Source organism: Nicotiana sylvestris, chromosome 9 (assembly GCF_000393655.2).
Source record: "Nicotiana sylvestris chromosome 9, ASM39365v2, whole genome shotgun sequence".
Classification (NCBI taxonomy): domain Eukaryota; kingdom Viridiplantae; phylum Streptophyta; class Magnoliopsida; order Solanales; family Solanaceae; genus Nicotiana; species Nicotiana sylvestris.
The window spans coordinates 185151975-185224063 of record NC_091065.1 but is presented as its reverse complement, the minus strand read 5'-3'; the positions used below and the strand labels follow the sequence as shown (position 1 = coordinate 185224063).

At 36.2% G+C, this 72089-nt stretch overlaps 5 protein-coding genes and 1 non-coding gene across 11 annotated transcripts; 4 read left to right on the top strand and 2 right to left on the bottom strand.

Annotated features, from left to right (window-relative positions):
- Positions 1-8193: 8193 nt before the first annotated feature.
- LOC138878704 (uncharacterized) lies at positions 8194-9060 on the top strand. The gene has a single exon (XM_070158390.1). The coding sequence runs from the start codon at positions 8194-8196 to the stop codon at positions 9058-9060; it is 867 nt and encodes a 288-aa protein (XP_070014491.1).
- Positions 9061-18491: 9431 nt separating this feature from the next.
- LOC104232134 (uncharacterized) lies at positions 18492-20825 on the top strand. Its single transcript, XM_009785246.2, has one exon. It carries the CDS (start codon positions 18492-18494, stop codon positions 20823-20825), a length of 2334 nt encoding a protein of 777 aa, XP_009783548.2.
- Positions 20826-21557: 732 nt separating this feature from the next.
- Positions 21558-21630, bottom strand: TRNAR-CCU (transfer RNA arginine (anticodon CCU)). The gene has a single exon. It is a non-coding gene; the product is annotated as a tRNA-Arg (tRNA).
- A 3453-nt stretch (positions 21631-25083) lies between these two features.
- Positions 25084-29715, top strand: LOC138876978 (protein NUCLEAR FUSION DEFECTIVE 6, mitochondrial-like). Of its 6 annotated transcripts, none has more exons than XM_070156294.1 (4): positions 25165-25378; positions 25479-25603; positions 27579-27640; positions 29386-29502. In XM_070156294.1, exons 1-3 carry the CDS (start codon positions 25233-25235, stop codon positions 27596-27598), a joined length of 291 nt encoding a protein of 96 aa, XP_070012395.1. In that variant the 5' UTR covers positions 25165-25232; the 3' UTR covers positions 27599-27640; positions 29386-29502. The 6 variants fall into 6 exon arrangements, 3 of the variants coding, with proteins under 3 accessions (XP_070012395.1, XP_070012394.1, XP_070012393.1); XM_070156293.1 differs by lacking the exon at positions 29386-29502 and adding an exon at positions 28820-29155; XR_011402298.1 differs by lacking the exon at positions 27579-27640 and having other exon boundaries at positions 25084-25378; positions 28820-29502.
- Positions 29716-33821: 4106 nt separating this feature from the next.
- Positions 33822-34595, bottom strand: LOC104232135 (uncharacterized). The gene is made up of 2 exons (XM_070158389.1): positions 34247-34595; positions 33822-34186 (listed from the first exon to the last, which is right to left on the bottom strand). The coding sequence occupies exons 1-2, from the start codon at positions 34593-34595 to the stop codon at positions 33822-33824; spliced, it is 714 nt and encodes a 237-aa protein (XP_070014490.1).
- A 24525-nt stretch (positions 34596-59120) lies between these two features.
- Positions 59121-60214, top strand: LOC104232131 (ethylene-responsive transcription factor 8-like). The gene has a single exon (XM_009785242.2). It carries the CDS (start codon positions 59255-59257, stop codon positions 59981-59983), a length of 729 nt encoding a protein of 242 aa, XP_009783544.1. The 5' UTR covers positions 59121-59254; the 3' UTR covers positions 59984-60214.
- Positions 60215-72089: the final 11875 nt, after the last annotated feature.

Sequence of the window (72089 nt, the reverse complement as noted above, 5' to 3'; positions counted from 1 at the left end):
AATCTCATCATTATAAGCATCGCATTATCATGCTGATATCTGGACATGAAACATATCATCTGTATGCCAATAACCATGTCTCTGGCCATAATAGTTGTTCATAAATCACAACATTGCCAATTAACCTTATGTTAACAATCATCTTATTTCTGACCTCCACTTTACTCACAACGAGGCATTGAGACCTCATAATTACTTACCCAAATTAACGAGTCACATTTAACGCCACCTGGACGCTCATCTCTTAGGCTAAAGCTCAACGTTTACAACACAAAAATGGTTGAATATGAACAGAAAATATACAAGAATTGTCAAATAAGCCCAACAGGCATGACTCCCATTTAAAATATAGTACAAAAATTTTAATTTCATAAAAGGAGAATTTTAAACACATAAACCTTTCACTACCAGGACTTTGTCCTTATATAACATCCACCGCAGCTTGTAGCTCGGTTTAAATATTTCACATTATATAATTATTTGAGGATATCACCCTTAACTCTGAATCACAAGTATTTGCACATTGTGCCAACTGAAATTTTTCATTTCCTTTCTTTCTTCTTTTCAATAATTTCCGTCAAAGAAAATCACAACATATAATGATAGAGATAGCTATCTCCATATAATAGCCCAGCATGAGTATTCACATAAGTAGATTTCAGGATTACGAAGCACACTCATGAGTGGAGCATATTGAGAGGACTCGCCTCAATATTCAAAATCAAATCAAATTAAGGAAAAAAATATCATTTTTGTAACAATCAGAATTGTACTTGTAATGACACCATCTGGTGTAGTGGCCTCAGCCACACTATAGCAATTATATCAATGGGTCGGGAATCCACCTCTTAGGCGCCATCTACCCGTTCGTTCTCCATCTTTATCTTGTAGCATATGTAGATTAGTACTATAATAGAGTGTGTTGACTGTGTGTTCTGATGAAATAGGTTTCTCCCAAGTTTGGGATAATTTCTCATGATGTTTCTAGTATCACTACATTCATAACAACCCATCTGCAGTTCGGCTGCTCATACTGAGTCTGTGCCGGATAACTAGAATAACCATTTAAGGAATCCCATGCTAGTGGTGCATTTAAAAGATAATTGTCCCATGAGAGTGCCCTGATTAACTGGAGCACTACAAGTATTCTAAAATTGTTTTCATTTCCCTGCTGATACTGAAATGTAGAATTATTATGGACATAGGAACTTCGAAAGTCCCAACATCATCCCATACAAATCTCAGCTCTTACTCATATACAAGTTTCAGAGAACTTTTGAATACCACATAAATACATCTCATGCCAAATCTGATATGACACATGACCCACAATTTGATCGTTGATAGTGGACTCCCTTCACTTGGTGAAAGGCCATAAGATACATCTTGATACTCCATAATACTAACCTTTATCGCTCGTATGTCACCATCATGAGACACCTCAAGCCATTCGTTTGGCACATGTTCTTCTTAGGACAGTTAAACTCACTTCCTCCAGCATCTCGGTTGCTAGTTGTACCCTTTGCTAGATAGACATCTCATACAAACCACATAGTCCCTATTACCACCAACTATCTTCAGATCTACGTCCACCTCGTGACTCTACCATTACTGCGATGATTAGGCAATTAATTAAACCTTCTTAAGACCGTACTTATCAACCAAATGTCAGAACCTATTGCACCCACATGTGCACAATTGAATGATCTCTCAATACTTCTGCATTATCGATATGGATGACACACGGTAATAACGGTTGAGCAAATTCTTGGCTCCCTCATAATCCTTCTGTAGCATCACGAACCGTCTGTGCAAAATTGATACCAAGTGCGCAATTTCAATACACGAGTGGATGCAAAAAGAACATATGATATAGGCTCCAAACTGAATAAATGACTCACAATAAGAAATGAAATGAAGTGGAATTTTCCTAACGGTTACATAGCCTCTCGTAGATAAGCACAGACATCTCTGTACCGATCAGCGAGACTCTAATAAACCGGCATGTGTCTCGTGACTCCTATGAACCTAAAGCTCCGATACCAACTTGTCACGACCCCAATTCGCCCTCCGTGAACATGTCGTGATGGAACCTAATCCCTATGACTAGGTAAGCCTAAAAGTGCGGAATTTATACAACTTGCGGAAAACAAATTAACTTGCGGAAAATAAACTAACTTGTGGAAGCAAGCAACTGAAAATCTTACTGTCAAGAGAAAACTGTGTATAAATGCCACTTGGCATAATACAACTCATATTACAAAAACAAAAACAACACCAAAAACCTGGAAACTCACAGGAAACAAAGGCTAATAGAAATGAAATATACTGCTCTAACTCCAGAATGTCTACACAACTGAAAGAAGGGAAAATCATATACTAAGGCTGGAATAAGATAGAGACTCTTGGTCTGCGGACGTGGCAGATATACCTCAAAGTCTCTGCTAGATGTCTCCGGCGCGAGGATAGTGCGTACCTGGAGCTGCACATGAAAAACATGCGCAGAAGAGGCATGAGTACACCACATCGGTACTCAGTAAGTGTCAAGCCTAACCTCGGTTGGGTAGTGACGAGGAAGGTCAGGGCCCTACTGAGATAAATATAATAAATGATAAGATAAAGGGAACAGAATAGATAAAGTCTACAACGAGAATCGAAACAGGATAAATAAGGAATGCAGTAATAGAAAGCAGAGACAAAACAATACAAGGTAAATACTGCTCACAACATGCATGATAATCGGGGATCTCTTGGTATCCCGAGGATCTCTTGGTATCCTTCATAATAATTCGGGGATCTCTTGGTATCCAGAGGATCTCTTGGTATCCTCCATAATAATTCGTGGATTTCCTGGTATCCCGAGGATCTCTTGGTATCCTCAATAATGATTCGGGGATCTGTTGGTATCCTCAATAATAATTCGGGGATCTCTTGGTATCCCGAGGATCTCTTGGTATCCTCGATAATTATATACACATGTGCCAAGGATCTCTTAGTATCCCGCACTCCCAATCCAGAACATAAAACGTGCAGGGGATCTCCCGAGATGCCATCCCGTAGTCCCAAATTTAAAACAAACAATAACATCTCAAAATATCAAATAAATTCCAAACTCATAACGAATACTAGTAAAATTCTAGCCTAACATGCTTCTTAGATTACAAACATGGCAGTTAAGCAAATAGGCAAGTAAGTCAACTAAACATGCTCTTCAAACTAACACAGACTAATTTGCAATTAGAGTAAAACAAGTAAGCAAGAAAACTCAATTTAAATACTCCAAATAAAAAAAATGGATTTTCAACAATTAGCCCAAGTACGCACTCGTCACCTCACGTACAAGGCATTCAATTACCAAATATCAAATTCTAAGGGACAAAGTCCGCCACACAAGGTTAGATAAGTCACTTACCTCGAACAAGTGCAAGTCAACCATAAACCACGCTTTTGCCATGAGTATCCGACTCCAAATGGCTCAAATCTATTCAATTAAATTGCATATTGTAAATAATAATTCAAGTAATTTATTCTACAATTAAATTCTAAGCTAATACGCAAAATTATGTAAAATGACCAAAATGCCCCCGGGCCCACATCTCGGAATCGGGTAAAATTTATATTTCCAGAACCCTTGTACTCTTATGAGTCTAACCATATAAAAATCTCTCAAATCGGACCACAAATAGCCCCTCAAATCTCGAATTTAGAATTCAAAACTCAAGCCCTAATTTCTTACAATTTGGCTAAATTCTCAAGGATTTCAAGGATGATTCTACAATATAATCATGTTTTTAACTCATAAAACTTACCTCCAATCAATCCCAGTCGAAACCCGCTTCAAATGCTCCCAAGTAACTCTCAAAATTCTCAAAAATTGTGGAAAATGGGTTTGGGTTCGCGGATGAACTGTTTTTAACATTCTGTCCGGGCACTGTAGCTAACCCTATGCGATCGCATAGAACAAAATTTCCAGGCCTCAAAATTACCCTATGCGATCGCAACTGGACCTCTACGATCGCAATGCACCATCCAACAACACCGTGCGATCGCAACACCTGCTATGTGATCGCATAGCACAACCAAACAGCCCCCAAAAATCCTTCTATGCGATCGCAGCCCTTGCTATGCTATCGCATAGAGCAAAATTGCTCTGCACTGACTGCTACATTTCTGAAGCATTTTTCAACTTCAAAAATTCCCGTTAGCCATCTGAAATCACCCCGAGGTCCCCGAGACCTCAACCAAAAATACCAACACCTCCTAAAACATCATACAAACTTGTTACAATCATCAAAACGCCTCAAACAACGCCAAAACCATCAAATTACATCGAATTCAAGCCTAAGTTCTTCTAAAACTTCCAAAACACGCATTCGATCAAAAACCCAACCAAAACACGTCCGAATGACCTGAAATTTTGCACACATCTCCCAAATCACCTAACGAAGCTACAACAACTCTCGGAATTCCGTTCCGACCTTCGGATCAAAATCTCACCTATCAACCGGAAATCGCCAAAATACTAACTTCGCCAATTCAAGCCTAAATTAGCTACGGACTTCTAAAATTCATTCCGAACAAGCTCCCAACCTCAAAATCACCTAACGGAGCTAACGGAACCATCAGATTTCCATTTCGAGGCCGTCTTCACACTGTTCCAACTACGGACCATTTTCCAACACTTAAGCTCTCATTTAGGGACTAAGTGTCCCAAAACTCAACACCGAACGTCCCAGCAAACTAAAATAGCGGAAATGAACTTAGGGGAAACAGTTAATAGGGGATCAGGGCGTAAATTTCAAAAACGATCGGTCGGGTCGTTACAGAGGATAAGTAGGAAACATTTAATATCTCTACTAAAGAAAATCAAAATTTTGGTGGGTTCAAAAGAAAAAAATTAAGAGAATAAGTAGGAGATTTATTATAAATAAATATCCCTATTAACAAGCATTAGAAACGTTACCAATTTTTAATGACACTAGGGTTTAGTTTCTCTCAGTTAAAGATTTCATTATTACTCTAAGAGTCAATTTTATTTGCCTTTTACCTTGTTGTCTTATGTTGTTGATTTTTGTTTTAACTTGAAAAGAGTCTTGCTTTGAATTCTCTTTTATGTCCTTTTTATTTTGCCATATGACAAGTTTGATATTTTCATTAGGGTTGCTAAAGTCTTAACCGATTAATTGTGATTCAAACTCCTTTATTGCTTATTAGTGCTTTTGCTTTTATTTACCGTCTTCTTTTATGTTCTTAACTTGGTATTGTATAATATTTGTGTTTTCTTCTCCAAGTTTTAGGTTGCCGATTCTAAATCTCATAAGCTTTTGGATCTTTTTAACGAACACAACAAAGTATATCAAGTTTATTGAAGTAACTTGTTTTTTCCCCTCACCAAACGAGATATGAATTACGCCTTAGCATGTGAGCCCCTTAATATTTTTTTCATTTTACAGAATATTATTGTAACATTTGGCAATTTTTCTTGGTTTAGTTTGTTGTTACTTTTGTTTTTGATGCTTTTATAGGATTTTGGAAGAATTATTTTTCGCCTAAGTCTTTTTGTTTTTATCATTCAATTCAATTTTTTAAGATAAAAGATTATGTTGGTTAATGCTTTGGGTTAAAAGAGGATTTATGTTTGAGAAAATATCTAAACACTAAAGTAATCATATTATTTTATATTTATATACTGACATCACTATTACACATAATTCATATTATTTTATATTTATATATTATTTTATTAATACACGCAAAGTTCACGTGCAACGCACGTACACTAAAACTAGTATATATATAAATAGATAGATAGATTGGCGAATCTTTTTCTTTTTGTCTATTTATGGTAATTACATAGTATATGTAAAGCGAGCGACTATTTCCGCCAATATTGTTGACTCGCCATAATTGCCTCCGCCAGCTCCACGAACATTATCAATTGTAGAAAAAACTTTTATGTAACGTCATACAAAATTCGTTCTTCTCTTCTTTTGTTTTTATTTCTATTTTTAAAAAGTTAGTTTTTATTTTGTATAGGTGACACTTACAATTGGATTTACGTTATATAAATTAATAGCTTATATATTTTTACACAATCAGTATGTATATGGTAAAATATGTTCATATTTAATGATCGCATAAGAAAGTGACACGTGGAGTCGAAGACAGAAGACAGTCAGGCACGAAGGCAACGATCTCATTTGTTATTGGAGAGAATGATATTCTTAAAGGCGAAATAAATCTGTCGCCTGATAGCATTTAATGAAGAATATTTTATAACAGTAAGTGCACGACCCGTTACAGAGAATATGACATTCACTATCTACCGTTATACATTCTTCAATGGCCCACATAATTATCATTAAAGAGGGGCTTGATCCTAGGACCTTGTTCCCTAGGTGCAACTATAAATAGTAAGTTTTACCATCATTATAGGGGACACGAATTTTCTGACAAACATACACTATATTCTATCCAAAGCTCAATAATACTTTATTTTCTTGCTTGCTCGTAATATTATTGCCTCTGGAAGCTCTACTTCTGGAACCAAGATATCTGCTGTTTTATCTCAATTTCAAGACTAAGTCTTACATTTCTGTCTATTTCTTTATCATTTTAGAATCAAATCGATACATTTGTCTATAAACTACGTATAAATTCAACTATACCGTTTTACGACTAAACAATTTGGTGCCCACCGTTGGGCTTAGACAGTTGCGTAATTGAATTGACCCTTGTATCTGTTACTAACTTGTTTGATTCTTTATTTTTAGCAAAAATTATTAAAAATGGTAGATAACGATGTCAACATCACACACAATGTTAAGGCCCAAGGAAATCAGCCTCACCACGAAGATTCCATTAGTGATACCCGTAATGAGGGGGATGAGGCCACTCCGATTCATGGCAGGCAATATCCACGACATGTTCGAGAGGTAACTCCTGATGATGCTGAAGACGAGCACGTCATTGAAACCGTAAGGATCCTGAAGGAGAAACAAAAGGCCATTATGGGTCATTTCTCGCGACAGGATCAGGTCATGATGGAATTAAGGCAGGCATTGTCGGGTGCTTCCAACAACGCGAATGGATGAGGTCCAGTTCCTCCCGATGCTCCCACAAATCAAACAACGCAAAGGGTTGATAACAACACCCCGAGGGGCGAAGTCAGTTTTGACACGGCCGGGGGCAATGGTAGCGGATCTGGTAACAACAATGAAAATGATCCCTTTAAAACCGAACTCATGTGGTTTATGAGGCAAATAAACGCCCAAATGGATCAAATTCTGGGTGCACCACCAGTATTGAAAGGACCGGAATCAAAGAAGTACACCCAATTGCCGTTCAAATCAAACGTGTCACTAGAGTTGATCCCGAAGTGGTTCAAAATGCCAGACGTGCCGAAGTATGATGGGACTTCAGATCCTCGGGAGCATATCACCGCCTATACAACAGCGGTGAAGGGAAACAATATGGCTCCGCACGAGATTGAGTCAGTCTTATTGAAGAAATTCGGAGAGACCCTCATGAAGGGGGCCTTGGCATGGTATTCACTTTTCCCGAGCATTCCATAGATTCCTTCAAGATGCTCGCGGATTCTTTCATTAAGGCCCATGATGGGGCCAGAAAGGTACAGGCTCGAAACTAACATATTCAGGATTGCACAAAGAGAACCAGAATTGTTACGAGAGTTCATGACCCGATTCCATAAGGAAAGGATATTGCTCCCGATTGTACCAGATGAAAGGGAAGCAGAAGCATTTACTAAAGGGTTGAATCTAAGAAGTCCAATTGCTTTCCCGAAAATTGAAAGAAAGTCTGTGCGAGTTCCAGGAAACAACATGGGCGGACGTTCATAATCGATACGACTCAAAGATAAGAATTGATGATGATCAACTCGGCTTTTCGGCGTCAACCAAAGGCCGAGATCGGAAAAAAAATAGGGATAAAATGAAGGATGATTTTGACACAGGCCGATAGTCTTCAAGGGGTCGGTTTTTGCCCTATGAGCGGGCCGAAAGACGCGGCAAAGGTTTTCGGTCAGTGGATAGATGCGCTATCGATAGAAGAACTGATCGCGGTCGGAATAATAGGTCATTGCAGGACAAGGAGACATCGGGTTCTCGAGATTCTTCCTTCCCTAGGATTTCCGAATACAACTTTAACGTCAGCTTAGCAGAGCTGGTGTTAGCTATGAGGAACATTAAAGAAGTACGGTTCCCGAAGCAAAAGAGATCTGATCCCATCCAAATGGATCCTAATTTGTGGTGTGAATACCATGGAACCAACAGTGACCAGAGATGGGACTGTCGGCATCTGCGTGAGGAGGTGGCGACATTGCTGAAAAACGGTCATCTCAGAGAATTTTTAAGTGACTGGGCTAAAAATAACTACAGCTGCAATCGTGATAATGTAGAACCTTCGAAAGCAGGAAAAGATCCCCCACTCTTGATGATCAACATAATTTTCGGGGGGGGGGACAAGATAAATAGTGTGACATTTTCGGCAGCGAAAAAGACTAAGGTGTCAGTAACCCACAGTAAGAGACTTCGGGAAGTCGCTGAGGACGACATTACTTTCACAGAGGAAGATGCAGATGGATTGCAGTTGCCGCACAATGATGTATTAGTAATATTTTTAAATGTCTTAGATTTTAAAATTAATCGTGTTTTGGTGGTCCCAGGAAGTTCGACCAATATCATCCAACGGAGAGTGTTGGAGCAAGCCAAGCTCAGTAGAAGTATCATTCCGGACACAAAACTCCTCGTCGGGTTCAACCTAGCTAGCGTGACAACCTTGGGAGTGATCCTGCTGCCCACAAATGTCAAGGGGGTGATGAAAACGACCCTTTTTGAGGTGGTGGATGGCCATATAGTCTATAATATTATCCTGGGGAGGTCGTGGTTCTACAATATGAAAGTTGTGCCTTCAACCTATCATCAGTTGCTGAAATTTCCAACTTTCGGAGGAATTAAACAAATAAGAGGTGACCAACCAGTAGTAAGGGAGATGAATGCAATCTCAGTTTCCAGTAGTAAAGGCAAGGAGCATACGACATAGCAATTACAGGAAACGGCTCATTTTCCCAAGCCGAGCGAAGCCAACCAGGGGAAAGAGTCGTCGAAATCCTATCAGGTACCAAGATATTTCCAGGTACCAGAATAAATGGACACAATAAAATCCACAATAGAAAAACTTGGACTAGTTGCAATGTTCGAAAAGTTCTTGGAGAGGAAGTTCCACTTGGGTACAAGACTACACCTCGAGCTCAGGTCTGAATTTATCGATTTTCTTAAATCTAATGTCGATTGTTTTGCATGTTCGCATGCAGATATGACAAGTATCCCGCCAGAAGTGGTCGTACATAAACTAAGCCAGAATTCCAAAACACCTCAAATAAGACAGAAAAAATGTCGTATTACCGAGGTCAGAAACAAATTTGTCAAAGAAGAGGTAACTCGCTTGCTTGATATCGGTTCAATCCAAGAGGTAAAGTATCCTGACTGGCTAACTAACGTAGTAGTAGTTCTAGAGAAGAAGAATAAATTTTGCATGTGCGTAGACTATAAGGATTTGAACAAGGCGTGCCTAAAGACTCGTTCCTACTGCCAAATATCGATCAAATGATTGATGCGACGGCCGGGCACGAGTTAATGAATTTTCTCGATGCTTACTCTGGGTACAACCAAATCAAATTGAACCCATAGGATCAGGAAAAAACTTCGTTCATAACGAACTTTGGCACATATTATTATAATGTGATGCCTTTCGAGCTAAAGAATTCCGGAGCCACTTAACAGTGGCTCGTAAACAAAATATTGAGAAACAAATAGGGAAAAATATGGAGGTTTACATAAACGATATGTTGGTTACGTCTTTGAATGCAGGTGATTATTTAAAACACTTGCAAGAAACCTTTGACATCTTAAGGAAGCACAACATGAAGCTTAACCCCGACAAATGTGCATTCGGGGTCAGTTTCGGTAAGTTTCTGGGGTTTTTGGTTTAAAAAATGGGAATCGAGGTTAACCCCAATAAAATTAAAGCCATCGAAGACATCCCGGATCAGCTGTCAAGCATGAAAGAGGTTCAAAGGTTGATAAGGAGACTGGCCGCTTTGAGTAGGTTCATTTCCCGATCTTCGGATAAATGTCATCATTTCTTTTCACTACTCAAAAATAAGAACAATTTCGAAAGGACTCTGGAATGTCAGCAGGCTTTGGGGGATTTGAAAAGTTATTCGTCAAGCCCTCCATTACTGTCAAAATCGGAGGAAGGCGAACAACTACTGATCTACTTAGCAGTCTCGGAGATAGCGGTAAGTGTCGTTTTAGTCCGTGAGGATGAAGGTATTCAATCTCCTATTTACTACATTAGTAAAATTTTAACGAGAGTAGAAACTCGCTACCCACATCTGGAAAAAATGGCCTTAGCTCTTGTAGTCGTCACTCGAAAGTTTAGGCCTTATTTTCAATGTTATCTGATACCCATGTTGACCACTGTTACCCTGCAGAATATTCTTCATAAACTTAAAATTTCAGGTAGGCTGACCAAATGGGCGATCAAAATGAGTGAATTTGACATAGAATATAAGCCTATGACTGCGATTAAGTCACAAGTTTTGGTCGACTTTGTGGCCGATTTCAATCTAGGATTGTTGCCTTTGGCTACCAAAGAAGCAGTAATGGTGTCAGAATCGACATAAGGAGTTTGGACCTTGTTCACAGACTGAGCCTCCAATGTGAAGGGGTCCGCTCTTGGCATAGTGTTAACCCGCCCTCGGGAGAAACCCTAAGGCAGGCCATAAGAACTGTTCCTCTAACTAACAATGAGGCAGAGTATGAAGCTTTAATTGTAGGGCTCGAACTGTCCCGGGGACTGGACTCCGAGGTCATAGAAATCAAATGTGAATCCCAGTTGGTAGTTAATCAGTCTACGGTCTTTGAAGCCAAAGAGGAACGCATGCAACAGTATGTAGTGAAAGTCCATGCTCTGCTCGCTCAGTTCAAGGAATGGTCGATTATGCACATCCTGAGGGAAGAGAATGTAGAAGCAGACACACTAGCCAATCTGGGTTTGTCCATGAAAATGAAGGGATCAGACTTCGGCACGGCCATATAGCATATGCAGTCGGTACTGGATGCGAGTACCAATTTGGTCTGGGATTGGAGAAATGAGATCATTGACTATCTCAAGCACGGAAATATTGCTTGGAGATCCCAAGGCATCTCAGGCGCTACGCACTAAAGCAACAGGATATAGCTTCAAGGGAGGTTAATTATACAGAAGATCTTTCCAAGGCTCGTTGGCCCGATGTTTGGGAGCTTCCGAAGCTAATTATGTTATGCGCAAAGTCCATGAAGGGATCTTCGGAAATCACTAAGGCGCGGATTCCTTAGTGTTAAAACTCATTAGGGCAGGATACTACTGGCCTCAGATGGAACAAGACGCCAAGGCTTATGTTCAAAAATGTGATAAATGTCAATATTACGCATCGTTGGTACACCAACTGGCAGAGCAACTGCATTCAGTTTTGTCACCGTTGCCGCTCATAAAGTGGGGGATGGATATTATTGGGCCGCTGCCACCGGCCCCCGATAAGGTAAGATTAATTTTGATTTGGACTGACTATTTTTTCTAAGTGGGTTGAAACAGGTCCATATTAGAAGATTGACGAATGCGAAGTGGTAGATTTCTTATGGGAGAATATAATTTGCTGATTTGGGATACCAAAAGAGATAGCCTGCGACAACGAGCCATAATCATAGGCGCAAAGGTCACAAAATTCTTTGAAGACTTGAAAATAAAAAGGATCACATTGTCACTATATAATCCGAGCGCAAATGGTCAAGCAAAATCAACAAAAAGGTGATTATCCAAAATCTCAAAAAGAGATTGGAATCAGCCAAAGGCAAATGGGCCGAAGAGCTACTAGGAGTATTATGGGCGTACCAAACAATGACCAACTCAAGCACGGGGGAAACTACTTGCTCTTTTGTGTACGGAGCAGAAGCCTTAAACCCGGTGGAAGTAGGGAACCTAATTTAAGATATTTCTGGGCGGACAAAAAAACAAACAATGAAGCAATATTGGTTAAACTGGAGCTACTCGACGAGCGTAAGGACTTGGCATATATAAGGACGGCATCCTAAAAGCAAATAATGGAAAGATATTACAATCGAAGAGTCAATCTCCGTTATTTCAAAATAGGAGACTTGGTTTTAAGGAAAGTAACTGAGAACACCCGGGAGCTCAACGCGGGGAAGTTGGGTCTTACATGGGAAGACCCCTACCGGGTTTCAGCTGTCAAAGGTCATACAAATTGGAAAATCAATACAGAGTAAAGTTTCCAAGCAACTGGAGCGTGGAACACCTCAAAAGATAATATTGTTGATGAGTCTCGCCTACACTGAAAGTATGTGTTGCACTTTTTTTCCCTTCGTCCAATTTTTGTCTCAATTGAATTTTTATGGCAAGGTTTTTAACAAGGCAGCAACAGGAAACCATACTACGAAGGAAGCTTCATTAGTGAAAATAAGACCTTAAAACAACAAGGCACAGAAATAACGGATCACTATGGAGCGGTTAGATAACCCTTGGCTCGGTAGCAAAAGTTCCTACTAGGAAGTAAAATTTGCTATCGGACAAGGGTTACCCGACCATTCACGAGTGCAAGCCACTGGAGGTTGTTAGATAGTCTTTGGCTTGATACCAAAGTTCCTAAGGGGAAGTGAAGCTTGTTACCGAACTAAAGATTATCTAACCATTCACTAGTGAAAACCCAAAGAATCAAGACTTCGAGTGTTCAAATTCACATTCTTTGCATTCGAACACTAAGGAGAATGATATAAGGATACGACAATAATAATTGCCACATCGACCAGAATACAAAATCCAAAAATAAAGTTGTGTCATCGGGAGCGGGGACTGCACGACCAGCCCTGTAGAAACAAGTTGTACAAGTAATCCACAAGTAATAGCAATTTCTTTTTAGCACAACGAATGCTTATGTACTTTTGAAAATGAAAGGAATAAAGTAAAGTCCTTTTATTTCTATCTTGTTTCTTGTCTGAACGGTGAATTAATTTTAGCATTTGAAAGTTAAACAAATACTTCAAATGCTAGTGACGTAATGAATAGGAGACGTCCTCTTCAAGAGCACCATAAATATAAGAGGGCCCTCTCTTATGAAACCCTCACATTAAAGGGTTGATTCCGGAAGAACTTATGCCCGGAATCCAAATACTTTTAGGGAAAAATACACCTGAAGCCTCGCACAATTGGACGCAAAGAGTAAAACTTGCCCAAATACTTAAATGAAAAGGACTCAATGAGTAAAACTTTCCCAAATACTTAAATGAAAAGGACTCAAAGAGTAAAACTTGCGCAAATACTTAAACGAAAAGTATGCAAAGAGAAAAAACTTGCACAATACTTAAACGAGAAGATGTTTTTATTCATAATAAACGTGCCAAATAGCACAAGTATGACGATATGGGAAAGAAAAGAAAACAAAAACTAAGGTACTGCATCTCCGGAACCCGAAGGAAGAGAAGCATCTGTGCCCCCAGGAGAAGTGGATGGATCCGCCATTGGCTCAATATCTTGGCCTTCACTATTTTGGCCTTCAGCATCATCACCTTCCGGTTCTTCTTTAGTTCCCGAGAACTTAGAACTGGAACCAGAAGAGTTGGTAGCATCAGGCCAGATCGGAAGACCCCTTTTGGCAGTTGACTAGCTCTCGGGCCTTGCGATTTCGGCATTGAAGTCAATGACACCCGCTTTAGCCTTTTCTCCTCATGCTATACATAGAATATATTTTTTCAACAATGAGGGAAGCCGCCGGCACTGGAGCTCTTCTTTAAGTCGGTCAAACTTGGTAGAAAGGTTAACCCGCGCAGATCTAGTGGCCCGGAGGCTGACATCAAGGTCATGGACAGTGGAGCTGAAAAGTCTATTATGGTCTATGGTCCTCTTATGATTCTTTTCCAACCGGGCATACTTCTCCTCGGCTGCAGTAACTTCTTCAGTTTTGGAGTTTAAGGCTGCCTCCAAATTATTCAATCTTTCTACAGAGGCATCCTCACGATCCGATGCAGGAAGAATGGCATTATGGACTTCAACCTATCTGGCCCTAGCTTCTTCAAATTGCCCCCTTAACTGGGCAGTCTCCTGGCTAAGGGTCACTATTTCTTGCTCGCTTTACTGCAACTAAGCCTCCAATTCTACGACCTCAGCAGCTCATGTTTCTAGTTCTGAGAGGTAAGTAGCGATCTGATCTCGCTCGGCCAAAAGTTGATCCCGCTCGGAGGTAAGTTCCTCCTTATCACGAATCGGCCTTTGAAGGACCTCAGAAGCAAGGAAGTTGGTCTGAAAAATAAAAATGCAAACTTAATACCCTGGCATAATAAAGATGGAAGAAACAACAGAGAAAACAAGGACTATACTGCAGCTGCATTGTGCATGGTATTGTTTAACAAACACTCTCCCGAGAGAGTTTGTATTTTATTCCTATATTTTTTTTGAAGCCAAAGGCTTAGATGGTTAGAAAGTTCCACCGGCCGGGATAACAGATGGCATCCGGTGGAAACCGAAAGCGTGATGTTCCTCCTCCTTTGGGGATCTTCAGAGGGGGCAGAATAGTTATGCCCCAAATTCCCATGAACTGGGGACTGGGGAGGAGGGATATCATCCTTTCGGGCAACTACAGTCGGTGGAGATGATGTAGCAGTTGCTTGTGGAGAAGGCAGAGTTGGTGAAGAAGGAGATGAAGCTTATGGAGTTGTAGGTTGAGAAGCGGTTGCGGCAAACACAGTGCTGGTTGTTGGTTGCTCATCAACTGAAGATGGAAGGAACCGGGTACTCAGCCTCACAGTACCGGGCATGAAAATTGGGATGCAGGAGTTAGCATTTTCCACTATATCATACTCCCCTAGAGTGTCGAAGCATCGTCCTCGGTTAGTGTAACTAACTCAATAGATTGAGCATTTTGTTGAGCTGATGAAGGTCTCCGTCTTCTATGTAGAGAAGCCCCCTCATCACTAGCTTCTCCATCATCGCCGATCACCACGGTGTCTATGGCCGGCTCGGGCGCGGCGCTCATCACCACAGCATCCAAAGACATCTCTGGTGCAACACTCTTTGACTTTTTATTTTTTTCCCTGGCCACGGAGGAACGTCTCCTTTTTTGTTGCTTGTTCTCCGGCCGGGGACTCCGAGAAGAAGCACTTGCACCTGAAGTAGGCCCGGAGACACTTGTTCGGGTAAAAGCCTCTTGCAGCAACCTTGCTGCATCAGCAGGAGTAGCCAAAACGTCCTCCTCGGAGACAACAACTGAGCCCTGGGCTAGACCTGAATTCAATAGGAGAGAATGGTTAATCAAATTCCTTATACGAAAGGTAAAAAGAAGATATGTTCGACTTACCATGATTTTTGGCCTTCCACCCATATTTAAGGGCCAGTGTTTTCCACGTGCGGGTCTTGGGCGTAGTGACATCCAAAATATTTTGGACCCACTGGTCCAAGACTTCAACCCTAGGTGGTGTCAATCGAGTTACTGAAATAAATGAAAGAAGAAGGGTCAGTAACAGCATGGGGTGATCCTTAATAGAAGAAAAAACAAATGGTGAACTTACGAGTACTGTTCCATAATTCTGGAAAGGATGGAGTCGTGCCCGGAATGATGTCTCTAGTGGAAACTGCAATGAACTGTTCCATCCACCCACGGTCATTGTCATCATCCATGCTGGTTAGCAGAGCATGATGGCCACGTTTGCTGAAATTAATCATTCCCCCACAGAAAATCTTGGGAGAATAAATGTTCATTAATCGAGCCAAGGTTAGCTTCTCTCCGTCTCCTCGCATAGACGCCGAAGACAAGCAATTGTCCTCCACACAGAAGGACTTACTTGTGCCAAGCATACCTTGTAATGGATGTAGAACTCAACAATAATAGAGTCAAGTTTCCCGCTCAAAGAGAATGGTCCCAAAGTGAAGGGATACGTATAAAAATACGTGAAACCCTTCTTGGGCAAGATTATTCGCTCCATCAGGTCAGGAGTGATGATATTTAAGTCATGGAAATGGCAGTCTTCCTTCACAGCAAGAATGCTGGAAGGACGGATAGAAGAAGAATATAGTCCAACAGCCCACGTATGAGAATTAGCAGAAAGGTACTTCTCTTCGAAGTCCTTAGTTGTGACAAGACTCCTTGGAATGATGGTTCTCACTGTAAGAGGAGCAGTAGCATCAGCTTTACCTTTGTTCTTTGAGGAACTGGGGTTTCTGTAAGAAGAGGCCATTGTTATAAGAAGAGAGAAAAGGGTTTTTTTGAAGAAGAAGATTAGAGAAAATTGAAGATAAGTTCGAAACGAGTAAAAAGAGTTTGAGAAAGTTTGGAAAGTTATGAAGTGTAATGGAGAAATTTGATGCGCATAAGTAAACGAATAAGCAGCTAAAATCGTGGCCATAATGACATTGATAACCGGCAAAAGTGGTGTTGAATCGTGGGATAATACGTGTTTGGGGTATTAAATACGGAGAGACGTACGTCTAATCTACAGTCAGAAACTTTTCAGAGGGGTCAGAGAATTTTCCGCCAAGAAAGGTATCTCTACCAACTTCTCGGTGACAAGGTTATTCCACCGGAAAGCAGGGGAACTATCTATATAGGGTAAAATATGTTCATATTTAATGATCGCATGAGAAAACGACACGTGGAGCCGAAGATAGAGGACAATCGGACCTGAAGGCAATGATCTCGTTTGTTATCAGAGAGAATGATATTCATAGAGGCGAAATAAATATCTGTCGCCCGGTAGCATTTAATGAAGAATATTCTATAGCATTAAGTGCATGGTCCGTTACAGAGAATATGACATTCATTGCCACTGTTACACATTCTTTAATGGCCCTCATAATTGTTATTAAAGGGGGACTTCATCCTAGTACTTTGTTCCATATGTGCAACTATAAATAATGAGCATTACCATCATAATAAACGGCATTGTTCCCTACCTCAACACCATTACTTGGGTTATTCACATGCATAACATCATCCACTGCACTTAGGATTGAAAATATATATGAGTTGGAAACCAATTAATGAAATATACTATATAAAATGCTTTAAACATAGCACCTAATCAGAAGCCATCTACTTGAAGTACATTTGGTATAAATTTATAATGTATTTGTTATTTTGTTTCCAAGTTAAGAGTAGTTTCACCTACAACCAAAAGAAGAAGAGCCTACTACTGCTTTGAAGTTTCCAAAGCTTGCTAATAATTCAGAGATATTTCATCTTCTTTTGATTTTGCTACTTAATTGAGATATGCCACCATGCTCAACAGAGGGTTAGTTTTTCACGTTGATAGAGGGTTATATTTAATAGAATTTTGACTTATTTGTTAATTTTTACGGTTGAAAATAATTTTAAAAAATCACCTTTTCTGTACAATAAGAACCCTATTTTTAGGATGCATATATCAAGGACTCCAATAAACCAACCCCAATACATTAAGGACTATTTTGATCATTTTCTCAAATTTCTATGTCAAAGATCAAAATCAATATTATCAGTCAGAAGTTTAGGAAGAAGTTGAACGAAATAAGTTAGAAACTTGAAGGGAGAAAAATAGACAGAAACCAAATGAGCATACAAATCGAGATTGAGTAGAAAGATGAAGAGGATTAATCAAACATACAAGAAATGGAAAAGTTTAGATCTTAAGTATGCATTTTATAGTAGATAATATAAGAGATGGACACGTAATGTTTGATTTTTTTTACTCCTCAAATGTCATAATTTTCAATGTCCCTATTATGGAAGTTTCTTTTTCCCTCCCCACACTCTTCCGAAATTCAGGCATAATCACATTTTCTATTTTTGTTCATCTTCTCCCTTCCTTTCCTTTTCCATTTGTTTCTCTCTTTCTTTTACTAAAGTAGAAAACTATAATAAAAACTAAAGAAAGTGTATACTATCTATAAACAAGAAATGAAGTAAGCATTTATATCTCCTGATTATGTAATGTAACCTTTACATGTGTAATTTAATATGTTATAAAAAATTATTTACTTCAGTATTTCAGTTGCTAATTTTACTTATTACATATAGTCATTTTTTTATTAATTTGATTTTTTTTTTTATATTATCAGTGCATAAATGTTAAACTCAAAAATTAATAATTTCCGTACGATATTATGTGATTTAGTGCAGAAGGACTACTATTTTCATCCATTTTACATGTCCCTATTTGCACCTAATCAACAGGAAATTTTGGAAGGAAGCGATAATAACTCCAACCCTTCCCTCTCACTTCAGACAAAAAGAAAGAAAAGAACAAAAGTAGAGTTCAAAATAATTTATAAAATAGAATTTAAACACTCAAAGATTGCACATTTAAAAAGCGAGAAATGGTCTCTATATAAAGCAACAACCATAGCAAGTTCACTGCACTAAGATCCTATACAAATTTATTTCTTTTTTCATGGCTGCCTTTACCAAGCATTTCTCCTTCATCTTCCTCCTTCTTACCCTCATTTCTTCATTGCAAATCTATGCAAGAGAAAGCCAATTCTTTAATACAGTCCCCAGCAACAATAATGCTGAAAAAAAGACACAAGTAGTTATTCCCAACAAAGAACAAGAACCAAACTTCTTGCCTGAAAATGAAAATAATGGTTATGGCCTATATGGTCATGAGTCTGGTCAACATCCTCCTTCCACCACCACTATTAATGATGTAGAAAAACCCTACAAAGAAATCAACCCCACCACCTTAACTAATAATATTCACAACAGCAAATACCTTTCCAAGAATTATGACCATGTGGCCTATGTCACTGTCCTAAAGAACGACGACAATAACATCAATAACGATGAAAAGTACAAAAATACTGGTAGTACTAACGACAACGAGGAGTATCACAATGGGGATAACACTTACTACAGCAACAACAACAATGAGGAGTACTTCAATGGTGGCGGTACTAACAACAACAATTACAACAACAACGAGGAGTATCATAATGGAGGTAATATTTACTATAACAACAATAACAAGGAGTACTATAATGGTGGCAGTACTAGCAATAACAACAATAACAACGAGGAGTATCACAATATAGGTAGCAGTTACTACAACAACAACAAGGAGTACTACAATGGTGGCAATAACAACGAGGAGTATCACAATATAGGTAACACTTACTACAACAACAACAACAACAACAAGGAGTACTACAATGGTGGCAGTACTAACAACAACAACAACAACAACGAGGGGTACTTCAATGGTGGTAGTATTAACAACAACAACATCGGTGAGTATCACAATGGGGGTAACACTTACTATAACAACAATAACAAGGAGTACTACAATGGTGGCAGTACTAGCAACAACAATAATAACAATGAGGAGTATCACAATATAGGTAGCACTTACTACAACAACAACAATAAGGAGTATTACAATAGTGGCAGTTCTAACAATAACAACAACAACGAGGAGTACTTCAATGGTGGCAGTACTAGCAACAACAACGATGAGTATCACAATGGGGGTAACACTTACTATAACAACAATAATAAGGAGTACTACAACGGTGGCAGTACTAGCAACAACAACAATAACAACGAGAAGTATCTCAATATAGGTAGCACTTACTACAACAACAACAATTACAAGGAGTACTACAATGGTGGCAATACTAACAACAACAAAAACGAGGGGTACTTCAATGGTGGTAGTATTAACAACAACAACGAGAAGTATCATAATGGGGATAATACTTTCTATAACAACAATAACAAGGAGTACTATAATGGTGGCAGTACTAGCAACAACAACAATAACAACGAGGAATATCACAATATAGGTAGCACTTACTACAACAACAACAATTACAAGGAGTACTACAATGGTGGCAATACTAACAACAACAAAAACGAGGGGTACTTCAATGGTGGTAGTATTAACAACAACAACAACGAGGAGTATCATAATGGGGATAATACTTTCTATAACAGCAATAACAAGGAGTATTATAATGGTGGCAGTACTAGCAACAACAACAATAACAACGAGGAATATCACAATATAGGTAGCACTTACTACAACAACAACAATTACAAGGAGTACTACAATGGTGGCAATACTAACAACAACAAAAACGAGGGGTACTTCAATGGTGGTAGTATTAACAACAACAACGAGGAGTATCATAATGGGGATAATACTTTCTATAACAACAATAACAAGGAGTACTATAATGGTGGCAGTACTAGCAACAACAACAATAACAACGAGGAATATCACAATATAGGTAGCACTTACTACAACAATAACAACAACAAGGAGTACTATAATGGTGGCAGTACCAACAACAACAACAACAAGGGGTACTTGAATGGTGGAAGTACTAACAACAACAACTACAACAACAACGAGGAGTATCATAATGGGGGTAATACTTACTATAACAACAATAACAAAGAGTATTACAATGGTGGCAGTACTAGCAGCAACAACAATAACTATGGCGAGTATCACAATAAGGGTAACACTTACTTCAACAACCTCAATAATAACAAGGAGTATTACAATGGTGACAGTACTAATAACAACAAAAACGAGGGGTACTTCAACGAGGGGTTCTTTGAAAATGGAAAATACTTTCATGGTGTCAACACTGAGAAATACGCCAAAGATCCCTATGAAAATACAAGAGAATTCGCAACAAATAACAATGAATTCAAGAATAACTTTGTGTGGATCAAGCAGAACGAAGAGAAGTTCCAAGATAACGAGGAAATGCCTTGAACATTTGTGAATAGTTAAAACAAAGCTAAAGTGAATAAAATCATGCTGTGTAAGTTCCAATAATCATTGGTCTTGTCTTTTCTTTTTTATATCTTAATAAGTTATGTTTTATAGAAAAATATTACACCAATAATTAAATAAAGATGTATTTATGAGTATAGCTCTTGCTTTCCATATTTAATTTCAATCAAATACCACCGAAATATAGCTATTAGTCTATGATTTTGTACTTTTATTTGTCAAAATGAACTCGTGTTATATTCGCTACGGCTTAGGATCGATGATCCCAAGGTGTTTTAGTACTAATAGAAGGTAATTGATACCCGTAAAATTAATCGACGGTGCATATATTGATCCGAACAACAACGCTATAAAAAAATGATAATCCCAAGGTGTTAAGCATAACAAGGAACAGTGGGAAGACAATTACAAATTATTTGTAATGCCAATTTTCTGTTTGCTTTAAGTTCTTTTAAATACTTTAATTTATATATTGTAGTTTTATATGTATGTCCTCTTTCACTCAAATAAAGTATTGCCGTCACTTTTGAAAGCCATTATTAGTTGTAGAAAAAACTTTTATATAACATCATATAAAATTCGTTCTTCTCTTTAGTTGTTATTTCTGTTTTTAGAAAGTTCATTTTTATTTTGTACAAGTGATACACAGAACCCAAAAGAGCAATATGTAACAGGTATAATATGAAAAAAAAAAAAAAAACTTAATTAAGCCGCGCCAGGTAGGGGTCGAACCTACGACTTTCTGCTTAGGAAACAGACGCTCTATCCACTGAGCTACAGGCGCTTAATTGATGTAAATTGCGATCCGAAATTACAAAAGCATTTTCCATACGTTTCCAGTACTATACCGTTACAATATATATATTGTTCCCTGCCTCAACATGATCACTTCATCACTACTTGGGTTATTCACATGCATAACATCATCCATTTGCACTTAGGATTGAAAATATATATGAGTTGGAAACCAATTAATGATATATACCATATAAAATGCTTTAAAAATTAGCACCTAATCAGAAGCCATTTACTTGAAATATATTTGGTATACATGGATTTACATGTATGTACACTGACATGTACATACAGAACTTATACAATAACTATGCTAAGGAGAACCCATAAATACACTTGTTTGTATACAAACAAGTGTATATAAACAAGTTGTTGTTGTTGTTGTATATACAAACATACATGAAGACAGTGGCGGAACCATATGTATTCAAAGGTTGTCAACCGACATCCCTAGCATCTATATATTGACATCCCTTGGCTTTCTTCATGGGTCTATTTCTTTTATATAATAACCTTAGTGCAAATTCTGGCTTCGCCACTGTTAATCAAGAGAAACAAAATGATTATTTCCTTACTAGATTTATAAAAACTAATTTCGCTATTCCCTAAGATAGCCAATAATTTTACTCAGAAATCTTGTAGAGCACATTATTTTAGGTGAACATCGCGTAAAGCATTGTTAATAATATTGATGAAATTGTATGAAGTGGACTAGGGGAGCCTTGAAACAACGGTAAAGCTGTCTCCATATGACCTATAGCTCACGAGTTCGAGCGGTGGAAGTAGCGACTAATGCTTGCATTAATGGTAGCGATCTACATCACGCTTCTTGGGATGTGACCCGTCCCCAAACTCTGTGCAAACGCAAAATGACTTGTGCACCGAGCTGCCATTGATGAATTTTATTGCGTCATACTAGTTGATTGTAAGACATTGAAAAGAGGGAAGTCCATATTAGTTAGTTCCTATTCTGCAACTTTAAATATGAATACTTCTACGATTTATAAAAGAATGAGTACATTAGGGGAGTAAGTTGTAGAAAATATGAGGATAAGGTGAAAATACGAAAAAGATTAGGGGTGCAGAATGCAAAAGGCCCAATAACGTAAGATCAAACAATGTAAAAATAGCACGGTATAGCCAGTTTTTGGACTGGACATTCAAAAATAGCCAGCGTTTACCAAATTAATGAAAAATAGCCACCATTTTGCTGCACTAGAGACCGGTCAAGCATAATATACTGGAGTTCGGTGCACCTGTGTATGAACTCCAGCATATTATGCTGGACCGGTATACTTTGCTGGCTCCAATATAATATACTGGAGACTGGAGCACCGGTGCTCCAAACTCCAGTATATTATGCTGGACCGGTATACTTGCTGGAACTCCAGTATATTATGATGGAGTTCTAGTGTACTTATGCTGGAACTCCATCATATTATGCTGGAGTTCCAACATACTTATCTTGGAACTCAAGTATAATATGCCGGAGTTTAAGTATACTTATGCTGGAACTCCAGCATAATATACTAGCGTATTTTCCGGGTTTTGAACAGTGTTTTCGCTCAGATTTATCTTTACATGAAAAGTGGCTAAATTTCGATTACTTTTGAAACTGGGCTATTTTTGAACGACAAGTTGTAAATCTGACTATTTTGAATTTCACCCTCAAACAACATCAACGAGTAATAATCTCACTAGTGGGCTCTAGGGAGGGTAGAGTGTACGCAGATCTTATCCCTACCCCAAAGGGGTAAAGAGGTTGTTTCCGGGAGATCCTCGGTTCAGAGAAAAAAGATTTGTAGCAAGAACAAAAATCATACAAATAATATCAGTACCGTAAGAGACAACAAATAAGTGGAAGGACAATAATTATGCTAATAACAAAATTGAAAAAAATAAAACTTGAAAATAAAAATAGCATGATGAACAAAAACCGCTAAATCTTCCAAACCAAATCTTCAAGTTGAATGACTGGTATAAGGATGTAAAAGTTAATTCTACTATATATTATGGATCTCTAATGACATTTGCTCTCTTTTGTAGAGTGAAAGAGATACATTTTTACGAGACCAACTTATGGCTTTGGCTTATTTTTGGTTTATAAGTACTAAATTTATAAGTACTTTTAATTTTACCAAATGCATAGATAAGCCAAAAATTACTTATAAGTCAGTTTGACCAGCTTATAAGCTTAGTCAAACACCCTTTTAATCATGATTAAATAATAAATATGTGAGTGAAAGATACAAATTTTACCCAGCAATAGGCCGTGGATAAATATTTACGGACGTTGAATTGTGATGATAGTTGAGGAAATGGTCAAATTGGTCTCTAATATAGAGGGGTTGGACTATGTTGGTTCTTGATATATGTACAATTTAATAGATATAATCCTATGTATATAAAAGTTTGACAATTTTAGTCTTAAACTCTAAAACTAACAATTCCAACCAAAACACTGTTAAATTGATTTTTCATTTTTTTCATTCTCACGTGCATAAAAGAAAATGTATTCATACTCTTCACATCAGTGTGTAGTGGTGGTAAAATGGATAAAAAAATTGTTATTCATCCATACCGTCCTCTAAAAAACGGATTGGATAATGAACTTTTGAAAAATGGGTCAAATATGGATAAGATCAATATTATCCACTTAAAAAAAATACCAATAAATAACCAATGAGTTTAACTTTTATATTTGCAAAGACTCAAATTGGAGATTCCTCAAATGTATGAGACTAGAAATTCCCTTAAAAGTGATTATATTCAAGAAGTCATGGATAATATGGATATCCATATTATTCGCCGGTTAATCCATTTTCTATCCCTATTTAATATTGTTCGAGTTGGATAAATTATGCGCTAAATTCAAAAATAGCCAGATTTATAAGTGGTCATTCAAAAATAGTCACAGTTTCAAAAGTAATCGAAATTTAGCCACTTTTCATATAAAGATAAATATAAACGAAAACACTGTTCAATATCCGAAAAATACTCCAGCATAATATACAGGAATTCCAGTATAATATACAGTATAGCATAAGTATACTGGATTTCCAGTATAATATACCAGTCCAGCATAATATGTTGGAAGTTCATACGCAAGTGCTCCAATCTCTAGTATATTATTTATGCTGGAACTTTCCGCGTGTTAGAGTTCCAACATAATATGTTGGAAGTTCATACTCAGGTGCACCGATCTTCAATATATTATGCTGGAACTTTCCGTATTGCAGCAAAATAGTGGCTATTTTTCAATGACTTTGCAAATGCTGTCTATTTTTGAATGATCAGTCCGAAAACTGGCTAGTTCGTGCTATTTTTACATAAATTATCTGTTTTCAACTCGCCCATTCCGGCCCGATCCGCCCGCTTGTCACCCCTACCAGTGTCCAAGGGTAAACACTAATAAATAGCAAAGTTCGTGTAGGCAATTAATATTTCTTACAGTCTAGGTGTGCAACTAATAATTCTTATTAAATTTAGGGGCTTTTAGCTATTTTGCCTTTTTTTTGACGAGAGCCCCAACTTCTGAACCTAAAACCCCAACAAAGCCTTTTTGCTTCTCTCTGTAGCCCTTTTAAAATTATGGCCACTTTCGCCGCCAGGTCCTTTCTCCGCTCCGCCACCACCTCCGGCCGAGCCGCCGCCGCCAGAATTACTTCCGGCGCCAAGCCAAAGAGCTCTCCCTTCCGAATACCGACTCAAAAGCCCCTCACCGCTCGCATTTTCAGGTCACCCTACACAAATTTATTTTTAATTTAAAAAATTCAATTCTCTCCAATTGTTTTTAGTATTTATTTTCCTGATAGATTTGATGTATTATATTTGAAGGTCGCCTGTAGAAATGAGTAGTGTTATAGTGGAATCGATGTTTCCTTATCACACTGCAACTGCCTCGGCATTACTCACTTCAATGCTCTCTGCTACTCCTCGGAGTTACGGTTGGACTCTTGAAGGTATAGTTACTTTGTATTCGACTCTATTTATGGATCCGTGTATGTATCTATTAGTTCGCTACAAATTATGTGTGAGAATAATGCATCAATCTCCGTTTTATTTTCCTAATTGGAGCTGTATGTTTGTGTTACCTGTTAAAAAAAAATCTCTGAATGTTTGTTGTTGAATTGTGTTAGCCATCCGATTAGCTTAAGCTGTTAGAGTAGAGATAGGATATTTTTATTTTCTTAATTATGCCTTCAACACACCCTCTCACGTGCAGGCCTGGTATTTTGTTTTATTTTGCGGTGAGTGAGATTCGAATTTAGGACCTCTGCTCGCACCATACCATGTTGAGTTATCTGAGCAACTCATCTAAAAGCTTAAATTGTTAGAGAAATCATATTTTTATTTACTTAATTATGCCGGCAACACTATTGTTTGGTTGTTGATGAATGTATGAAGAATTTTATAGCAGTAAATTATGTTTTTTCATATGCATGAAAGATTGTGTAATACACATTTTCAGTAGTTCTGAAATGCCAGTAAGCAGATATTTTAGCTTAGCCCATTGGCCTTTGAGTCAGCTGGTAATGGCATTAAGTTGATTGCTTGAGAGTTGAGACAGTTATTAACTATAGTGCAACACCTGCATTACTGCGAGCTTTGAACTTCAACAGGTTGTTGACCCCAACCTGAAGTCCTGAGAAACGGAAAAGGAAGTAATAAGGAAGAAAAAGGTTGAGGAACAAAATATAAAATAGTAAAATTGAGTGGAGACGGATAGAGGGGCGGGCATAACCCGTTGAGTTTCGAACCTTGCGCCACTAGCCCTCAAGAATTTCTCAGTTATCAAAAAATATTTGCAAAATTGAAATATCGTGAGTGTTAACAATTCAATTCAATGAATTATGTATTAAAGAACATAAAACTCTAGAAATCAATTACTTTGCTTTGCCATATTATTTATCCAAAAGGGACGCTATTCCTAGATGAAAAGTAATTAAAAACATTTCTTCTAACTTCTGCAGTTTTGATGCTCCAGCCATAAGCTACTTTCTTCTATCTATGTTTCCTCTTTCTTCTCTAAAAGTAAACGATTCATATTGTAGGACAAGAGAGGACTAGATGAAGATCTTGAACTTGAGTTCGAGTTATACATAAATCATTTCACTCTGTTGGTTTTTAAGTAATTGATAACAATTTTCTTTCTTAAGTTTGGCGAGGAACCTCCCCTCTGAGATATAACTAACTAAAAATGTAATTTTTTTAAAAATTCGGTTGATTTAGCAAAGGAAGACCAATGTTAGCATATGTGGAAAGGATCATCAATGTTTACACCGCCTCTCTTTTTCTTTCTCCACTGTCAATATACAGCTTAACTATCGCTTGGGTGTTAACATGCATAGCTAAACTTGTTCATGTGATATTTGGTTTTAATATAATGTGCCTTCAACTTCCACATTGTATGATTAATGCTGACACATAATTCATTCTTCTGACTCGAGTAAGGCTACAATGTTCTCTGCTTCATGATTTTCCCAGGAGTACGTTAGAGTTGGATTTTTCTAGAGACTGTTGTATTATAGGCTTGTCTCCGTTTGTTCTTTTTTTTAACATTCCAATCTACCAAGAAAACTTGATAGTGGTCAAGATTCTATATATTAACTCCCAATCGAAACTTCTAATTGCTTGGCTTCAATTTCCTAAAGGAATTAAATATTGTTCTCCTATGAATATCATTGTATTATGTCATTATGCTGAAATCAGCATTTGATGTTATTTGCTGTGTTCATCTGATCGTAGATTGAAATACATCAGACTTTGTGAATCATGCCGCTGTATTTGATTTTAATGATTTAATTCCATTGATAAGACCAAGAAAATTGAGTCAGATTGACTGTGGGACCTAAATTTGTTTAGCATACATATGTTGTGTTTTCAGTTGTAGTTCTAAGGATGTAAGCTTAATTCTAATACTTGGCATTTAATCAGATTGCAATGATGATGCATGATGAATGTCAGAGAGTACAAGCAAAGTGAAATATCCATGCGGTGTAAGAACATGAGAAGTAGATAGTGACTGAGAACATGGGATCTTTTTCTTTTTCTGAACTTTAGTTTCGTTTGTCGTGTATTACCGATGGCAAAACTCTTTTCAAGAAAAAGCTTGAATTTGTCTGGAAAGCATTTTTATACTAGTGCTTAATCTATTGGCTTTGGATGGTGTTAGAAAAAAGCAAGTTATTTTTAGTGTCTACCAGATTTAAGTTACTTGGGACTATGCAGTTCTTAAAGTATCTACTCTCCTCTCGTATTGTTTCTTTATGCCAAGTTGCTTCTGGAAAATTCTGAGTATGCCCCAGTAGAGTTTCACGGGAGCCTATGGATAACTAGAAGCATTCATGTTTTGAAATGTCATAGATTAGTTTTTAGACTAGCCTCAAGAATGAAACATGATGAAGACTATATGTGTAACTTCTCTTTATACCTAACTACTTAAATACCAGTGTTCTTCTATTACTCATGAGCTACTCAGTTGTTACACTTTAGTTTCTTGTAACCTGATAAATCTCTTAGGAGATTGAACTTGAATACGTGATAAGTGGCATTGAACTGATTAGATGTTCCCAAGAATCAGAAATATCTCCTATATCCATTATTACCTACCTTCTAATGAGGGTGGTTGGGGTTTAATTTGGTATTGTCCGAGACTCTACTATTGTTCTCTTTTGGATTTTCAGTCCACCAAAGTTATAAATTTGTAATAAAAAGTTCTAGTACTAGGTGAAGTCCTAGTTTGTCTGATAGCAATAGCCATCCAATAGGGCAAGTTAACTTAAGATTTCAGCTTTTGCTGACAGTTGGAGTCTGTCTTCATTAGGTAATTTTTCAACCTGCTGAAATGCAAAGAACTTCTCCATCAATGACATTTACGCTTTCGTTTAACATGGTAGTTCTTAACCAAAATATCTTTAAATCTTCAAAAGGTGTGGAGGTTTTTGATGATGTGTTCGTGGTGATTTGCAGTTTTTGTCTGATAATTAGATTGATCAGCAGGTACTGTTTGTTGGATGTTTGTGAATCATGTGGCTGTCATTGATTGCCTATCAGTTAGTAACTTAAATAGGCCCTGAGATAACTGAATCAGATTAACATATAATTTTGCATTTCTCATTGTAGTTCTTCAAATTTAATAATGTTTAGGTATATTCTAATACTTGGTATTCAATCAGATTGCAATGATGACTTATGATGTCGGAGGGTTCAACCGAAGTATTGTGTCCATGCAGTCTAAGAGAATGTCTGAAAAATAGAGTACTGTATGAACTCCGAAGAAGAAATATTTGGTTTCTTCTGTGACTGTCATTTGATTTGTTAGACTGGGATTGTTTTCCCTTTCAGTGAATTCTAACTTCTTTTGAAGTTTTTGTTAAGTATTTATTTGTTGAATTCTTCTGAAACTCGCTGTGCATGTACACCTCAGCTTTTAAGAACTTATTGCATTATAATGCAGGTTAATTTTAAACATGTTTCAATATAGTAGTTTGACGATGGCTTTTCCTTGTTTAGGGCTGTGATTACATGCTATTGGCTTCCTTTCGGCTTCAGGATTTTGTTAACTGTTGCCAATTTTGTATCTCTGTATTCATCTTCAATAAGTTTTCGTCGAACAAAGTGATTAGAATCATGTTGACGCCTTCTGCTTCGCCCTTTTTACCAACTTCTGATACTTGTTTTTTGGGTAACTTATTTATTTCTTTTGCCTGCCATAAGAGTTTCTTTCATTCTTGCATTGTAGATGGATGATTGTTATGCGGTGCATGTCGTCGTAGTACAATGGATGTAGATGGACAATGTAACATTAACTCCCCAGAAATCTTCTTCATTTTTGTACTTTGGAGCTAAATCTTTATCATTGTATTCTTTGCCATTATAGAGTAGGATTCATCACCATTTTATCCCCCTTTGGGAAAAGCTTTCATACGTGCAGAAGTTCGTTTTCGAGCTATCAAGTTTAAGTTGAACAGTCTAATAAGCATTTGAGTTAACTATCTGAATTATGTGGAGTTATTAACTATCCATTTATCCGCAATGATGCTAATTAAAATTTCCTATTTTTGATGCTTTATATCACAGTTTCATAAGCATATGTAGTGACAGTATGTTGAATTGTTCAAATATCTCTCTTGCAGCTGAATCTTGTTTTTATTTCGCTACTCCCATTATAGTGAGAGAGAAGACTTAGAGAGAAACCTAACCCTATTATGGTTTTAAGAATGCATCTAAAGGAAAAACTTGTAGCTAGTTCAAGGGAAGTTACAAATGTCAAATTTGTATGTTATAGTGGTGTAGATGTTTGCCATGGTAAAAGAATTTGCTCTGGGGAAGCTGGAATAAGAGAGCACTCATCTTGGGGTGCGCTTACTACTTAGATGCTTTCAGCAGTTATCTGCTCCGCACTTGGCTACCTAACGTTTACCGTGGACACGATAACTGGTATACCAGAGGTGCATCCTTCCCGGTAGGGGTGTCAATTGTTCGGTTCGGCTGGTTATTTTATAAAATATGTACCGTATCAATTTTTAGGTTATTCTAATATGTCTAACCAAAATTAGACTTTTCAAAACCGTCACAACCATGTCGGTTTCTCTTCGGTATCGGTACGATTCGGTTAATTTTCGGTAATCTTTTTAAATGTCATGTAAAAGTCACTAGTAGAAGAAGAATGCAATAACATATGTACTTTTATAGGACTTAGCAAATCTCCCTAGACATTTTTCGGTTTAAAAGGTGATGAATTAAGAAAATATGAAAGATGGCTAGAGTATAGATCCATCAACTATTCTACAATAGTGTAAAAGAAACTAAGCAAATACAAAAAAAATATAAATCACACGAGTGAAAAAATATTAACGAAGTTGGGATTCAAAAATAAAGTTTATAGAAGATTAAACATTCAAAAGATAAATTTAAATCACACGAAAGGAAGCATATTCATTACATTATAGTTTGTTACACATAATTGCTACAATACCTTGTGTATTGCTAGTGAATATGTTGGAAATAATTTAGTTTCAATAGAAGTAGCATAATAGGTTTAGGAATATTCATTACATTATAGTTTGCTACACATAATCGTTACAACACTTTGTGTCTTGCTAGTGAATATGCTGAAAATAATTTAGTTCCAATAGAAGTAGCATAATAGGTTTAGGAATTAGGATCTTGAGTTTAATTAATTGTTAGCTTGTAACTGTTTCATAATTCCAAGGCTCAAAAATAAATTTAATACTTTATTATTTTTAAACTTAACATATCAATATATTTTTCACGGGGTAAATTTATTCGGTACGATTCAGTATTTTTTCGGTTTATTTTCATAAAATAAAAAACATATCCTAGTTATCGGTACGGTTTTAGATTTATATAATAATCTACGATTTTATTAAAAGAAACTTAAAAATCGGTTCGATACAGCTCGGTCGGTTTAGTTGGTTTTTAAATATCCATTGACACCCCTACTTTCTCGTTCTCTCGTACTAGAGAAAGGTCTTCTCAGTGCTATAACGCCCACACTGGGTATGGGCCGGATTGTCTTACGATGTTCTGAACCCAGCTCACGTACCGCTTTAATGGGCGAACATCCCAACCCTTGGAACATACTATAGCCCCAGGTAGCAAAGAGCCGACATTGAGGTGCCAAACCTTCCCGTCGATGTGAGCTCTCGGGGAAGATCATCCTGTTATCCCTACTTGTAGAACATATACTAATGAGAATGAGCAGGCATCATATTATATAGGAAGCTCTTATGCTCTAGTAAGCATCATTTGTACTAGAATTTGTATAGGAACTCATTTTATATAGAAATAAGAGTAAAAATAGCACGGTCTAGCCAGTTTTCGGATTAATCATTTAAAAATAGCTAGTGTTTACCAAGTCAATAAAAATAGTCACTGTTTTGCTGTAACAGAGACCGGTCCAGCATAATATACTGGAGTTCAGTGCACCTGTGTATGAACTTTCAGTATATTATACTGGACCGGTATACTTTGCTGACCCCAGTATAATATACTGGAGACTGGAGCACCGGTGCTCCAAACTCCAGTATATTATACTGGACTGATATATTATACTGGAACTCCAGTATATTCTGCTGGAGTATTTTTTCGGATTTTGAACAGTGTTTTCGTTCAGATTTATCTTTACATGAAAAGTGGCTAAATTTCGATTATTTTTTAAACTGGACTATTTTTGAACGACCACTTGTAAATCTGGCTATTTTTTAATTTCTCCCGGAATAAGACCATAGAATATGATGGTCAATTTATATAGGGAGAAATTCAAAAATAGCTAAATTTACAAGAGGTCATTCAAAAATAGCTACAGTTTCAAAAGTAATCGAAATTTAGTCACTTTTCATGTAAAGATAAATCTGAACGAAAACACTGTTCAATATCCGGAAAAGTACTCTAGTATAATATACTGAAATTCTAGTATAATATACTAGAACTCCAGTATATTTACTGGAGTTCCAGCATAAGTATACAGGTCCAACATAATATACTGGAGATTGGAGGATCGGTGCTCTAATCTCCAGTATATTATACTCGAACTTTCTGCGTGTTGAATTTCCAGCATAATATGTTGGAAGTTCATACACATGTGCACCGATCTCCAGTATATTATACTGAAACTTTCCGTGTTGCAGCAAAAATGTGGCTATTTTTCAATGACTTTGCAAATGCTGGCTATTTTTGAATGAGCAGCCCGAAAACTGATTAGCCCGTGCTATTTTTACATTTATATAGGAAGCTCTTATATGGCTTCCTAAATAACAAATTATCATCATATTATATAGAAAACACCATATATAGGAAGCTTTTATGCCCTAAGAGCATAAGAGCTTCCTATATATGAGCTCAAATTGACAAGCGAATTTGTTAAATCAGTTGTGTAAAAAATTTTCACCCTAGTTCGCTCTTCTTAGGTCCCATGAAAACCCTACTACATCTTTTCCTACCCTCAGGAATTAGGACATAAATTAGTGGGTTCAAAATAAGTATGATCGTATTATATAAAGAATAGTGTAATTACTTCTCCTGCCTTTGAATCCAGTGAAATTTCCAGTTCTTTGGTATTATACTGTGTGTCATTCTTACCAGTAGTTAGGTATTATTTTTGTATTTACTTATTTCAATATTTTTGTTATTACATATTGTGTCACTTGATTCCATTGTCATATTACTTTTTTGATGCTATTGTTTGTTTATTGCTTTCTTTTTCGCTCTTGAGCCGAGGGTCTACCGGAAATAACCTCTCTATCTTCGTAAGGTAGGGGTAAGGTCTGCGTACACACTACCCTCCTCAGACCTCACTTGTGAGATTTTATTGGGTTTGTTGTGTTGTGTGTGTAGTTCATTCCAAAATGTTCCAAAATAAATGACATGTTTCTGTTTTTTTAAAACAATTTAACTTTAGACATCCTATTTTACTCTTATTTACACACTTTTATACTACAAAAATCTCATGATCAAAACTTTATACATATTAAGATCATAAATTACTAAAATCTTTTTTTTCTTAAACTTTATACTCAATCAAAACTACAACACATAAATTAAAACAGACGGAGTAGTAATTTTCGTAATGATACTCGTAAAGTTTGTTCTTAACAGTATTTGCCAGGTGTAGTAGGAGGTACCACTGAAGATGGTTGGAGTTAAAATGTACCCATGGTAATACCCTTAGGGGTCGTTCGGTTGGGAAATAAGTTATTCCAGGATTAATTATTTTGGGATTGTTATCCCACGCTCTCCCATAGGAATGAAAATAACACAACAATTTCAGGATAACCAATTTCGGAATTAATTATACCGTGATTTTATAATCAAATATGCAACGAACAACAAGATACCCAGTAAAATCCCACTAATGGGGTTAGAGGAGAGTAGAGTGTACGCAGACCTTACCCCTACCCCGAAAAGGGCAAAAAGACCGTTTCCAGGAGACTCTCGGCTCAATAGGAGAGGCAATAATATCATAAAAGAAACAAGAGAAAAGACATGTAACAACAAAAGATACCAGAAAGAAAATAACCACAACAAATAAGTTAAAGGACAATAACACAAAACTATGCAAAACAACAATGTGAATACAACAAAGACCGCTAACAAACCTAAACGAAACTCTATCAGACTACCCGGTACAAAGAGGGAAGAACACCCGACTACCCCCTAGCCTACCACCCTAATATTCGACCTCCACATGTTTCTATCAAGAGCCATGTCCTCGGAAATCTGAAGTCGCGCCATGTCCTGCCTGATCACCTCGCCCCAATACTTCTTAGGCCGCCCTCTGCCTCTTCTTGTACCTGCCAAAGTCAACCGCTCACACCTCCTAACCGGTGCATCTAGGCTTCTCCTCCGCACGTGACCAAACCATCTAAACCGCGCTTCCCGCATCTTATCGTCCACGGGAGCCACGCTCACCCTCTCCCGAATATCTTCATTCCGAATCTTATCCAACCTAGTATGTCCACACATCCATCTCAACATCCTCATTTCAGCTACTTTTATCTTCTGGATATGTGAATTCTTGACTGGCCAACACTCAACTCCATACAACATGGTCGGTCTAACCACCACTTTATAAAACTTACCTTTGAGTTTCTGTGACACATTCTTGTCACACAGGACTCCAAACGCTAACCTCCATTTCATCCACTCCACTCCAATACGGTGCGTAACATCCCTGTTGATCTCCCCATCTCCCTGGATAATTGACCCTAAGTACTTAAAACTTTCTCTCTTGAGGATGACCTGTGAGTCAAGTCTGACTTCCACATCCGCTTCCCCCGTCACGTCGCTGAACTTACATTCCACATATTCCGTCTTAGTCCTACTCAATTTGAAACCTTTAGACTCTAGAGCCTGCCTCCATACCTCCAATCTCCAATTAATGCCGCATCGCGTCTCATCAATCAGAACTATATCATCAGCGAACAACATACACCATGACACCTCTCCTTGGATTTCAAATATGAAATAAATTTATCTCAAATTTACTTTCGAGATTTAATTATCCCGTATCTCTCGTACCAAACAAATCTCAGCGTTGGACACAAGAATGGGAAAACAAGTAAAATTGTCAATAAAAATCACACTGGACCTTGACTTTACTAGAGTCTGAATACAAATGTAGTGTTTGTTTGTGGGGCACGTAACTCATATTCTTTTTATTGTCGTGTGTGTCTCTCTCTATATACACACACCCACGTGTGAACTCTCATACTATTGTGAATGAGAAAGCTGAATGCCAAAGTTCCATGCACATGAGTTTGAGCTACAAAACAAAAGGCTCTGTTTCGATAATATCCATATCCTCTGATTAATTCTAAATCATGAACAATGTAAAACACGGTGCCTTTGACGTTCGGACAAAGGCATTGATTGTCAGCGACTCAGCATAGTAGGTGAGTTAGCGCATTATTAACAGCCTGGGCGGAGCTACAGTAGTGGGTGTAAAGGCAAACGGGCAAACGGGCAAACCCAATAACTTTTTCCTGAACTCTGTATTTGTATTGAAAAATTTACGACTTAAATAAAAATATGTCACGCCGAACCCAATAACAAGAGGTGTTTAGATTCATTGTTAACGGTCGTGGGTTCTCATGGAAAACACGTAGGTTCTCGAGACCCCTTGAAAGCAACGCACTTTATTATATTTTTAACCAAAACAAACTTCAAATTCTAGCTCCGCTTTTATTAATAGCGATTGATTCAGAATTTTAACCAAATGAGTAGATAGCACCACTACACTCTTTACAACTTTGTGACAAGGGTGTCAATTTAATATAAATAATTACTTATAGAATATTTTAAATTACATACAAACACACACACAAAAGATGTGTATGTCAATCAATTAACTTGTGAATGTGTCCGCAGTTATTATTAATATATGTGGTCTAACGACCAATAAAACGGGTGAAAGTAAGTGTTAGTGGGTGACGCGCGTAAAACACAACACAAAATTATTGCTCACTAGTCAAAGATAGTATAGTTTAATTATCGTCTCCACATGAATTATATTTAAATAATATTCGAATAATCTTCAGTTGATTACAATCCAGAAAAATTAACACTTGATTTGATGACTATTACTACGACTAACTACTAAAAATTAAGCAATTAACAATTGATCACAAAAGATAGCAGATGAGCAACGAAGAAATATCAATGAGAGAAATAAGGGTAATTGACTAGATAGGTGCAAGATAATTGACTCGGGATCCAATTTTTGAGTTAGTTCACTCTAAAATACTGTTGATTCTCACGAATTTAACAGATAATCAGATTACACTTGAAGTTAATGTTCCTATTTCGATTAAACGTTAAATTCAGTAACTAATCTAATTGAAGCACAGTAAACAATTGCAACAATGAAATGATAGGTATGATCAAAAGGGTAACTTATCACGAATATTTTCCTATTTTCTAGTTCGATTAACAATTCAAGATACTCTTTCGATTACCTATTTGAATCACGAATTTAAACTAGAGTACAAGATGTAAGAAAATTCAATATCAAATCCTCTTTCAATTACGCAAAATAATAAATAACTCCACAATATAAATTAAAGCTTCGCAAACTAATTTCAACAATTATCAAGAATCGAATCCCTAATCAAGTTATCAAAGCATCTTATATGCAACACCCTAATGGAATTTACTCCATAGCAATGGAAAAAGTTATCTCAATAAGGTTTAAGAACAAAGAAAATATCAATGCTAATGATTCGATACAAGCTCCCGTATTGCACTGATTATTGATTGAAATCTTGATGAATTCTTGAGTCTTCTTGCCTTGGTTGGTTCTCCAATATTTTGTAGGTCAAAAGTCCTCCAAAAATTATATTTTGGGTGTATTTATACCATGTAGGAACAAGCCCGGACAAAACTACCTTTCCTAGACGAAATAGGAAAATACTCTAACAATTTTGTACAGCCGCCCCGCGCCATGCAGTGCACTTGTGAGGAAATTCAGAGACCATGCAAAAGCCCGTCAGACCCTATTTTACACTGCCGCGCCGCGCTCATGCGATGCAACTGTGAGGTTTCCTCAAAGTAAATAGTTTTGTCCACTTTTTGACATCTGGACTTAGTCCTCGACCCCCGAACGTGAACCCGACTTAATTTTCTAGGCTTCTATTCAGACTTCAAAGCTTCAATTTATTTGATTTAGCTCCAAATTACCTTAATAGCTAAAAATCATTTCCGGCAAGGCATAAACACGTAATAAGTGTAATTTACTATCATTTAAGCACAAACACACGTAAAATATAGTAATTAGAGTGCAATACTACCGCTAAAATACGGGTTTCTAGCCTACCATCAATACTCCACATTAGATGATTGCTCGTCCTCGAGCAATTAAACTACACTTTACATAGGGACGACCTTTTTATTAAACAACTTCCCAAACACATTATGCCAAGAATATTTAAAATAGACTAAGCACCATGTCATAACATTATAGCCTCAAGACTCGACTCAAAATCACCATGCATTTTTCACAACCTGTTCACTTACTCTAACACAGAGGTCAAGGACTTTACCTTACCTTCGCAAATCATGTGCCCTTACACAAACAATAGAGAGTAGTTCCACACACAATAAAATTCAAGAACAAATAGGAACTCAAGATAGAAAGAATTCACTCTCTATCAGAAATAAAATTCATGCGCCACAGAAAATGTATCATAGGCTTGCCCGTCGTGTAATACTCCACTAATCGAGCTCATTCAGTCAAGGATCAAGTAGGAATTTATTTTGGTTGTAATGTAGGCTACGAGACGGGTAAGATACATATGGATATAATGGCTACACTCCCTAAGCACTTTAATACATATATATATATATATATATATATATATATATATATATATATATATATATATATATATATATATATATATATATATATATTAATAATTCAAACCTCACACTTGTGTTGAACCAATCCCCAACCGTCACATCATATTAACGCCAAGCTCCCAATTTTCTTAAGCACAGACAAAGCACGATTTACCACTAGCAAGGAATAATTTTCTTTCTATTATATACAAACACCAATTTTTTTTTTCTTTTCTTTCTCCTTTTTTTTAATTCCCTACAAGTGGCTCTCACAATTGTTTTTCAAACAGTGCACCCTTCTCTGGTTCTATAGTTCCACTCAAAAGCTCAATCATACCTCCACTTACCTTTTAACAAGCTCATAAATATATCAACTGCTCAAGAGAGGTAAATGGTTCAAACGGATAGTCAATTCAAACAAAAAGGCCTGGCTTGTAGTGTGGTTACCAAAGAATATTGGATTACAGGCTCAAAAGAGCTAACTAGGATACACAACAATTAGGCAGATCACATGCATATAATTGTCTCACAAAGAAATGCCTATATCACTTCCTAGACTGAACAAGACTACTATTTCGCTTTGCACACACATGGGTCAAGTTCTAGACATCAACTGACATGCACAAAATCAACAAAAATCTCACTCACATATTGGCACATAACTCACTTAGGATCAGATCTATCTCGACTCTCTAGTCAAAGCAGTTAAACATAGTCACAATCAATAAATTTAAGGCACTTATCTAAGAGTCAAGAACTGAGCCTAGGCGTCACAACTAAGCACTCACCACTCTCAAGGCATATACAATCAAGGAAAATTGCTTCAAATTAGCGCTATGACTCAAGATTCTATAATCCTATAGAACTATAAAAAAAACTATATCCGATTCAAGTAAAATCCTTGGAAAAGAATCGCGACAAGAAAAAATAAAGGAGAAATTGTTACACTACCTAAAAAGGTTTAAAAAAATATAAAAAAATAAAAGATATATTTTTTTATTTTTTTGTATATTTCTCGTTCGACTTCAAATCCCTCAAGAAGCCAGTCCAAGAAATACTTCGTCAGGAAGAGTCGAAACTAAACAATTCATTACTAATTATTACAGGCCGATAGAATTCAGAGTTATAATTTAAAGATCATATTGTCTAAGAAAGCAAGAAACAAATCAATCAAAGTCAAATGGTAAATAGAAAACAAACAAATACAAATAAATAGGAGCACCTCACCCCATACTTAAGAAATTGCATTGTCCCTAATGCAAAACAGTAGAAACGAGAGTAAAAAGATAACTCCTTTGAGGCCTTTGGCCTACTCCTCATCAACACCCTCAAAGGTGTGCAAGTACTCCTCATCATCGGAGGGAACATAGTTTACATCCTCATCTAGTGACATATGTGCTCCATCTGCCAAGCCTAACCACTGCTGAGTGACCGTGGAGAGGGGGTGGTCCTCTTGCAGCTCTGCTAAGTCAGTCTTCCCCCTAGATACGCGAAGGCGCATATTAGTAAATAGCAGTTGCAGTGTCTTCTCGACACAAAGTAATCTATGACCTATAGGAACAACATCAGAAAGGGGATCTATCACAGCTGTGACATCAAAGGCCTTAAAAGGCCGCATAACCGGAATCGTCCGGTCATAATGGAACTCCTCCTCCACATGGCGCGTCCTCAGAAGCCGAGTGATAGTGCTCAGGAAACACAGACAGTGGGCCCCAAGCAGTCGTACTCGAGCCATATGCTCAAGCATAATTTTGCTCAGATCAAACTTCATCCGAGTCAAGATGGCATAAAGGAGACACACATTCAACTTGGAGGCATCATTATTATTCTGGGTAGGCATGATCTTTGCATTAATCAACCGGAGAATGACTCTAGCGGGATGCTGAAAATTGCACTTCTTCACGTCTGTGTAGAACTCATTAACATCTCGCATCCATGTGGCAAGAGAACCCATGCCACACAACTGGCATCTAATATCAGGATAGGGGGACCGACACAACAACCTCATGAACAACTTATGAGAGTGCTCTATGAACCCCCATGATTTGATTTATTACCCGTGAGGAAAAGGGAATCATCTTGCCTCTCACCTCCACTTCATACACCACATCTAAACTGACCTCAGGTTGCCTGTTTGCGTAGAACTCCTTCACCATGTTCATATTCATCGACTCACCGGGACGGAACAAGCTTTCAAAACTCAGGTATCTGATGTTGTTATAAATCCCCGAGTACTTCCTGGCTAGCTTGCCATCATCAATACTAATTTGCAGGTCGGGACTCGTCGCCAGAACAAAGGTCCGATACCACATCCTAGCATCAGTTGGCAAAGCCCGAATGCAATACTTGCAGCCCAGTACTACATCCACATCTGGATCAATGAGCTTCTCTTCCTCCTCCACTATGGTGGGGGGAGGTGCTCCGCCTACCTCCTCGACGACTATTAGAGGCGACCTCAGAGGAACCTGTATTAGAATGTTTGCTAGGATGACAATACATTGTACCTGCACATGACGAATAAAATTAGCCCCAACACTTAAAACAAAAACAAGACCAAACGGGGTAACTACCCCACACTTATATTATTGGTATGTTCACAAGTACAATGTATATCGGGGACTCAGACTACCTTATTGAAAGCATCCTACAAGTAATCAACAACCTACCTAATCACTAACATAATATTACAATAATATAAACCATGGACTACACTAGTGTAAAATATAAAATCAAGAAGCTAAACTGACAAATAATAAAACAAGAATAAGAAGTTATTCTAATTTACCACTAATAAAATTAAGAAGTTACAATACAACACTGCACAAGTACTTAGCATGAATTAGACACCCTAATTAGCACCTAGGAACACAGTAGCATGGGGTGGTCAATCGATTAGCACTCGGGGCTAACACATTAAAGTTTCACAGCATAAGAACATGACCTCCCACTCCACACTTATCATCAAGCATCACATTATCTCATAACAAATTTCCTCTAATTAAGCACAACTTCACCTTCTATGTCATTGGGGCATTTTATCAAACATATTGTATTCATAAAGTTCAACTCATAATTTCAACTTCAATCGGTCTAGGACCACTATACAACAACACCAATCAACTGCCCGAACAACAATCACAATACCACCACAATGTAACAACAACACAAAGTGCTCCAATTTTTGCATAAAACACCGTCCAATTTTTGGCCATATTGGCACCCCCAACAAAATCCATCACAAAATAATGCAATAAGCACCAAGACATAGCAAAAATCCTCCACAATCATAAGAACAATAAAAACCCCGCAAGTTAAGCACAATTTCGGCCATAATAAGCAAAGAAACTAAAAAAATTAGCACATCTACAACTACCTAGGGTTTGGTGAACTAAACTAAAGCTACTTAAATACTACAATTAAATACTAAAAGAAAGAGAAGAGACGGGAGGAAGAACTTACCTTGAAGATGAATGGGAGTGATAGGAGGTAGATGTGGAAGGAATTGGAGAAGAAGAAAGAGTTTGGGAGTTTAGTTAGAGTGTAATGAGAGAGGAGAGTAAAAGAATAAAGGAGAAAATAGGAGGGAACGACGGTTAGAGTAGAACTGGGCATCCATATTTTTTAACTTTTTCAAAAAAAATTCTTTTTTTTTTAAATCTGGCCAACAAAAATTATACAACCGTGTCGCGGGGTGCGGAGCCCCATGTGACATGGCAGCGGAGAAGTTCAGAGAGCTATATTTTTTTTAGAGTCGACCCTTTGTCCTAGCACGATGCCCCATGTGACGTGTTAGGCCAATTTTCTCAGAGTTCCCATTTTTTCACGGTTTAGCCTATGAGTTTCGCCCCAACTCTATTATGTACTAATTGTATGTCAAATTCATGCTCATGCATATTCAAACAATTATCAAAACTCTTAAACTCTAATAATCTTACACTATAATTATCTAACTATTCTACAAAAGCAAGAAAAAAGGTTAGAAGTAGTTCTGAGTAGATGTGGCAAAATAGTTAAAAAGAAATTATCCACCCATATTATCCATCAAAAAATGGGTTGGATAATAAACCATTTAAAAAGGGGTCGAATATGAATAAAGAACCATATTATCCACTTAGAAAATGCTTAACCAAATAGATAACCAATGGATAACTAATGTGTTTAACTTTTACATTTGTACAGCCTCAAATTGGAGTTCTTCAAGTTTGGAAGACTAGGAATTCTCTCATAAATGATCATATTTAAGAAGCCATGGATAATATGGATATCCATATTATCCGCCAGATAAACCTGTTTATTATCCGTCTTAAATACGGGTCGAATCAGATAATTTATCAGTTTTTAAATTACTTATACCCGCTCATATCCGACCTGACCCGCCCGTTTGTCACCCCTAGTTATGAGTTATAATCGTCAGCTTGACTCTTTCACTTAGGCTCATTTGATCACGATGCCAGAGGATTGCTTGTCAAACCCTCCAACAAGGTACGATTTTAACCTGTGCCCATTCACCTTAAAGCTTTCATTCCCTTTCTCATCTTGGATCTCAATAGCGCCATACAATGAGACATGTTTCACCACATACAGACATGTCCATCTTGACTTGGAGTTTTCGGGGAACAAACTAAGTCTACTATTGTATAGTAAGACTCTACCCCTTCATAACACTCTTTTGGCTTAATCAGGCGATCATGCCACCTCTTTGTCTTTTCCTTAAAAATTCACGCATTTTCATACGCATCCAGTCTAAAATCTTCCAATTCATTCATCCGCGCCAACCTATGTTCACATATAAGACTAAGATCAAGATTAAGCATCTTAATTGCCCAGAAGCTTTATGTTCTATCTCAACGGGTAGGTGACACAATTTTCCATACAATAGTTTGAATGGTGAAGTCCCTATGATCGTTTTGAACGCGGTTCTGTACGCCCATAGAGCTTCATCCAACTTTACAGACCAATCCTTACTAGAAGCACTAACCATCTTTTCAAGAATTCGTTTAAGTTCACGGTTAGCCACTTCAACTTGACCACTAGTTTGGGCATGGTAGGGGATTCCTATTTTGTCTATGACCCCATACTTAGATAGCAATGCAGCAAACTACTTGTTTAGAAAGTGCGACCCATTGTCACTGATAATCACTCGAGGTGTCCCAAAGCAGGTAAAGATGTTCTTCTGTAAGAACTCACACACCACCCGAGCATCATTAGTCCTAGTAGAGATTGCTTCGACCCATTTAGAGATGTAGTCAATGGCTACTTGGATATACTCATAAGAATGAGACGATGAGAATGGGACCATGAAGTTAATGCCCCAAAGGTAAAAAATTTCACATACCAGAATGGAGTTTAGTGGCATCTCATCGCTCTTGCTATTGTTACCTTCCATTTGACACTTGTCACATGCAGCTACAAACACTCGTGCGTCTTTTTACAAAGTAGGCCTATAGAAACCAAATTCCATGACCTTTCCTGCAATGCGATTTCCACCATAGTGTCCTCCAGCTGCTCCATCATGGCAATGAGAAAGAATGCTTGACATCTCTCCTTCAGTCATACACCTTCGAATCACACCATCTGCTCACAGTTTAAATAAAAAAGGATCATTCCAAAAATAACTTTTTACCTTACCTTGAAGCTTCCTTCTTTGATAATGAGAGAGTTCGCGAGGCAACCATCCACTAGCCAAAAAGTTGGCTACCTCAGCATACCAATGCGGCCTTTCGGAGACCGCAACAATGGAGAAAATTTGCTCATCAGGGAACTCTTCCCTTATTTCAACTGTTTCAACCGGAGGTTTCTCAAGTCGAGATAGATGATATGCAACTTGATTTTTTTTTTCCCTTCCTATATTTGATCTCCAAGTCAAACTCTTGAAGCAACAATACCCACCACATCAAACACAGCTTGGACTCCTTCTTACTCAACAGGTATTTCAAGGCAGAGTGATCAGTGTGTACAATCACTTTACTCCCCACTAGATCTGATCTAAACTTGTCAAAAGCAAAGACCATATCAAAGAACTCTTTCTCAGTAGTGGCATAGTTGACTTGAGCTCATTCAACGTCCTGCTTGCATAGTAAATGGGCCTAAACATCTTATCTTTTCTTTGCCCCGGAACTACCCCCACAGCTACATCACTAGAATCACACATTATCTCAAATGACTGGTTCCAATCAAGTGTCACCATAATAGGAGCACTCACAAGCTTTTTATTATCAATTCAAATGATCTTAAGCACGCCACAGTGAAAATAAACTTGGCATCTTTCGCTAGCAATGCATCCAATGGCTTAGTAATGCTGGAAAAGTTTTTTATGAACCTCATATAAAACCCGACATGTCCCAAGAAACTACTTATGCTTTTAACAGAAGTCGGTGGAGGGAGCCTAGCAATTATATCAACCTCAGCTCTATCAATTTCAATGCCATGTGCAGTCACTTTGTGGCCTAGGACAATTCCTTCTTTTATCATGAAGTGACACTTCTTCCAGTTAAGAACCAAGTGAGTGGCTTCATAACATTCAAGCACGAGCTCCAAATTCTTTAAGAAATCCTCAAAGTCATCATCAAAGAGAGTGAAATCATCTATGAATACCTCTAGACACTTCCCGTTTAAATTGGAGAATATAGACATTATGCGCCTCTGAAAAGTGACATGTGCATTACACAACCCAAATGGCATCCTCTTGTAAGCAAAAATACCTGACGCACAAGTGGATGTGGTTTTCTCAACATCTTCTGGGGAAATGGGTATCTAATTGTAGCCTAGTACCCATCCAAGAAGCAATAACATCTATGTCCAGCCACTTTCTCGAGCATTTGATCAATAAAGGGAAGTTCCTTCCTTGTTGCATCGTTCAGCCTTCTAGAATAAATGAACATTCTCCACCCAGTGATTGTTTTTGTGGGGATCAATTCATTGTCTTGCCCCCTTCTTAGGTACAACTTGCACTGGACTAATCTACTGGCTATCAGAGATGGGGAAAATTACTCCCGCATCTAGCAATTTGATGATCTCCTTATGCACTACCTCCTCCAAATTTTTGTTCAACTTGTGTTATGGCTACACCACTGGCTTGCTATTTTCTTCCAACAGAATTTTGTGCATGCAAATGGCTGGACTGATTCTTTGAATATCAACTATACTCTAGCCAATAGCCTTCTTGTACTTTTTCACCAGCTCTACCAGCTTTTGCTCCTGTGTACCTGTCAAGTAAGCAGAAATAATCATAAGAAAATTGTTCGTTTCAAGAAAAGCACATTTTAAGTGAGTAAGGAGGACTTTTAATTCCATAGTAGGCTTAGAAGCCTCTTCTTTTAGCTCCTCCTCATCAACCACTTAATCCTCAATTTCAATAACTTCAGCTTCTTTCTTTATTTCAGGATTTTCATCCTCCACTGTGCTAGATTGAGTAATACACCTCTTTAGAGTATCCCCCACAAGCTTGTCAAACTTATATTTTTTAGCCAATTCCCAACAACATCTATCTTGAAGCACGAATAGGTAGACCTCTCGTCACTAGGTATTTCATTATATCTTCATCTAGAACACCACCTTATGAATGCCCACTCTGAGCATAAGCTTTCCCTCGTAGATATCAAGGATAGCTTTGCATTTATATGAAAATGGTTTCCCTAGAATTAGAGGCTCCTCCTTATTCACCTCCATATCCGCCATAATAAAGTCTACAGGGAACACAAACTTGTCCACCCATATTAGAATATCCTCAATGATTCCCTTAGGCGAAAAGGTAATCTGGTCAGCCAGTTATAGCGACACTGGTGTTGATTTGATAACTCAAAGCTCACCTTCCAGTTTCCTGAATACAGACAAAGGCATTAGATTTATAGACGCACCAAAATCATAGAGGTCATTATTGAATTTCTCACTCCCCAACGAGCATGGTATGGTGAAGCTTCCTGGGTCTCCACACTTTTGGAAAATTTTATTTTACAATTTGGCACTGCAGTGGGCATTCAGCTTGACCACTGTTGTCTCCTCCAATTTTCTCTTGCTAGACAGGATTTCCTTCAAGAACTTTGCATAAGCAAACATCTGAGTGAGTACCTCTATGAATGGAATATTCACACAATGTTACTTGAGTATCTCCAAGAACCGCCAAAATATTTGTTAAGTTTTTCCCGCTTCATCTTTTGAGGGAATGGTAGAGTTAACATATGTCTACTTTCCTCAATCTCCTTGTGTACCCCACTGCTCTAGCCTTTCTGCTTTTTACTCTTTTTCTCTTCCGGTGTTTCAGCCTTCTTGTTCACCACCTCGGGTCTAGCTTTCACCACTGGGTTAGCCAATATTTTGCCACTTCTCAGAGATGCAGCTTTAATTATTTTCTTTGGGTTCTTTTCAGTGTCAGAGGGTAGAGTCCCAGGAGCCCTCTCAGATAACAAATTTGCAATTTATCCCATTTGCCTTTCTAAATTCTGGATAGTCGTGCCCTAAGTCTCAAATTTTTCATCTATTTTGTTGATGAATGCCTTCATGAGATCTTCCATGCTAGGCTGATTGGACTGTTATGGCTGGTATTGTTGTCTCTGTTGGTTTTGAAAACCTGGTGGTCCATGACCCTGGGATCTAGGATTATTTTTCTGCCACGAGTTCAAACTCTCACTAGGTGAACTCCACGAAAAACTCGTATGTCTTTGGCCCATAGCATTATAGTTGTTCCCACCTTGGTAGTTTCCTCTATTATAATTCCCCACAATATTGGCTTCCTCAACTTAAGCTTGACATTCATGTGTAGGGTGTCTCATTCCACAAAAGTCACATGCTGCTTGCGGCTCACTCTGTACCTTGGCCAATGTCAGCTTTCTTATCTCCTTGGCCATAGTGCCTAGCTGGGCTTGCATGGATGTATTAGAGTCCACCTGGTGAACCCCAACTAATTTTCTTCTATCATTACTCTCAGCAGGCCACTGGTTAGCATCCTCATATAATTCATCCAGGATTAAGACAACCTCTTCTGGAGTTTTCTTCATTAGTGGATCGTTGTATGTTGTATTCAGAGTTCGTCGCAAGGAAGGCGTCAGTCCATCCCAAAAATCCTGGAGTTGCATCCACAAAATCAATTCCATTGTGCTGACACTTTCTGACTATCTCCTTGAATCTTTCCCAAGCTTTGAAAATCGTTTATGTCTCCTTTTGGCAGAAATTGTGGATTTCCTTTCTGAATTTCCCTGTTTTTGCATCTGAGAAGTACTTGTCAAGAAAATTTTTGGTCATATCTTCTCATGTCCTGATCGATCCTGTGGGTAAGCTACGAAGCCAGTGCTTCACACATCTTTCAATGAAAAGGGGAATTTCCTTAAGTAGACAATATCTTTTGATACTCCATTATACTGGAAAGTGTTCATGATTTCTTCAAAGTCCATCAAGTGAGTATTTGGATCTTCATTCACATTTCCTCTAAAGATGCAGTTGTTTTTTATGGTTTGAAGCAAGCCTTGCTTTAAATCGAAGTTGTTTGCTGCTATGGGTGGAGGTCTGACACTTGACAGTCCTTGATTGTAGACTGGTCTAGCATAGTTACCCAATGATCTTCAAGGCCTGGGTGCTGCATTCTCGAACTTGTCTTCAACCAAGGATCAGTTTAAATTGAATCTTTGACCCCCACCATCTTCGACAGACTCCTCAGCAACTCTCCGGGCTGCTTCAGCTGCTATCCATGCAGCTAAGTCTACTCCATCAATCTCTTTGTTTGCCATGTTATCTTGAGTCGAAGTATGACCTAAGAAATTTTTTGTTAATTCTCTTTCTTTTCTCTGTTGTTTCAGGTGTTTCTCAAACTCTGGTTCGTAGGGTATCACTTTCTTTGAAGAAGATCGAGTCATACACCAGAATAATAAAACATGTATCCTGCACACAAGTGAGAAACATGAATAAACTAAAGTAAAAATTGGTTCCTGAATTAGTACTAAAAACTATTTTAAACACTATTGATTGCAAATCCCCGACAACGGCACCAAAATTTAACGAGTGCAAAGCACAACACAAAATTATTGCTCGCTAGTAAAAGATAGTATAGTTTGATTATCGCCTTCACATGGATTAGATTTAAATAGTGTTCGAATAATCTTCAATTGATTACTATCCAGGAAAATTAACACTTTATTTGGCGACTATTACTACAATTAACTACTAAAAATTAAGCAATTAACAATTGATCACAAAAGATAGCAGATGAGCAGCGAAAAAATATCAATGAGAGAAATAAGGGTAATTGACTTGATAGTTGCAAGATAATTGACTCATGATCCAATTCTTGAGTTAGTTCATTCTATAATACTGTTGATTATCACAAATTCAATGGATAATCAGATTACACTTGAAGCTAATGTTTCTCCTTCGATTAAACATTAAATTCAGTAATTAATTCAATTTAAGCACGGCAAACAATTGCAACAATAAAATGATGGGTATGATCTAAAGGGTAACTTCTCACGAATATTTTCTTATTTTCTAGTTTGATTAACAATTCAAGAGGCTCTTTTGATTACCTATTTGAATCGCGAATTTAAACTAGAGCATAAGATGTAAAGAAATTCAATATCAAACTCCTTTTTCGATTAAGAAAAATAATAAATAACTCCACAATACAAATTAAAACTCCATCAATTAATTCCAATAATTATCAAGAATCGAATCCCTTATATCAAGTTATCAAAGCATTGTATCTGTCAACACCCTAATGGAATTTACTCCATAAAAATGGAAAAAATCATCTCAATATGGTTTAAGAACAAAGAAAACATCAATGCTAATGATTCGATACAAACTCCCGTATTGCACAGATTGTTGATTGAAATCTTGATGAATTATTGAGTCTCTTGCCTTAGTTGGTTCTCCAATCTTTCGTAGGTTAAAAGTCCTCCAAAATTCGTATTTTTGGTGTATTTATACCATGCAGAAACAAGGCCGGACGAAACTACCCTTTCCTAGCCGAAATAGAAAATTACTCTGACAATTTTGTACACCAGCACCACGCCACGCTGCGCGCTTGTGAGGAAATTCAGAGACCATGCAAAAGCTTGTCAGGCCCTATTTTACATTGTACCGCGCGCGCCTCGCTGCGCCTCGGCTGTGAGGTTTTCTCAGAGTAAATAGTTTTGTCCACTTTTTGACATCTGGACTTGGTCCTCGACCCCCGAACATGATCCCGGCTTAATTTCTTGGGCTCCTACTCTGACTTCATAGCTCCAACTTATTTGATTTAGCTCCAAATTACCTTAATAGCTCATAATCGTTTCCTGCAAGGCATAAACGCGCAATAAGTGTAATTCACTACTATTATTTAAGCTTAAAGACACGTAAAATACAGTAACTAAAGTGCAATATTGTGGCTAAAATACGGGTTTCTAGCCTATCATTGGTGGGTAGAGTTACTTGGTACATGTGTTGGTAGAAGATAGCAATACTTGATTAAATAGTTGAAGTATGTGTGATCGATCTGAGCGCTATTGTCATGAAAAGAAAAACATATGAATATTGTAAATTATTATTCCTCAAACTGCTTAGTGTTATTACTTTGCTCTCTATTTTCTGGTTATTGTGTTGCTGGTGTTATCTTTCTGGATTCCTTTGCTGTTACTGATACACTGTCTCTTTCCTTCTTGTGCCGAGGGTCTACCGGAAACAGCCTCTCTACTCCTCCGGAGTAGGGGTAAGGTCTGCGTACATACTACCCTCTCAGGCCCACCTGTGGGAGCTCAATGGGTTGTTGTTGTAAACTCCTTTTACAAGTTACTAAAAGCCAACGTTATTGTTATAGTAAAATTCACTATGAAACGTGAAATAAATGTTTTAATGATTTAATCATATTGAGCTATCTTACCAGTAAACACTTTGAAGACTATTCTCTTAACCTGAGTGAGTGTAATCTTCCTTTCACATTTCAGTTATGAAAAAAAGTCAAAACTGTCGAATCACAAGAATACTATTTTCAAATCTTGTTCTCCGATTAGGTAAATGCAACTCGAAGAAATGCTAAGATGACAACATAAAGTTAAGAAGAGTAAATTATATATTGATTGTGCAAAGATTATGTACATATTTAGATAATTTATAAGGTCGTTACAAGTAAATATTTAAAATAATATATTACTGATAGGTTAGTAATTAAAAATGATAACTATAATACAGTAATAGAATAAACTACACAGAATTCAGGTGCGTATTAGCCTTATAACATCGGGTTTAATTGAATCCAAAACTTTCGATGTTAAGTATAAATTTCTATGAAAAAAATCACTAAAATCGCAATAAAATATAGATAAGTCCGTAACTTTAAGGATATAATTAGAGTTGTCAAAACGGGTCAGCCCCGCTCAGCCCAAGTCTCGCGGCTTTTAAATTTGTTGGGCTAGGACGTGCCGGCCCGCCACATGAACGGACCTTAAAATGGTCAGCCCAACCCAGCCCTAAGAGGGTCGCGGGCTAGGGCGGGCCGACATTTCAATTTTTTTAAGAAAAAAGAATTTTTTTAAATCCTTAAAGATTTTTTCGTGACATAGTCGATTAATCATGTAAATAACTTCTGTTTGCTTAGAGTGTAAAAAAAGCTTGATATTTGACGAGGAATCTCGTAATTGAAATGCAAATTCTCTATATTTCTAACTCTCCTTTTTAAAAGTTACATGAATATTTTCTTAATGCTTTTCTTTCATTTTCCTCAAATTCAGGGATTGCTTCAATAAGTTTAAATGCTGAGGTTTTTAATTTAGGATTAATATCATTTACTGATTTCATCATTATAGTCCATAAAAATTTTAAAATTTCTGAAAGTTTGCTAGTGGTCAATTGTTTTTTTTTTTTATGTATTTAAAATTGATCTTTTTCTATACTAAAGAGTAGTTTAAATAGTAATAGTATATTAAAGTAATTCAAACTGATCATTGGCCACTTAAAGTAATATTTTCTTTTGAAAAATAATTATTATTAGCCAACTAAAACTTTTTGAGTTCGTTATTAATTAAGCAAAAGAAAAACTAATTTTGTCATATTATATTCATGTCAAAAATCTAAATTGTAGTTGATATGGAAGGGTAAATGAGCAATCTAGGGTTGGGGAATGGAGATTATAGTTAATAGTTTTTTTAGTTTTTATTTTTTTAAATATTAATATTTAATTGTTAATTAATTTGTTAATTTTTAGCCCACGGGCCAGCCCAGGCCCAGCCTCGGTCAAGCCTCAAGGGCAAGTGGGCTGACTTGGGCCGGGCTTATAAGCCTCAGTTTTAAATGGACTCAAAAAATCTTAGCTCAACCCTATCAAGTAGCTGGCTGGGTTGGGCTGGCCTCACGGGCTAAACCCATTTTGATCGGGAGAAATTAAAAAATAACCAGATTTACAACTGGTCGTTCAAAAATAGCCCAGTTTCATAAGTAATCGAAATTTAATCACTTTTCATGTAAAGATAAATCTGAGCGAAAACACTGTTCAAAACCCGAAAAATACGCCAGTATATTATACTAGAGTTCCAGCATAAGTATGCTTGAACTCCAGCATATTATACTGGAGTTCCAGGATAAGTATGCTGGAACTCCAGCATAATATATTGGAGTTCCAGCAAATATAATTGTCCGGTATAATATACTGGAGTTTGGAGCACCGGTGCTCCAGTCTCCAGTATATTATACTGGAGTCAGCAAAGTATACCGGTCCAGCATAATATGCTGGAGTTCATACATAGGTGCACCGAACTCCAGTATATTATGCTGAACCGGTCTCTGTTGCAGCAAAATAGTGGCTATTTTTCATTAACTTCATAAATGCTGGCTATTTTTGAATGATCAGTCCAACCGTGCTATTTTTACTTTTGACGGGTCTAAATATAATGAGTTTAGTAGTAAAAACCTTAAAGGCTGAACTGATAAAGTTTAAATATTGGATCCGCGTATAATACAGATCATGTATTTAAAAAAATTATACTGTCATTGCCGTGAATCTAGAAAACGCGGAGAATCTAGAAAATTTTATCCTGTCACAATCTGACCATTGACACGTTTCGATTAAAACTGTTTGGTGTTTTAATTAATCTGTACTTATTAAAGAGATTATTATATATACCTTATACCTAAGAAAGAAGATATGTTTTTCTTTTCGAAAAGAAAACAATATTGAAAAATAGAAGAAAGAGAGAACGAAAGGTTTCTTGATTCCATTATTTACCTTTTGCTGCTGCAGAAAAATGTAGATAACTTAGCTGCAAAGTCAATCATGCTACACTATTTATTCTAATGATGCAATTATTTTATGGGGCCTTCTCAAGAAAAATAAAAAAAAACGAAGAAAAAACGGCAAGATAAAGAATTATTTAGGAGACAAGTATGATTACAAGTATCTTTTATGGTGGCTAAATCTCAGTTTTTTGGTTGTTTTATATCTAGTTGAGGTGTGGGCTAGTCAAGATATAGGGGACAAAGGAGAATTAAATTGAATTAAAATAAAATAAAATAAAGAAGCAATTTTTTGTATGACACGAAGATAAGAACTAATGTTTTGCATCTATTTTCTGGTTTTCATGACGTTATTAATATTATTTTTCCTATGATGTTTGTTGGTGGTGGTAATGATATTGTCTCTTTTCGTTTTCTTGAGCTGAGGGTCTTTCGGAAGCAATCTTTCTACTCCCTCGGGTAGGGTAAGGTCTGCGTACACACTATCCTCCTTAGATTTCAATAGTGAAATTTTACTGAATAATTATTGTTGTTGTTGAAAATAAGAATTAAATGGCTAGTAATTCACAATATAGAAACTTTCGTTCATATGTAGTTGGTTTAATTTTGTTGAAAAGGTTAGTACTCATAATTGAATACTGGAGTTTTATTTGTTATTCCTTGACTCATTTGCCTCCTCTATATATTTTTGTTGAAAATAATCATTCCTCAAAACCCTTTTACAAGTTACTAAATGCCAACGTTATTCTGTTATAATAAACTTCAACATGAAACGTGAAAATTGTGTTTTTAATCATATTGAGCTATCTTACCCGCACACATGATTTTGAAAATTATTCTATTTGTCTGCCCCAGTGAGTGTAATGATCTTTGCTTTTACATTTCAGTGATGAAAAAAGTCAAACCGTCAAATCACAAGAATAAACAATAATAAATCCAGTAAAAAAAATATTAAGTGGGATCTAGAAGAGTAGTGTAATATGCAAGACCTTAACACCAATTTTGTGAAGATAGCGTGTTATTTCCAATAGACTCTCGGATCAGTAATAGCATATTCATACCATTATTGAAAAGAGATACAGTTATGGAGAAGTCATGTAAAAGAAGCAGTACAAGATGTAAGAACAACAACAAGATATATAACAATATAATCGAAGGAAAAGAAATATATCTGACTACCTACTAATCATCTACCCTAATTCTTGACCTCTACACGCTCATATTAAAAGTCATGTCATTGGTAAGCTGCATATGTGCTATTTCCTGCCTTATCACTTTTTTCCACAATACTTCTTTGACATGCCTCAACCTATCTCCTCAATCCTATCATGTTCAACCTCTCACACCTTCTCACTAGGGCATCTGAGCATCTCGTCTTCACATGCTCGAACCTTCTCAACCTCGCTTCCTGCATCTTGTCCATCATGGATGCTACTCTCACCTTATCTCGAATATCTTCATTTTTAATCTTATCTCTACTAGTATGCTCACACATCTATCTCAGCAATCTCATTTTTGCTACTTTCATCTTCTGAACATGGGAATATTTTACTGGCCAACACTCCACCTCATACAAATATAGTCGGTCTATCAACCATTCTATAGAACTTACCTTTAAGTTTTTGCGGCACATTCTTATTAAACAAGCACCAGATGCAAACCTCTATTTCATCCACCCGCTCCCTATTCCTTGGATCATTGACCCGAGATACATGAAACTTCCACTCTTCGGGATGATTTGTGTATCAAGTATCACTTCCATACCGGCCTCATGAGTTACGTTACTAATTTATCCATTACTAAAGAAAATAAAAACGGTCTAAGAGTTGATCCCTGGTGCTAACCTATTATCGAATCACAAGAATACTATTGTCAAATCCTGTAGGTAAATACCAACTCGAAGAAATGCTAAGATGACAAGATAAAAGAGCAGATTATATAGATTGCATTGTGTAAAATTTTTGTATACATTTAGGTAATTTATAAGGTCATTACTAAAAAATATCTATGCTAATATGCTAGATCGGTAAAAATGATAGCTATAATGCTATAGTAGAATAAACTACACAAATCATGCATGTAAAAATAAATTACGTTGTTATTGCATATAACGTGATTAATTTCTGAAAAACGCGGAGAAAATGTCACAATCTTGCAGAGACTTTCATTAATCTGCACTTATTAAAGAAATTATACATACCTAAGAAAGAAGACAGAAATTAATTTTAAAAAAGAAGAAGAAAGAGAGAGCGAATAGGTATCTTGATTATATTATTTAGCTAGCATATCTGCAAAGTCAATCATGCTACACTATCCTAATTGTAAAATTATTTAATGAGTATTAACAAGAAGTGATGTCTGCACAAATAATTGGAATATTAAGATAATGCATTAGTCAAAAAGAAAAAATGAAACACGTTTACGAACTACAATTAAGGGTCCCACATACGGCTGCTGCAAGATTGAAATATTACATTAGTTTAGCAACTTCGATTAAAGCAGCAGCCAACGTGATTAGGGATGGCAAGCGGTGCGGGCGGGGTTCTATCTTAACCCGCAAAATTTCAATTCGTCCCGCCCCACATAGCTCTTTTAATTCGCATTCACCCGCCTCGCATCATACCCGCGTCCACTCGCCCCGCAATTTTTTTTTCTTCTTTTCAATTTGTCTTATTTTTATTTTTGCTCATCAATTATAAGCATACATAAGTTAAACAATAATCGTTTAAATTTAGATTCTTTAACAGTAACCATACAAATTCAGCTCTAAACAGAGACATTAACAAAAAATAAAACTTAATTAGATTCTTTCTTTTGTTTTTATTTGTTTGTCAATTTGCATTTAGCGTATTTTATGAAATCCCATTACCGTTTGCCTTCTGATTAGTACTCATCAACCAAGAGATAGAGCTATCATAATATATCGACCAATCATAATATCCAACTATCTTGTGTTCACTTGTTAATTTAATACTAACTTAGAAATAGTCACTTACTTTAGCAAATTTTGTTTCTTTTCAAAAGTTATGAATTTTTTACTTTGGTTTTAATAAGTACTGTATTTATTATGGGAAAATGAAATAATTTTTGCTGTACGTACGTATATCTTGTTTTCACTCCAGCTTGTTTTCATTCTCCCTAGCTTGCTCTCTACTTGCATACCTAGCTAAACTCACACCCGCACCTGCATCGCACTTGCAAAAAATTAATTTTTTTTATTTTAACCCGTCCCGCACCCGCATATGTACAAACCCGCCCCGCCCCGCATATGTCTAAACCCGCCCCGCCCCGCACCCGCATATGTACAAATCAGCCCCGCACCCGCATATGTCTAAACCTACACCGCCCCACACGCACCGTCCCATTGCCATCCCTAAACGTGATGATGTTGAGATTTGAGAATATAGTAATTTAAAAACATTTTTATAAGCAACGAAGTAGGAGGTTATGCTCTTCTAATAATGAGAACGACACTTCTTTTATAAACTTAGAAAATGATTTGACATTATTATAGCAGCAACAACAAAAGTTAGGCCATATTTTAAGGAAATTTTAATGAGAGGCTTTAAGTTTTTTAAAAAATAAATAAATTATATACATAGATGATACCAAAACAAAATTTCACTGCTTCCGTTATCTTATTGCAATGCTGGAAAACATAAGGAAAAAAGAAACAGAATATGCAATTTAATTTATTCACTGTCCTTCAACCCTTATTTTAGAGAAAAGAATATAACGTACTTAATAAAAAAGAGAATATAAAAAGTACAAGTTTTCTTATAAGAAAGGAAAAAAAGAAAAAGAAGATTTGAGTTATACATTATAGCCCAATAATAATGTGAGGATATAAATTATCTAAAATGTATATCATTTTACTAGCAAGAAAATGTACTTAGAAAAAAAAAGTACAAAAAGTACAATTTTTCTTATAATAAAGGAAAAAAAAGAAAACAAAATCTTAACTGGCTTTGCCTTAGAGCCGGCCCTGAGTTTAACAAATAACAGACCACACACACATGAAGAATTTGAATTACGACTTAAAATAAAGGTGTTTATCGATCGGTTTAGTAAGATTTTTAACTATTTTGGTTTAGTATTTTTCATATTCAGTTTCTTAATTATTACTACACCAATAACATACTAAAATTTTTTGTTTCGATTCAATAATTTCATATATGTATCAAATTATGCACTCCCTTACTTAAAATGACTTTCGCATAATTAATTTTCTTTCGTTGAAACTACTTTAACAGCATCAACGGTGCTGCCGAAATATTTCTTGGGACAATAAGAATAATTAACAGCCTGCGATTAAAATTGTAGTAGTATGTACTTGGTAAATACTTACCCACACCGGGTGTTTATACTAAATCATATTAACTTATTATGGTTAATTGATTTAATTAGATGAGAATGCATGTAATTTACCATGGTTAAATGAGTGAAGTCCATATGCAAGACACATGTCATATATCTATTGGTTACCTTTTACTCCCTCCGGTTAATAATAAGTACTCCCTCCGTTTCATATTAAATGATGTAGTTTAACTTGGCACGGAGTTTAAGAAAAAAAAAGAATATTTGTGGTCTTAAAAGCTTAAGGGGTAAAAAATTTGTGGGATCATGACATTTGTGTGGCTATAAAAGCTTCTCATTAAGGGTAAATGGGTAAAATGAAAGAATTTAAAGTTGAATTATTTTCAAATTTAGAAAGATGTCATTTGTTTTGGAACAGACTAAAAAGGAAAGTATCTCATTTAATATAAAACGGAGGGAGTAACTATTTTATCTTTTTTATTTTAGTCCAAAATAAGTGTTCATTTACATAATCAAGAAGAATTAATTTTATTTTTTCAAAATTTGCCCTTATTTTCATATTCAAATGTGTCAAATTAATAATTAATTAAAGTTAATTTAGTGAATATATCTTTTTTTTCTCTAGGAGTTCGTATTTCCATAATGAGTGTGTCAAAGATAAAATGATCACTTATTGTAGACCCGTGGGAATATCTTAATTCATAGAAGGTAATAGGCATATCCTTGGAAACCTTCGTAATCTAGGGGTCGTTTGGTTCAATGGTGAGATAACCAAAGATATCTTTTGAGGTATGACTATCCATGAAATTTGTTATTCCACCTTTTATATAGGATAGTTAATTTCAATATTTTAGTATAAAATATATCACGGAATCAACTAACACATATTACCAAATTTGGGATAAACACAATCCCAAGTTTTAATCCTTTTCTCTTATAGCAAATGGTGCCTTAAAATTTTATGTAAATTTAAGCAATAACAACAAACAACAACAAATTGTAATTTCACATGTGGATCTGAAAAAAATAGAGAAACTGTTTCTTATAGACTATCGGCTCAAAAAACCTCCGCCTACCTAATATAGTCGCACAAAATTAATGGCGTTTTCTAAATCCGTACGTAAACGCTGTAAAACCTCCGGTCAAACTTTCTAATTAAATCATAAATGTAAACCAACCAAACAGGAAATCACTCTTAAATAGAGCTGAGCTACCAATAACCATAAATAAGATAAATTTTCACGTGAGACCACGCGCAAATATGACGCGTGAGGGACTGGGACCCTGAGAAGGAATAAATTGCCGTTGTCATGTAAATAAAAAAAACCTGCTGGTTTTAGACATAACCTTGGGCGGACATGCCGGCTTTTAGGTAAGTTATACTAGTATCCAAAAGTTTTATGAAAACACGCGTACATAGACGTGCCTTGTCTTTAATTTGCCCGCCGAATGGGGCGGCGAGCCGATCAATTTGGGCCCCACCACATAGCATTACCTTAGGAGAAATTCAAAAATAGCCAGATTTATAACGGGTCGTTCAAAAATATTCCAGTTTTAAAAGTAATTGAAATTTAATCACTTTTTATGTAAAGATAAATCTGAGCGAAAACACTATTCAAAACCCGAAAATACGTTAGTATATTATGTTGGAGTTCACTGGAGCTCCAGCATAAGTATGCTTGAACTCCAGCATATTATACTGTAGTTCCAGGATAAGTATGCTGGAACTCAAGCATAATATGTTGAATTTTCTGCATAAGTACATTAGAACTCTAGCATAATGTACTGGAGTTCCAGCAAGTATAATTGTCAAGTATAATATACTAGAGTTTGGACCACCGGTGCTCAATTCTCCAGTATATTATACTGGAGTCAGCAAAATATACCGGTCCAGCATAATATGTTGGAGTTCATACACAGGTGCACCGAACTCTAGTATATTATGGTGGACCGGTCTTTGTTGCAGCAAAATAGTGGTTATTTTTCATTGACTTTGTAACCGCCGATTATTTTTGAATGACCAATCCGAAAACTGATTATACCGTGCTATTTTTACATTACCATGGGCAAACAAAAAGGGACCCGCCGCCAACGTCCGTAACTGATCCATACCATGCGGCGGTTTATCGGACCACCGCCGACAACTCGCCTTCACCAATTATCTCCGGTTCCATTTAGTTCCCTATCTTCCACGTGTACAATTAATATTTTTTAGTAAAATAAAATTTTTGTTGGAAATAATGTATTTCAACAAAATTAAAGTTTTGTTCTCATAAATATCAAAATAATACCAAGTTTTTTTAATTGTACCTTGGTTATATTTTAATATTTTTTTGTAAACTTTGAAGTAATTATATTGCATTTCACTAAGCACCTCTAATTGTGTCATTAAAATTCGTTAGTCATAATATGAATTGCATTTAAACTAATGATATATATGGCATTTTAGTTACCATATTTGAAGAATTTGTCGCTTACTCTATTATTTCTGAAAAAAGTTTATATCCTCCGAGTTATGTTTTATTTATTGCAAAATCGAAAATACTGAGATTAATCTTGTTATAGAAGTAAGTAATTAAATTAATTCAATATAACGATATACACTACGTGATCTTTTATCGCGTAACGTATAGGACAAAATTTATTTATTTCGCTTCGACAGATTTATCCTTTTTGAAACTTAATTCAACAAAGAATTAAGTTTGCAACATTATTTGGTATTTTCCCTCAAAATCCCATAGAAAATAATTTCTCCTCCACATTTATTGAGCTGAAAAAGAATACCTAAATTTATTTGTTTTTTGGTTACTAAAAATGCCCAAATATAAAAAAAAATGATTTCTTTGTTTTCTTCCATTTCTTGTTCCTATTCCAGAAATGTGGCATCTTGAAATAAAATACATACAAATAGCCCATGCACCTCTCAATTGCATATAAAGCAGTCAGATAATGTATAGATACAAAATTTTATACGTACATCCCACGTATCCCAATTTACCAATACAAAATTCAAAATGCCACGTAATATTTGTGGTCCCCACATTTCATCAGTCAAAGACTCCATTGACTGTGCTCCCCTTAACCAGTTTCCTATTTAAGCAGCCCTTTTCCCCCTACATTTCCTCTCAGCCGTGCCCTAATTCTCTACGATGACTCATTCAAATTTCATGTACATTTTCTTACGTACAAATTAGAAGTAATATATATAGACATAACACGTACAGAAAGTGACGGAGTGTACGTAAATGGCACCGAAAGAAAAAGGTACGGCGGCGATGGCGACGGTGACGGCGATGGGGAAAGTGAACGGCGTTTCAAAGGAGGTGCATTATAGAGGTGTGCGGAAAAGGCCTTGGGGGAGATATGCAGCGGAAATTAGAGATCCAGGGAAAAAGAGCCGTGTTTGGCTTGGCACCTTTGATACGGCGGAGGACGCCGCCAGAGCTTATGATGCGGCGGCGAGAGAATTTCGCGGAGCTAAAGCGAAGACGAATTTTCCGGTTTTAGAGCTGGAGAATGTAAAATTAGCTAATGGAAATCGGAGTCCGAGCCAGAGCAGTACCGTTGAGAACTCGCCGCCGGTTATGCCGGAGAACTCGCCGCCGGCAGTGATGTTGGACGCTTCGCCGTTGGATCTCAGCCTCGGTGGATCCAGTAGTTTATTTAGCAACGGTGTGGGTAGGTTTTTGTTCCAGAACCATCTATTTCATGGTTCTCCGGTCGCCGGAGGAATCGCTGGAGGTGTGACGCCGGTAAATCATATGTACTATTTGGAAGCTCTGCAACGCGAGCGAATGATTTCTTCATATCAGAAAAGTTGCCGGAAGACGGCGGAGTTTGTCGCCGGCGTTGGTGGAGGTACCTCCGGCGAGTCCGACTCTTCGTCGGTGATTGATTTTATGGGCCACGATCTAAAACCCACAACCAGGCCCATTAATCTCGACCTCAATCTTCCTCCGCCAGAAAACATGTAAAACTCTCTGTTTTACATGATTTTTAACTTTTGCTTAATTAGTTGTAATCTTATTTAATTTGTAATCTCCCTTTTAATTTTCAGAAATTTTAGGTAAGGGAACAGAATTAATAGAGAAACGTAGTCTAATATTATGGGTAATTAACAGTGAGAGTAGCCGGCGACGTTTTATTATGCGTATGAATTGTCACCGTGTTTATGTGAATATCAAATATCTGATCTTTCAGAAAAAGTTTTCTTTTTGTTATTTCAGTTATTATTTACATACTTTTTCCCTTGTTAATTTAAGTTACATCCATTGATTTGATAGTGAAAATTCATTTTACACTATTAATAAATGTTTAAGTTAGATTAGTTATGTAAATTTCCTTTATGCATAAAACTTAGTGGGCGTTTGGACATCAGGATTGCAAAATTCCAAAAAAAAAAGTAATTTTGTGTTGTTTTTGAAATTTTGTAAGTGGTCTTTGAAAAATGGTCTTTTGAAATTTTTAAAATTTTTGAAAAATTTCAGAATTTCTTTTTAAATGAAAATTGAAAATTTTATGGTCAGTGATTTCGAAAAAAATAAAAAACAATTGAAAAAAAATAAAATAATTCTAATGTACAAACGCCCTATTAAATTCTTCAGGAAACGGGAAAATGAACTTTTTGGCACGTGTGGTCTGTGATAGACTTGGTAGTACGGACATGCCACGTACACATCATATTCATAAATTTAACTTTTACAAATTTTAGCATATAATTTATTATATTTTAAGTTATGTGTTCATATTTTTTATTTTTTATAATTTTAATGAATTTTTATATACATATTTTTATTCCGTGCTGAAAGTTATGGGTTAAGTTGAATCCGTTGGTAAAATAATACATCCGCCTTGGAGCCAAACAATCTTGGATATGCTGCCACGTGGATTATTACCCCCATTTGCATTTTTTTTTTATTTTAGATTTTTTAAAATCAAAATAATTGTAGTCACGCGTCTAATTTACGTGACTTGCACTCTTTGTCCACATCACCTCTGTCACTGCCACATATGCATGGTCAACGGTCAAATAGGTTTATTAGTTACCAAATACATGAGTTTGAGTGTTCAAATGGGAATGGTGTAAGTTTATGTATCGGCTTTACAAATGAGGCGAAGTTAATAAATACGTATACGAAATATACTACGTATCATACGAAGTACCATAAAAACGTACATATTGAAAGACGGCTTATGACAAAGTAGCCTACTTTCTTTGTATAAATTCCCTTTAATAAAAACAACTGAATTATTTTGGAGAACTAGTTGAACACTTATTTTATTTTGGGTTTTGATAAACAAGAAATTCAGAGGGCAATTAAACACTTTTTTTTATAAGAAAACTTCTTCAATAATTTCTCAAGAAAAATTTTAAAATTTTTATTTTCAAAAAGTTGTTGAAGGAATTACAGTAAAGGTTAACATGGTCTATAAAGTATTTCGTGTTCAAGTAGAGTACGAGAAAGAGCCGCACCTAAAAGGTATAATATAGACAATTTATCCTAATATAAGTATTAATTACTTTTTGCACAGCTTGAACTCATGATCTAGAGTTGAAGGAATTACTTCATCTGTCTCAAATTATTTGTCGTGTTTCTCCCCTTAACAAAACATTAATTAGGAAAGAGATTAGACTATTTTACCCTTATTTATGTCTTAAGATAAAATCTTTCTTCATTGAATATTTATTCTATTTATGTGTTATCTCTATTTTCAAGAAAAATTATTACTAAGGGTAAAAAAGAAAAAAAAATTAATTTTATCTTAAACTTTTAAAATGATAATAATTTGAAATAATTATTTTTAATTATCACTACTGATAATATGAGACGGAGGAAGTACTGTATTCCTTTTAACCTTTTAAAGAAAGAGCAATCTACTTTGTCACAAATTTTTAATGCATTCAAAGGATAATGAATCAATGACATTATTAAAGACTATTGTTTATTGCCTTGTGGCTAGGGTTGAAAACATGTAGGTACAGTTGTGGGGTGGGGGTGGAGGGTGAGGGTGGGGGTGGGGGGTTGAAGTAAAGGCCTGAATAATTACAGAGCTATCACATTGATTAAGACAATCTACCAAAATCAAGAAACATAAGTAAAAATTACTATAAGTAATAAGAAGCCAAATATTAAGTCCTAATTAATTTTCTTTTTACAACCAAACAAACTCTTAACCCTCGCCAGCCGCAGGTTGCAAAAGAAAGAATCTGCAAACAACACTTAAGAAAGCAAACAACACTTAAGAAAGCAACACTTAATCTGTTTAACCTCAAAACAACTTTAATCCAAACTAAAATTAAATAAGCAATATTTTAAGCCAACTTTTAAGAGTTTGAGTACTGTTAAATTATGAGTTTAAATTTAATATTTTGTTAAAATTTTACTAAACTTTTACATATAATTTATATTTTATGTCAAAAGTTATGAGTTCAGTTGAACTTATAGCTGAAAGATTACATTTGCCCAGCTCTTTAGAGAGCCAAATACTCTTTTTTTCAATAAAAAAAAATCACGTATATATTAAATTTTAATTATGAAATGAGCAAGTAATTTTTATCTAGTTTAAATGTAACATAAAAACAAAAATTAAAAAGTTTGACTCTTTATGAGACGGAGGATAAATGCAGCGCGTAATGTTCACGCTCCAAACCGAGTAAAGAATGACGAGCGTGGTGGTTTTGATTAATCACACTATAGGTATAGGTAGACCGAAAGGAATCAACTTAAGTGTTGACTGGAGATTCGAGCGCGTGGCACGTGTTGTTACCTGCCATCTGATTTTTTATTTAGTTTTTAAGATCACAATATTTTCTTATTCTACCAGTAGCTTAGGAGACAAAAGGAAGGACCCACGTGGACTCGAGCGGCCCGAACTGGAGTGAAAACGCGGCTGCCGCTTTTCGTGGGTCCCAATAGTTTTGGTCAATCTAATAAATCTCGTGTCATTTCGGTATACATAATTAGTCTAAGGGAAATTTGTTTGTTTTATCCAAATATATATTTGAATAAAATTCGGAAACAATAAATTATACGGAAAAGGGCCAAATATACTTTTATACTATGAGATAAGGTTTAACTATACCCCTTATTATATTTTCAGTCCAAATATACTTCTTTTGTAATACTATTGGTTCAAATATACCCTTTTTCTGTTAAGTTTGTCCAAGTTGGACATCCAATCTTACGTGGCACTAACATTTGATGAGGTGAATGTCACATGACATGCCACCTTAGCACCACTAACCCATGTTACCCCTCCCTTCTATTATTTTTTTCCATCACTAAACTTTCCTTTCCCTCGAAGAAAATTTTAGTGGTGAAAGAATAAATATAGGGGAGGGATAAAATGGGTTAGGGACGTTGAGGTGGTATGCCAAGTGGCATCCACCTTATCAAATGGTAGGCCACGTAAGATTGAATGTCAACCTTGGACAAACTTAACGGAAGAGGGGTATATTTAAACTTTTTTCTCAGAGTACAAGGGTATATTTAGCCCTTTTCCATTAATTATAATCATTTCCTTGGCTTGATATTATTTTTTCACTTGTAAGTGAGAATACTATTGATCCTCCTAATGTGACGGGCGCGGTAAAAGAAAAATACTTTACATATTTTATTTAACTATCAAATTAATTTTTTTTGATATTTTGCATGTATTTCATTTATATACGTTTTTTTTTTCAATCTCAGAATATGGTGAGTCGATATGGAAATGCCAAATAACTTTATTTTGTAAGAGCTCTTGAAAGTCATTTAGTGTGAGCATCTAATTTATGCCCCACATAGGAAATTACTCCTAAAAATAGTCCAAAAATAATTCTAATTGCTTTCATAAAATTTTAAGAATTTTTCTTTGTTTGTTTTGCATTTATTCATGTTGTTCATGCGTATTTAGAAATGTTCTAAATTATATCATCAAAAATATTTTTATCTTTAATTTAGTGTGTTAATTGCATTTAATAATTAATCATAGGTTAGAAGCATGGTTAAAACAAAAATCACAAAATATACATTAGCTTTAATCAATTAGTTTAATTAATTAGTTAAAATGCTAATTAGGTCTTTTTGCAAAATAAATTCAATTAGAAGTAATGTGGCTATTTTTGAAAGATCAATAAAGAAGAAAAGGTCAGTTTTTCCTTAGATTCCCAATTGGGCCAGCTTCTAAATGGCCCAAATCCCTTCAAGTCCACCAGGCCCGTCCAAATTCCCCTGTCTACTCGACCCACCTGACCCAGTATCCATCCCTTCCATCTATTAAAACACCCATCTCCCCAATTTCTATTGTTAATGTGATCTGCGATTAGGATAGGAATATACCAAATTGCCTTGCTTGGTTATTATACGAAAATTATTAATGTGTTTTTGTTAATTCTAATTCCATAGGAATATAGGCATTAGATTAGCTTGAATAGGCAAGTAGTACTTCGGGAGAAGGCTATGAACAATATTAACCCTGTCAACCAATAAACCAGATAAATTAATTAGATGATTTAGGTGGAAAACTCAAACGGATTGTTAGCCAACCCATAGCTCTATAATATCGTCTCTCATTGAATTCGTTTCTAATATTCGCCAAATTGTTTCTTTTAATTTCTTTAATCTTTTAATTTGTCACTCTAGATTAAATTTTAGTTAAATATTCATACATTAGGATTTGCTTGAATAGATTAATTATTTGGTTTAATTTAGTTGATAGTTAATCACAAGTCCCCGTGTGTACGATATCTTGACTTACAATCCTATATTACCTGTCGACCATGTATACTTGTGTGTGCGTTTGGGAGCAACAAGTTTTTGGTGTCGTTACCGGGGACTTAGAAATTAACTATTTTACTAAATAAGATTTTTACTTTTTATCTATTTAAGTTTTTTATTTTAGTTTTGTGTAGTTAATATTATCGATTTTTTTACACGGCATCTTTGAACGAAAAGTGGTGGGATAGTAAGTATTCTTGTTTTTGTGATCCTTGTCAATATTGTAAAGGACCTCACTTGTGGCAATATTATAAAAATATTTCCAATACCGAGTTGTGTGCACCATCTCCATCCTGTACCATTTGTGATGGAAATTAAAATAATTGTCCTAAGTGTTGTTATCCTACTCCAACCCCTTCTAATGTTGATTCTAATAATTCTTGTGAGTTTGACAGGAGTAACGAATTTGATGATGTGGAACACGACGTTCGCATTCTTGATATGCACAGAAAATTATTAGAGGAATATGGAGGTTTCCGTGAGAAAATTACGAATGAGATGCAACACTTTATAGAAGAAAGAGATGAATTTAGAAAAGAGATCGACCAATTTGGCAGTTTTATTCGCGATTTGGAGGCTCAATTGAGTGCAAAGGTTGATGCGTGTAACGCCCAGCAATTTAGTGAAGAGTTATGTGAAGCTGAAAAGGATCTTCTAGGCTAAATTGAGGAGCTAAAACGAGAATACCAATCATTAGACTATGTTTTTGTTGATGATGCCGAGGTTAAGGGAGTATTTATTACTGAGGATATAAAAAATAATGCAATTTTAGAGTTGGGGCGTGTTGGTCCTCATTCTACACATTTTTCTACATTATGTTTGGATGAAGACATGGAGATAAAACCTTTGGAGAGATGTACATGTGAAGAACAAGACCCTTACCTACTGAAATTTCCCACACCAAAAAGGCAAACCGACATACCTCACTTAAGGGCCAAGAAGTGCAAGATGTGATATCTATTGCTTGGTTCCTTTATTTTTACACCACCACCCCAGGAACGTGATAGAAAAATTGATGCAAAGTTGGGGGCGCAATTCATATCCAAAGTGAAAGGAAAAGTGGTGAAAGTGATGGCGTCGTGTCATGACGTTAAATCAAGCACTTGTTGGGAGGCAATCCAATTCTATTTTTTTTCTTTTTCCTTTTATTTTTTTCTTTTTCTTTTTGTTTATTTTTTTGTGTTATTTTTTTTGTAGAGTTATTTTTATGTTTTGTAGGAGCATGGAGTCAAAGCCAATAGGCATGTGCAAAAATGAGCATGTGGTTGAAACTAAGTGTGAGGTAAGCTGCTAATTCTTCAGTTTTTGGCCTACCAGGGGTCTCTTTTACCCTCTTGTTATTTTTCAGTGTGCATTGAGAACATTGCATAATTTTAAGTGTGGGGTGAGGAGATTGTCTGTGTGATTTTCTGTGCTATCTTAGCTTAGTTGTAGTACTCGTTCTTAGTGTAGTAGTTTTTGTAAAAAAAAAAAATAACGAAAAAAAATCGAAAACTTTGGACTTTTCCGATGATGGATTTTGTGGACAACTTTCTTGAGTGATTAAGGTCCAATAAAAAAATTAAAGAAAGGGGTAAAAAATAGAAAAAATCCAAAAAGATGTCTTTTTTTTAGGTAGCAATAATCTCGCGTGATTTTTCTTTGTGCATCGATTCTTTTCCATGGGATATTGTTTGAAGCAGGTAGTCATTTTTTTTATTTTTTAGAATAAATTAGGACTTTAAAAGGAGGAAGATTGATGAACATAGGCTCCTTTGACTTGTTTGATAGTAGCATATTTAAGCTTTGGCATGTGCAATATCTTTCCAATGTTTTGAAATTGTTCATGATGCCTTGATGAAATTGGATAGCATGTTTAGTGACGCCTATGTCTCTTTTGCTTGACTTATATTCACTTTGTGCTTAATGATTAATATATTGTGGCTCCGTGAATACTTGCATTGTTTGAGAGTCGGAATGAGACCATCCTTAATGAGTCATGTTCCATGTATGAAGTGAGGTTTGTGTAGTCCATATTATTATGATTGAGTCTAGAACTTGCCCGGTATGTGAGTCGAAGCGAAATTTTAGGTGATGCTCGGTTTAAAAAATAATTTTAGGCTTTCTTTGATCTTTTTGAGTTTAATGTTTATCACAAAATAAAAACTATCTCTAGTGAACCCTTTTGAGCCTGTAGACCTTTAATTGGTACCCACATTACGAGCCTATACCCTTTTGTTCTTAATTGACATTATTTTGATCATGTTACCTCTAAAAGCACTTTAATTGTAAAATGAGCACTAGAAGAAATAAAGACTAAATGTGGGGTGCCATTAGAGGGGAACCAATGGAAAAAGAAAGGTGCACTTATTTTATAAAAGAATACACCACTAGCGAAAATTGAAAAAGGAAAAAGACTAGTTGAAGAAAAAAGAAAGAAAAAATCGAAAAAAAAAGAGAAGGAAAAATTGAGAGGAGTAAATTGTTGTCGTGTTCTTGCTAGTGGGGTATAAATTAAAGTAGTGCTTAAAGAAATAGGAAATAATTTTGGGGAATGATCTTGTTTGTTAAATTGAAGTGGATTGAAGAAATTTCGCTTAAAGTTTATCATGTGATGTGTTAAAGTGCTTAGGAGGGTGAACCACTAATCCTAAATATATCCTACATGTCCCTTAGCCCACATTATAACCATATAAAGTCCTAATTGATTTTAGATCGAGTGAGCCTATATTAGTGGAGATTTACATTATGGGCAAGCATATGGTACTTTTTGCATACATGTGACTTCTTTGTGAGAGTGAGAGATTTTCTTTGATATATGTGAGTCTTTGAACTATATTTGATCATGAGATTCAAATGTGTGAATTCAACTTACTTTCTTATTCTTGTTGTGAGGGCACATGGTTCACGAGGGATAGGTAACATTATTAGACTTCTCTATAATGTTGGGTGTTCAAGCCATGGGTGCATTGTGATATATATTGAGTCGACTTTTGAGGCTAGGATTGTTATGATCACGTCATCTTTGTTGTAAATATATGAAAATGGCATAAGAAAAGGGAAGTGTAAGTGATTGCATATGCTACAGTTTAATTGTTGCTACCAATCATAGTTAAGGGTAGAGTGTATGGTTAAAAGTTGAATTGCTCCTCTATAGTTGAGACTTATACGTAGTTGGGGGTTTATTTGATAGCCCCATTGCTCGAGGACGAGCAAGAGTCTAAGTGTGGGGTGCTGATATTTAGCTTAAAGTATATATATTTATATGTATATCGCCTCATATTTTACTTTTGTTTCGTGGATTTAGGATGTAAATGTGTTGATTTATATTAATTGAGGTATTTTTATGTGTAGGAATGATCCGGAAGTCATTGGGGGCGAAAAGTGCGAGATTATAGCCAAAACGGACAAAAAAAAGCAAAAAAATGGAATTTACAGTGCCACAGCCAGCGCCTAGCGTTACCTGTAACGCCAGAGACAGTGTGCTCCAAATTTACAGCGCCAGGGACAGCGCCTAGTGCTGGGCTGGGCGCTGGTGGTGTTATTTCTGTCCAACTTCGCCCGGGACAAGGTTATTTCGGCCCAAAACCCCTCCCAACTCGTATATAAGGAGTCCTAAACCTAATTTGGAGGAGATCTAACATACTTTGAAGGAGAATTCATGTGGGGAAAAATACACCACGCTTGGAGGAGGCTTCTAACTAGTTTTTCTTTTCTTCTCTTCCTTTAATCTCCTAGTTTATTTATTTTAGAGTTTTGGGTGCTACATGAACGTTGTAGTTTGAAGCTTTAATTGTTCTTATTATTTTATCATATTGGTTTATTTATTCAATCTTGCACTTATTTATTTGATTGCTTGATCACCTATTGAATACTATCTACGAATCTAGGGTTGAACTCGGGAGAGGAAATTCTAGTTTGCATATAAGATTGAGTAGAGCAAGATCTTAACTCGGGGGGGGGGGATTTGCGGTTAGGATAGGAATATACCTAATCGCCTTGCTTGGTTATTATACGGGAATTATTAATGCGTTCTTGTTAATTCTAATTCCATAGGAATATAGGCATTAGATTAGCTTGAATAGGCGAGTAGTACTTCGGGAGAAGGCTATGAGCAATATTAACACCGTCAACCAATAAATTAGATCAATTAATTAGACGATTTAGGTGAAAAACTCAACGGAAAAACTCAACGGGATTGTTAACCAACCCATAGCTCTAGAATATCGTCTCTCATTGAATTCGTCTCTAATATTCGCCAAATTGTTTCTTTTAATTTCTTTAATCTCTTAATTTATTACTCTAGATTAAATTTTAGTTAAATATTCATATGTTAGGATTTGCTTGAATAGATTAATTGTTTGGTTTAATTTGGTTGATAGTTAATCACAAGTCCCTATGGATATGATATCTGGACTTACAATCCTATATTACTTATCGACCACATATACTTACGTGTGCGTTTGGGAGCAACAAATAGATTTGGATAAATCAGATAAATATAACGGCAAAAGCTTTCGTGCGTAAGAGAATATTCATCATCTCCAAATTGGTTTTCACTGAGGTCATCACATAGTTGTGCCAAATAGGGAAGTCTGCCAACAACCCCAAGAATAGAATCAGTAAGGCTAACCCACATTTTCATAGCTAATTTACTTCTATTCTTTCACAACTAATTTCCATAAACTCTTGGTCTCACAATAATCTCAACTTAATTTAGGATAAACATCTTATGAACATGCACTAATTATTTTAGGCGCGATTAATAAATAAAACATCGTGACTATGAGTACAATTTTCGTGACATAGTCATAATATATAATTCCAAAGTCAGGTGCGCATTTCACGCGACTTGACCACAACTTCAAATAACATTAAAATAAATATATTGTAAATTAGGGGTGCGTTTTACGTGACGTGATTTGCGATGTATACAAAAAGTAATAAATAACAGGTGCGCGACACCGCGACTTATTTAAATAAACTCCATAATCATTTAAAAATCAATTAAAAGAGGTCAAAATTAAAAATGCACAATAGGTATTAAATATGTAATAAATCAGATAATTAGGCCAAGTATTATTGTTAAGCGACCGTGCTAAAACCAAGAAACTCGGGAGTGCCTCACACCTTCTTCAGGATTAACAGAACTTCTTACCTGGTCTTTTGTGTTCGCGGACAAAAATAAAGTCAATTTCCTCGATTTGGGATTTTAAAATATACCGATGACTTGGGACACCATAATAATTCCAAGTAGCGACTCTGAATTAAATAAATAATCTCATTTCAAATAATATCACTTTAATTGAAAAAACTCCCCTATTCCTTGAAAAAAAAAGGGTGTGAAAATTAGCGTATCAGTATTATTTTATTCTTTAGCATAAAATAAGAAACACTTTAAATAAAATGTGACATAGGAAATATAGATATTTATGACAAGGAAAGCTTAATAGCCTCTTTGGCAAGCTTCTTTTTGGCCAAAAGCATTTTTGATCAAAAATTGAGTTGTTTGGCCAAGTTTTTAGAAGGAAAAAAAAATATTTTTGAGGAGAAGCAGAAACAGTTTTGGAGAAGCAGAAAAAGTAGTTTATCTTCAAAAGCACTTTTTTGAGAAGCACTTTTGAGAAAAATACACTTAGAAAGCTGTTTTTTAAAGCTTAACCAAACACTAATTGCTGCTCAGAAGTGTTTTTCAAACTAATTAGGTAAACACAAACTGCTTCTCACCAAAAATACTTTTGGGAAAAGCACTTCTCAAAATAAGCTGATTTTTGTAGCTTGGCCAAACGGGCTATAATTTTGTTAATATCTCATATTCTCCAACAAGGTTTTATATGGCAAAAAATAATTTTCTTATAGATATAAGGTGTGTTTGGTACGAAGGAAAATATTTTTCACAATGACTAAAAATTATTTGATTAGTGAGTGAAAATATTTTCCCGAAAAGGCGCACGAACATTTGTACTCTACACTAATAATCAAAAGTAAAATATTCTTTTGGAGTAAAAGAGCAATTGGGCGTGAATAGAGGTGACGTGTCGGCATAAAACAGAGAGTTACACAGATTAGTCGACTGATAAAGATATTCGGACAGTGTGGTGAGTGGGACCCGCCGACAACGGCTGCCAATTAGAAAATAATTCTTTCTTTTAAGTACAGATTCTAAGATATCGTTTAGTCAATAACGTATACAGGAATTTTTATAGAGGGTGTTAATATTTTTAAAATAATAATAATAAATAAATTATTATAATGACAAAAATATTATTTTTTATATTATACTAAGTATTTTTATTTTTTATACTACCTATACATATATATTGACATTCGTATATGTGAAGTGTTTAATCATTTTTGTGAATTTTCCGAGTATTTGACATCCTTTCTGAATTTTTCAAACTGACCTTCCGAAGACAGCAACAACAACAACCCAGTATAATCTCACTTAGTGGGGTCTGGGGAGGGTAGTGTGTACGCAGACCTTACCCTTATCCTAGGGTAGAGAGACTGTTTCCAAATAGACCCCCGACATCCTTCCCTCCAAGAACTTTTCACCTTGCTCTTGGAGAGACTCGAACTCATAACCTCTCTGTTGGAAGTGGGAGTTGCTTACCATCGGAGCAACCCTTCCGAAGAGTCTTCTATTAATATCCGATTTTCTGACCTCTCGATTTATTATTCTGGTTGTTATGTAAGCTGATTGGACAATCCTTGCCACGTGTCGCTTTCTGAACGGTACATGTATTAAATTTATTTTTTATCAGTACAAGACCAACAATGTTTAACAGCTTATAAAGTTACTCAATTTTGAGCACTATTACTGAGAAATTAAATCTTACTCTATTAAACGAAACATGAAGCTTTTCATATTAATAATCATGAATCGGTAAAAGGATAAAATTGTCAAGCTATTTTGGAATTAATTATCCGAAAATTGTTATCTTACCCTTGTATAAAGATAAAATACTACAATCCCGAGATAATCAATCCCCCCATTAATTATATCACAATTTTATTCTAACTAAGCGTATAATAAACTCATCTCGAATTTAATTTTCAAATTAATTATTTTTTATTCATCGTATCAAACGAGCCTTTAGAGAGGTGGACTGGTCAAAATATATATTAAAAAAAGAGAATCAGAAAATAGAATAGTGGTCTCAAGAAAGCAAAGGATTTAGAATTTTAGGGACTAGACCGACACTTGAGAAGCATATAAAGGGAATGTAAATAATTAGGAGTAGGGAGCTAGGAGGGGCCGTCCAATAAGATGTGCCCTGCGCGCGCGCGCGTTTTTCTTCTGCGTGTGGGGTTTTGTGTCGATCACTAGCCCCTACTGTAG

Bases quoted from the DNA above. Each gene is read 5' to 3' on its own strand.
- LOC138878704 (XM_070158390.1), top strand. From the start codon at position 8,194: ATGAGGAACATTAAAGAAGTACGGTTCCCGAAGCAAAAGAGATCTGAT.
- LOC104232134 (XM_009785246.2), top strand. From the start codon at position 18,492: ATGGCTGCCTTTACCAAGCATTTCTCCTTCATCTTCCTCCTTCTTACC.
- LOC138876978 (XM_070156294.1), top strand. From the start codon at position 25,233: ATGGCCACTTTCGCCGCCAGGTCCTTTCTCCGCTCCGCCACCACCTCC. The intron at 25,379-25,478 runs GTCACCCTACAC...TTATATTTGAAG, and splicing joins CTCACCGCTCGCATTTTCAG to GTCGCCTGTAGAAATGAGTA. The intron at 25,604-27,578 runs GTATAGTTACTT...GCATTTAATCAG, and splicing joins TTACGGTTGGACTCTTGAAG to ATTGCAATGATGATGCATGA.
- LOC104232135 (XM_070158389.1), bottom strand. From the start codon at position 34,595: ATGTTGTTCGCTGATGATATAGTTCTGATTGATGAGACGCGATGCGGC. The intron at 34,187-34,246 runs GTAAGTTTTATA...AGTGTTGGCCAG, and splicing joins TGTGTCACAGAAACTCAAAG to TCAAGAATTCACATATCCAG.
- LOC104232131 (XM_009785242.2), top strand. From the start codon at position 59,255: ATGGCACCGAAAGAAAAAGGTACGGCGGCGATGGCGACGGTGACGGCG.